The sequence below is a fragment of the Dipteris shenzhenensis genome, chromosome 5 (genome assembly GCF_047967505.1).
Source record: "Dipteris shenzhenensis isolate YYH24624 ecotype China chromosome 5, Dip_SZ_1.0, whole genome shotgun sequence".
In the NCBI taxonomy this organism is placed as follows: Eukaryota; Viridiplantae; Streptophyta; class Polypodiopsida; order Gleicheniales; family Dipteridaceae; genus Dipteris; species Dipteris shenzhenensis.
In genome coordinates this window covers 30291108-30363196 of record NC_141600.1, presented here as the reverse complement: position 1 = coordinate 30363196, position 72089 = coordinate 30291108, and the positions used below count along the sequence as shown (strand labels likewise).

General features: G+C 41.3%; 2 protein-coding genes and 1 pseudogene across 2 annotated transcripts; all 3 read left to right on the top strand.

The window, feature by feature from the left end:
* The first annotated feature begins 15716 nt into the window (after positions 1 to 15716).
* Positions 15717 to 16368, top strand: LOC147901852 (uncharacterized; annotated as a pseudogene).
* A 35827-nt stretch (positions 16369 to 52195) lies between these two features.
* On the top strand, positions 52196 to 52925 carry LOC147901851 (uncharacterized). Its single transcript, XM_087375037.1, has 2 exons — positions 52196 to 52601; positions 52825 to 52925. Exons 1-2 carry the CDS (start codon positions 52256 to 52258, stop codon positions 52917 to 52919), a joined length of 441 nt encoding a protein of 146 aa, XP_087231163.1. The 5' UTR covers positions 52196 to 52255; the 3' UTR covers positions 52920 to 52925.
* Positions 52926 to 53016: 91 nt separating this feature from the next.
* On the top strand, positions 53017 to 56512 carry LOC147901850 (uncharacterized). The gene is made up of 6 exons (XM_087375036.1): positions 53017 to 53199; positions 53394 to 53468; positions 54167 to 54385; positions 54664 to 54859; positions 55036 to 55505; positions 55606 to 56512. The coding sequence occupies exons 1-6, from the start codon at positions 53017 to 53019 to the stop codon at positions 56428 to 56430; spliced, it is 1968 nt and encodes a 655-aa protein (XP_087231162.1). The 3' UTR covers positions 56431 to 56512.
* Positions 56513 to 72089: the final 15577 nt, after the last annotated feature.

Here is a 72089-nt window from a genome sequence, read left to right as displayed (position 1 = left end):
CTTCAATGGTATGAAAAATTGGTCCCTTTAGGGTGGCAAGTTCTGATTTGACGCAGGGGCTGATTTCAGCTTGGAAGAGTTGTAGATCAATAAGCTATCATGGGCAAGTTCTGATTTGACGCAAGGGCTGATTTCGGCTTGGAAGAGTTGTAGATCAATAAGCTATCATGGAAGGGTCTAGGAGGGTCAAGGGGTGATGCTAGCCTAAGTGAGTCAATTTGGTGGAGCAATGCTTTAAGATTGGATGATCAGTCTATTGCAACGTAGGATGTAGCAAAGGCGCTCAATATTTGTAAAAGCATTGAGGTACTGGACACACATCTGGTTGCCACCAATGAAGGGGGAATGGATCTCAAGGGGTGCACTGATAAAAAACGATATGTATCATGTGAGTTCAAGAGGCATTTGAAAAACCCCTCAACTAAAATTTTTTCCTTAATAAAACTACCCCAGTTTAATTATGAATTAACGTATTATTTCTAAAATTGAATTAAAAAACTCCTCTTGTTATTAATTCTGTTAATTTTTTTCCAAAGGTTGAATTAAAATACCCCTCCTTTTGAATGCATGTGGTACACTAAAATTTTATGAGGTGAACATCTTGAGGAATGGATGCCAATAGGAGATATAAGCTGTTCGTTTTCATTGTCTATGCAAGAAACAACATTTGTACATAGGATTCTCTGAGGCCTACTGGAGGATTGGCGAACTAATTGCATTGAGCCAAAAGGCCATAGACCTACCCAATGGTTCTTGGGAAAGACCTGTTTGAAAAAGATTTTTGCAAAAGTCATATACAAGAATTTACATGTCTCGCAGCAGCCACTATATTTAGAGTTGAATAGGAAGTGGGGCCTACGCCGTTCACCGGGCTCTAGTGGAGGAAAAGGCTAAAGGAGATTTGGTGGGGGTGTAGATTAGGCAAGATAAATTTTGTGGCTTGGAACTCGGGAGGTTCACTATATGTAAACCCTCTATATCACGCGCATTCAAGGCCTAATTTTAAAACCCCTTATCTGTAAATTTTTCATGTTGAATAAAATATACCCTTTTCCTATTCAATCTATGAATGCCCCTTTAAATTGTACCCTTATGTCTGTAAAAAATGTGTAAAAAAGAGTTCTTAAAAATCCCTTCTGTTGAGCCCACGTGCCATGTTTACATGATATTAATGAGTGACCCCCCGAGGCTTGGAAACTCTTGCATCAGTGATTCTAGTACACGCGAGGCTGGCCAAAAGATTCGATGCTAATCCTATGTGTCCCCTCTACAACAAGTCAATGGAGTCCTTAGGTGACTTGATGTGGCCCTGCATATCAGCTCGCACCATCTAGAATAAAATCGAAGCGGTAGTCAAGAAGAGTGGCTTGATGGCGAGATCTTAGTTGGGTTAGAACTGGAGAATGGTTTTGTTGGGTGATGTTGCTAAGTCATCGTCAATAGCGCTTGCTTACTGGTCAAATATATGGGCCGCTATATTGTTGGCTTTTGGTATCACAAGAACCAGGTGGTATTTGGGTGCAAAGTAAAGGTTGGGTACAGGGATGAGTCTCTCATAGGACTCCTAAAATCGTTTATGATATATACCTCTAAAGCATTGAGGTCACACATCTGGTTGCCACCAATGAAGGGGGAATGGATCTCAGGGGGTGCACTGATAAAAAATCATACGTATCATGTGAGTTCAAGGGGCATTTGAAAACCCCTCAACTAAAAATTTTTCCTCAATAAAACTACCCCAGTTTAATGATGAATTAACGTATTATTTCTAAAATTGAATTAAAAAACTCCTCTTGTTATTAATTCTGTTAATTTTTTTCCAAAGGTTGAATTAAAATACCCCTCCTTTTGAATGCATGTGGTACACTAAAATTTTATGAGGTGAACATCTTGAGGAATGGATGCCAATAGGAGATATAAGCTGTTCGTTTTCATTGTCTATGCAAGAAACAACGTTTGTACATAGGATTCTCTGAGGCCTACTAGAGGATTGGCGAACTAATTGCATTGAGCCAAAAGGCCATAGACCTACCCAATGGTTCTTGGGAAAGACCTGTTTGAAAAAGATTTTTGCAAAAGTCATATACAAGAATTTACATGTCTCGCAGCAGCCACTATATTTAGAGTTGAATAGGAAGTGGGGCCTACGCCGTTCACCGGGCTCTAGTGGAGGAAAAGGCTAAAGGAGATTTGGCAAGGGTGTAGATTAGGCAAGCTAAATTTTGTGGCTTGGAACTCGGGAGGTTCACTATACGTAAACCCTCTATATCACGTGCATTTGAGGCCTAATTTTAAAACCCCTTATCTGTAAAATTTTCATGTTGAATAAAATATACCCTTTTCCTATTCAATCTATGAATACCCCCTTTAAATTGTACCCTTATGTCTGTAAAAAATGTGTAAAAAAGAGTTCTTAAAAGTCCCTTTTGTTGAACCCACATGCCATGTTTACATATATATGAGTGACCCCTCGAGGCTTGGAAACTCTTGCATCAGTGATGCCGGTGCATGCGAGGCTGGCCAAAAGATTCGATGCTAATCCTATGTGTCCCCTCTACAACAAGTCAGTGGAGTCCTTAGGTCAGTTGATGTGGCCTTGCATATCAGCTCGTACCATCTAGAATAAAGTCAAAGCGATAGTCAAGAAGAGTGGCTTGATGGCGAGATCTTAGTTGGGTTAGAACTCGAGAATGGGTTTCTTGGGTGATGTTGCTAGGTCCTCATCAACAGTGCTTGCTTGCTGGCCAAATATATGGGCCGCCGTATTACTGGCTTTTGGTATCACAAGAACTAGGTGGTATTTGGGTGTAAAGTAAAGGTTGGATACAGGGATGAGTCTCTCATAGGACTCCTAAAATTGTTTATGACAGATACCTCTAAAGTGTTAGAAGATAAAGACTCTATTGTGAGCATAGCATTGGCTGATGTAGCCAAGTGCATATAACTATTTATCTTTCGTAGGTTCATCCTTGCTACCAAGCATAGGCCTAGGGCTTAGTCCCAGTGTAGGCCAAATTTTATAATTCTAGAGTCTTTTCTTGGGCCTAACCCACCCGTATAATACAAGTCGGCTTGTTTTGTTTTGTTTTTTTTCAAAGAGAGAAAAACCTCTAGTCCTAGGGTGCCAACTCCCTTTAGTAAGAAAACTATCAAAATCTTGAGTATGAGATGAATTTAACAATATGCCATGAGTAGAAATTCAAATTAACATGATTGTGTTCTACACTAAAAGAGCTTCAAATATGTTTTTACACCTTGAAATTTGGGTAACACATGAAAAAGTTACATTGATTTGAAAGGAGATGGGTTTTCATATTTTAGTGTATTTTTTGTTTTATCCCCCCTCATCCAAAAGACCCCCCCCCCCTTGGACCTCACATATTATGAAAAATATGTACAAATCTTAAAATCTTGCATATTTTTCAAGGTATATACGTTATATTTTGTGGGAGGGGGGACATATAATTTTCATATTTTCCCTTGCATATTTGAAAATTTTAAAGGAAATCCATGCATATCATATATGGACCTTGTCCCCCCCATACCCTGTATTCTGGACAAGGGTAGTAACATATTACACATTGAGTTGGCGCCCCACGCCTTTAGTATTAGTAGTGCTAAAATTTTGATAGGCTAATAATAAAGTATAATATGTTATATTAGTGGTAGTGCTAATGCTCATGCTAGTGCTAGAGCTAGTGCTAGTGCTAGGTACTAGTTAGTGCTAGTAGTGGTCCTAGTGTTAGTACTATTGTTAGTTAGTGTTAGCAAGTGCTACTGTTATTAACTAACTAATATTGATAATACTATTCATGATAACTCATGTTATCACCATTCTCTAATTGCTCCTCGACCTAAATCAATTAATTAATTAATTTAAATCACCCACCTCACCCTCCCTATGCTAATTAACCTAAGCCAATCAACCTATCCGTAAATGTGAATAAGAAAAGGTTAGTTGTGGGTTTATCTCAATATCATAGAGCTTATAATTTTTTTCTCATATGAACAGAGAAGAAAAATTTGCGAGAGTGCTTGCATAAGGAAGTAGGCAATGATAGAAAAAAGCTTTGGTCACACTAACCACACATTCTGTACTTTCATTGGAAGATACATCTTCTAGAGCTTACTAAAGGAAACGACCATGGAAATTTTGTTAATCATGGAGACAAAGGTTGTAGAGGTGCTAGAGATTCACAAGATGCCGTGCAGCTTGGAGGGGATCCATTCCTGTCTTACCTATGAAATGCAAACATCAGCACTTTGCACAGACAGTCAGGACCAAGAGTAGGGTAGAAGTAGCTGGTAGTTAGGCTTTTTATAACAAGGTGAGAAGGGTAGTCGGGGAAGGGAGACTCGGGGAGATAGGGAATTTTGGAGGTGAGACAAACTAGGTAGTTAGAAGGGTATGAGTGGTCTGCGAGCCAAAGTTGGTTAGCATAGCTTACGACGGGTTTTCCAAGCGTCACGTGTGAGTTTTGGGGGGGGTTGTAAATTTACTAATTTTTGTGCATGCTTTAGGAAAAATTTAAGGAAAAATTAAGGGGAGGGAGATGTGAAAGAATTTAGAGGTGGAAATAAGAAAATAATTACGAGAAAAGGGAGGTGAATGGTGTACTTTAGGTAGAGTTTAAGTTTAGGACAAAGTTATAGTAAACAATTAAGGGAAAATTAGGAAAAAATAAAGAGTATTGGAGAGAGCAAAAAAGGAAATTAGGGATAAGATTGGGAAATATTTAGGGAATAATATTAGGAAAATTTTAAGAAAATTAGAGAAAAAATCTAGGAAATTTTTAAAATAAATTGGAAAACTTAAGAAAAAAGGGGGGGGGAAAGGAAAGGGGTAGGACAAATTGGAAAATTTTAAAGGAAAATTAATGGTAACTAAGGAGAAATGGGGAAATTTATTTTCAAAGGATTAGAAGGTAATTTGTATGGTCAAAAAGGAAAAAAGAGGATAGTATGTGTGTGTGAAGTTAGGAACATGAGAAGCAAAAGCTACATCCTTTCCATTCAAGAACATGGACACATGTCCTCTAGATCCGCATATGATCTGTCTTGAGCTTGCCAAAAGGAAATATGCAGGCTGAATATAGTCAGACAGTACTCTGATTGTTACATATCAAGAATTGTTATAAAGAAGATACTGAAAGGAGTTATAACTGCCCACTATGGTTCTTTGTAACTGCCACTCATGTATATGACTTGTGACCTTCCAACTTCCATATGACTTTGACTTAGCCTAGGTGCCTAAATACGTCTCAACTTTACGTAGCATAAGGGCTTGTTCGTAAGTAGCTCTACCTCCTTCATAATAGCCTCTATTGAGGGCATGGAGTACTCCCCTCTTTCAAGTTTTTTCTTAACATAAAGGAATATTGAGAAGGGTGTGATTTACCCCCACTGATTTTAGTCATTTTTATAAAAAATTACCCTCCTTTATAAAATCATTCATTATTTTCACTTGTGGGTGTGGGCTACCCCTCGCCTTCTATTTCAATTTTGTGGGTGTGGACTACCCCCCCACCTTCTATTTAATTTTGTTGCTCTTGGGTGTGGACTTACCCCCTTATAAGTATATTCAATTTAATTTAATACATATCATCTTTAATTTAATTGTTAAGTCTTATTTCCTACATGGGTGAGGACTACCCCCCGTAGACTTGTTGGGGCTCTAGTTACCACATGGACTAGTAACCTGTGGTCAAATTCTTACTAGACTCTCTTGCTCCAAACCTATGCTAAAAGCTTGAGCCCTTTGAGTGTTTGCGGCTTCTTCCTCCTGCAAACCCCTTCATTGTGCAATACCTCTCTTTCTATATTATTTAGTTGCTCATTTTTAGTTATCGATTCACTCTTTAAAAAAATAATAATAATAAATTTTGAAAAATGCAGGTTTATATTAATATGGTAGAGTCAAGTATATACAACTTCAAAAAAGTCCATAAGATGTCAAAATCATGCTATGATCGTCGGTAATAGTGTCCTCCCTAATAGTATCAGTAAGAGTCCGTTCAGTTGAAGCACCAACATCATTTACAGAAAATGCTATGATCATGCTCTTCTTTGGGAGCCAATTGTGCCACCACCCAAAGTACAATTGTGTGTGGGATTTGCGGATGGGGGCATGGCTTTCAAACTTTGGTTCTTGGTCTAGGATCAGGGGGCTTGAAGTTGGGTGGTGTGACTTCATTGCAGACTTTGACAATGACTCTGGCAAGATCATTCTGTGAAACAGGTCTCTTGTAGACAACCAAGGGAGGGGGGACTGAAGGAGAAGGTGTAGCATATGCCGGAGGTCCTTGTGATATTGTCGAGGCAGTAAGGGGAGGCGGTACCAAAGGGGAGGCCGTAGAAACTTGACCCATAAGCACGGGGAAGGAGAAAGAAGGCTCAGCATTCTTGGCCATCGGCGTTGTCTAGCCATGAGAGAGTACCAGCTGAGGGGTGGAGCCCTAGGGCATATCTTCTTTTCCCACCTGTTGTTGCATCTGTGTTAGCAAGGTAGTCTCTTTCTTCGCGATTTGTTCGTCCTTTTTGTAGCATTCTTGGATTTGCTGCTGCAGTCATGAGATCTTCTCTGGATTTGCACCTCTTTCCTGTGGTCAGCCATACATTCATCATGATTTCATTAGTATCAGCAAACACATTACCAAAAACCTTAGAGCATCTCTGCACTCACAGGGACCAAAGAATGGACCTGCGCATGGTGTTCTAGCTAAATGGAGATTTGCTTGGTACGTCTCCCAACAAAAGAAACGTATAATTAATTGTAAAAAACCAAACAATTTGTGCACATTGTCCCATACTTCTCTCGAGCACCTGCAGTTTAGAAACAACTAGGGGATGTCTTCCTAAGCTTTGTTACATCTTTGGCATAGTCCATCTCCCTGTCCAATTGTTAATGCCTATTTGGGAGTTGAGACTCCTTTGTGCATGATGAGCCATAAGAGGCAAGCCTCCTTCACTGGCAGATTTCTGTCCCACACTTTTTTGAATCTCTTTGTCCAAGCCCTTTCTGAATATTTTCTAATCCATTTTCGATTTAGTTGAGCTATCAGCTCTTCCTATCCTTCGACAAAAATGGGGACGGGAAAGAATTTTGACTAGCTTACCCACCTAAATTCTTTAATAGATGGAGGAGACCTTCCCCCCATCCATGAGATGACTTCTTTATCCCAAAGTGCCTATCTCACAGATAGCAGCTCTAAGTCAAACCTATTCAGTTTAAATCTATTTCTTAATGTGTCATTGTCTATCCACTTCCTTTGATCTTTGTCCCACATATCTCTCCAGACTCAAATCCCTTTCTTATTGAGGCCCAAAGAATTCTTAACTTCCTCATCATGAAGCGGGGCATTTGGCCATATGGCTGAGAACCAAATTAAGTCCTTGGCCGAGAATGTACCCATTTTCCTAGAGAAGCCTTTCCAAATTACGCAAGGTCTCAAAGACTCCCAAGCTGACCACATACCTTTCCATAGGTTTGAACCCTTTGCTATGTAGACTTCTTTACCGTAGAGGGTTGAACCTACCGGAAGGTGTTTCCAGTGCTTGCACCTGTCGATCTTGACCTTACTTATATTTCTAAGGATTAAGTAGGCCCAAATCATATCCGGGTTCTACACCACCTTGATGATCCATTGAGCCATGAATCTAGCCGTAGATTTTTCCACATCTACAATTCCTAAACCTCCTGCTACCTTTGGCATTGTGCATGTTTGCCACTTGACTTTAGGAACCTTGTGATTGATCGCATCTCCTCCCTAGAGAAAGGATCTAAATAAGCTGTAATTTGTTTAAGGAACTTCTTAGTTAGGAACTAGCAAGAAATAAAATAGATAATGATGGGGTAGATGTAGTGGTTGAGAACAAACTTTCTTCTTGCTAGTCTTGGTTGTAGCCCTTGCCATCTATTCACCTTGCTTTTGACCCTATCTAGGACCTAGTCTTGGATGGTGCACCCAAAGCCCATAGGGATTCCCAGTAGTCTGAAAACCTCTCCTTTTTTGATCTCTTTACAACCCTTATTATATAAAAAAAGGGGGGGAGGGCTCAAGGTGCCATATATCCCCATCTTATCATGATTAATTTTGGATCCTGAGGCCACACAAAAAGTAATTAAACACTCCAACGTGACTCGTACAGACTCTTCATCATTGTGTGGTGTTAGATTTGTGTCGTTTGCAAATTGCTGGCACATAATCTATTTGCCCCCTTCCACTTGGATTCCTTTTACTTTACCCTTGTCCAGTTCATCCTTAACAAGCCATCCTAGTGCATCCACAGCTATAGCAAAGAGTAGAGGAGCTAGCGGGCAACCTTGTCTGATTGATCTTTTAAGCCCAAAAGGTTGTGTCGTTCTACCATTTACTTCGACCTTGCTTCTAGCTTGGACTAAAGCTATGACCTAAAGCTAGGAATGGCTCCCATGTCTTTGAGGGAGGACAAGAAAAAACCCCATTCCATTCTACATATGAACTAAATTTCTACATATGAACTAAAGCCAGGACTAGCTCCCATGTCTTTGAGGGAGGACAAGATAAAACCCCATTCCATTCTATCATAGGCTTTGTCAAAGTCAATTTTGAGGAAGCATTTGTCCTAGTAAGTCTCCTCAGCTAGTTCAAGTCCTTCCCACAGGGTGAGAATAGCTTCAAGGATATGTCTTCCTTGAATGAACCCCTTTTGATCCTTCCTTATCCAGCATTGCATCTTGGTTTTAAGTCTAATAGCCAGTGCCTTTACAAAGATCTTGTAGCTGCAGTTCAGCATGGTCAACGGTCTCCAGTTCTTTAGTTCCTCTTTTGGTCCACCCTTAGGGATACGTTTTATCATGCCTGTGTTTATTCTTGGGTCTAAAAACCCTTTTGCTTTGGAATCTTGCCAGAGCAACATGAGATAGGGGCCTACCATTTCCCAGAAGACTTGATAAAACTCTATAGGGAGGCCATCTTCTCTTGGTGTCTTACCCTTACCCATTTGATCTACTGCACCTTTTAGTTCCTCTAAGGTGAGGTCTCTGTCTAGATAAATGCTACCAAATGAGGAGACTTTTCTTTCTCTAAATTTAGAGCATTTCCCTCGAGCTATATGCTTTCCTATTGTGATATCTCCTCCTCTCCTAGCAGCTGGTTAAAGTGTTTTGAGATTACCTCAAGAATTTCAACTGGGTCTTGAATGAGTCTGTCTCCAACTTGAAGAGCAAGAGCGACACAAGAAAGTCTAGAAACTCTACCCAAATGGGCGCTTTGGTAGGCGGAGGTAAGTCTGGATTAAACGAGGGTTCCCACAGCTGGACAGAGAGGGGTTGGTTCTTGATCGTCCCACATGGTATTTGCAAAATTTCGGTATTTGTGAATCTAGACGGTTGTCTTTGTTCCTGGGTAAAGCAATAACATGCCAAGGAATACAGGCATTACCTGTCTACCCAACTGAAACTATGATGTTCTAACACCTAGTTTTTTTTGGATGGTGGCAGGTAAGTGGACCTTGACCTTGGAGCCTGGACTACCAGATGGATTTGACACTTTTGTACTAATTGTATACATATTTTATGTACACCCATTAGATGACAAATTTATTATCCACCCTTATTTGAACATCGTGTGCCATATTGTAAAAGGTTTTATTTTGTAAAAACATACCAAGATGGACTCGAGGAAATTCTAGGGATGAACTCAAACAAATTCCATAGGACTGCTAGGATGTTTGCAATCACAGGCCCTGCCAAAATGGCCTTTATTTTTAAAAAATTGGAGGATGTTGGAAGGGAAATGGAAACAAGTGGACAAGAGAATAGAACTAGACCATTTTTGTATCGAAAAGAAAAATGCAATAAAAATTAGGGAAGTCATAACATCCAATTCTTTTTTTGGTGAGTGGACCCGGACCTTGGATCCTGGACTACCTGACGGATTCAATATTTTGTGTATACATATTTTATGTACACCCATTAGATGAGAAATTTATTATCCACCCTTATTTGAGCATCGTGTGCCGTGTTGTTAAAAGGTTTTTTTAAACACACACACACACACACACACACACTTCCAGTTTCTCCATTTTACAGAGTCTTACAACCAAGCCTCCCCCCCCTTGTGCCTTTCTCTTCTCATATTGCTTTACCTACTATCCGCTTTGTTCAATGATTAAGAGTTACCCTGAACCCCCTAGTCCCTTATACTTTCTAAACCCTCTCTTTTTTACTTCCACACACACACTTCAATTTTTATAATTGAATGGGCACATTGATATTTTTATCCCCCCCTCTTTTATGCTATCTTTACCTAGTTGTTTGTATGGTTAATCAAATTTTTCTATTTTCCCCCTTTTTTTATGGTTAGTTCCATTTATCTTCTTTAAAAATAATGCCCCATTATATTTGGTTACTCTTAGAATAGTCAATAATCCTTGTTTTTAGAAATTTCGCCCTTGCTTTAAAGTTGGTAACACTTTACTTTATTAGTTAAATGTAATAACTTTTTTCCCCGTTCTTCGTAGTTCTTAAATTTATTAATTTAACCCTCGATTATTCTCTTTTTTTTGTTTCTTACCTCCCGAACGTTTTGGCTATTGGATCCATCAGGCCAGCAACGCGGTGTACGAGGCATAGGCTGACTAAATTTGATTTTTACTTTTCTCCCACCAATCTCCTTGGCGTCCAAAGCGTTTAACGTTGCAAGAACGTTGCAGCAGCATGTCTAATGTCGAAAAACTACATGAACTTGTGTTGTTGTTTAGAAGGAGTTTCCTGTAGTTCCTTCACAATTCCTACAAGCCCATGACAGAGAAGGAGTTAGATTTTAAACCCTCTCACCATCTTGGTGGCAAGGGAGAGTGACAATGCAAAGGAGTAGGCGGAGAGGCGTTTACCATATCTTTCGAAGATGGTCCAAACAACGTCGATTTGCATATCGGCATCCAGATTGAACACCACCAACATTGTAGCAATTGTTGAAAAGGAATGTGAACATTCTAGGTATTGTTGTGAAGGAGGTACGAAAGCTAACGGAGGAGCAATATTTTCCCAATCCTCCATCGTATTTGAGACTCTTGAGTCCTAACTACCGCAGCTTTGCGATGGATCCCATGACGAATGGGGTGTTGCTTCCAAGTATCTTGCCTCCAATCCACCTAAGCATTCCTCAATCAATGAGTCTGGGGCTGGACTCTTCGGATCTCTCCTTCGAGCCCCTGGTGAGATCTCTTCTGCCCCTGGCTTTTCGCTCAAGAGAACCAATCTATATCCTCCGCTCCTCCAAACATGAGCACTCTCTTGTCTACCTTCACACACCTTGACAAGCAGGCAGCCCTACCATAGGTGCAGGTGGAGGTAGATAACAGTCTTGTGGATGGCCGTGAGTGAGTGAACCTTTCCTAGGATTCTTTCTGCACAATATAGCAAATTACTCAATGGAAGAGCCTTGCATAAATTTAGCAACGCCCTGCATGCATGATCTAAGAAGCAAGCTGTCTCCCCTCAATCCTCCTCTCCTCCATTGTGTAAACAATCGTCAGCTGGTGGTGGTAGACATAGTTATCCTTCTCGTCATTCTGGGTGCTTGTAGCTTTCTATTCACTCCCTATTTCAAATACATGTGTTTAGAGGCCATTGAGATTCTTCCAATTATGCTTCTGTTAATAGGAGAGCTCTTGTATAATGCTCCTATTGCGTATTTCATCGGAACCTTGCTTGTGTTGCCAATAGTAATCAATGGATGGAATTTTATCAATTCAAGTCAAGGAAGTGCGATAACCCGCATTGTAGAGGTTTGAGAAAGGCTATGGAGTTCGACATCCAACTTGAGTCAAAGTAGTGCATCAAATTAGCTCCTCTAAGGATAGGTACATTTGCTATTTCCAATAACCTTCTTGATCAAAATAAAAACAACCAAAACTTTCTTTAAAGAAAGATACATTAGGCAATATGCAAAATAGATTATGTGATTTACAAAATACAGGATGCAAGATTCCAAGAAACGACCCATTCTACATTATTTCATTTCACTATGCAAAGGGGTGTTGTCAAATCTTCCACACACAGGTCGTTTCCCCTATAACTCTGGACGGTTGCACATAGTACACTTAAGTCATTAAGGCCTTTTTGGCTTCTTGACTCGCTGCTTCTTTATTTATTTTGTTTTTTCTAATAAACATCTTTCTAATCCTTCTCTTGTTCTTGTAGAATTATTCATTGGATGTCACACTCCAAATCCAAAACTCTCAACAGCTCACCCCTGATTACGGCTCCCACCTCGTACACAATACATAGATCTATTATTGTCATAACTATCCAATTCCTTTATTGGCCTAATATTACCATAACCACAACTTACCCATATATATGTTAAACCAATTTGCTTCCATACTGTTTACCTACCTCACTCTAGTACTTCTCTTCCATTCCTCTTCCATTACTTTAAATTGCACTTCTCAATACTTCTTATTCTCTTCGGGTAGACAATAGGTCATCACACTAGGTGATGACCTAATGTCTCACCTAGTGTGTTATATCCTACTAGGGCAAAGGTGGGCGCACACACACACACACACACACACACACACTTACTTTCCCTTTTTCCTTTTGACCACACTAATTATTTCTTCTCCCTCCTTTATAATCCTTCGAAAACCTGTTTAAACTATCTTCCCTCCCCGTAAATTCCCTTATCTTCTCCCTCCTAATTTCTCCTCATTTCCCCCTATTTTTTTCTATTTTATGCCCAATTCTCTCCTTATTTGTTCGTACTTTTTTCTAAATTTTTATATATTTTGCCTGATTCCCCCGCTTTCCTTTCTATTCTTTCACTTCTAAGTGCATTTACTCGTGCACCCGATGTTTCATCCCCATCAATTGGCCTCCAAAAATGGCAATTTGTCCCACATACCTAAAAAAATGCAAAAGCATGAAGCATGTCTAGACAAAGCGAATTCCCGAGGGGTCACTAATGAATATGTAAGATATCGATCAATAGAAGGGGTTGTATTTTTCTTGTGGAGTTATAGAAAATATATGTAATTTACGAATATAAGGGGTATACAATTATCCCTTGAGCAACATGTGTGCTATATGGGGTTTTTACATAGTGAATTCCTTGGGAGTGAATCAGGTGCATACCACTACAATTGGGACATAATGCACTTTAATAAATATCTTTATCACTCAGATGTCATACTCCCACCCCTTTGTCTTGTGTCATGGGTCGCGTCTTGATCTCTGTATGTGGAGCCTGATCTTTTTTTACATAAGGTTTTTTTTTTTGTGCTTTGTGGAGAGATTCATCTAGAGTATGTCAAAACAAATGAACAAGTGGCCGACATCTTCATAAAGGCCCTCGGGAAAGAGAAGTTTGGGAACTTTTGAGAAGCATTGAGTTTGAGGGAGAGTTTATGATGTATGATGTATATAAGTAGTTATGGTATGAGATGATGTGACATGTATGAGATATGTATGATGAATAGATAAGGACTTACTCCTACTGTATATCATTAGAGAAAGAGAGAGTGTGTGAAGTTGTGGATTGTAGCAATGAGAAACAATGGTTGATCGATAAGTCTACGCTTCCTACTACGTATACTCTCTTCTCTCCTCTTCTTCTCACAATCCAAGTTGTATTAAGTCGTTTTGAATGCTTGAGGAGGTCACTTTGTAAGCCCCATATAGCATGTAGTTGAAATACATTAACGTGATAGTTTAATCGCCTTCCTCTTGTAAGCATACCTATATGCCTATATGTTGTATTAAAGCTCCCCCCTATATATTTACAAAAACCACTTACATTGGTTTGTTATTTTCATGTAGGAAAGGCAAGTAGCTCCCGACCATTAACCAATCTCTTTCCACAAAGAAGGTCTCATGTTACATGCGTTATTAGGTGGCCCCCACTAAACATGTACAAAACAAATAGGCAACATAAATGCTAACCATCAGAAATACTAGTGTAAATGTAACACAAAGCACCGAAAAATGAAGTGGATAGAGAGTGAAGGGAAAAAGTAATATTAGAGTCAAAGGAAAGTTTTGGAGTGGGAAAGTTGATGCGTAACAAGTACATCCTTGAATGGCAAGAAATGTTTGGAGATAATCCACGGGCTTTGCAAGAGCCGCCCTTCAATCTTGTCGAAGCTGCGCAAGTTTGTTCTGTTCGATCGCCGCAGCTGATGTCGCCCACTTTCTCAAGCCTACTATGCTTGTTACGGGAATTTGACATTTATGGCCTGGGGCAAAATAGAAGAACCCAGCAGGGGCAGCCGGGGAGGAAAATGAGAGGAAACGCGAGAGATATGGCGAGGGCTCTACCTTGCTGGAAGAAAAGGACTGTGAAGACAGAAGGATGATGAACAAAACGAGAGCCTGAACGAGCAAGAGTAAGAGCAGGGACTGCCAGGTTCCGAGGCGGTGGGATTCCCGCAGAGCAACGAGTAGGTCCATGCTGGTGCTGCTCAAATTATGGAAAAAGCAGTGCAGGAAGTAAGACTCCAAATGCTGAACGGATAATACGAGCAGGAAGTAAGACTCCAAATGCTGAACGACTAATAATACGAGTTCTCACCGATGGAGGATCTAGAGGAATGGCGAAAGATTTATAGTACGAATGTAGTTTGGAAGGAGGCAACTGAAGTCTGTGGAGGACGAAGGTTGTGACGTAGGTGTTTGAAGCTTCGCGTGCATCACAATCTATTCTAGAGTCTCCTTCCACAGGCAACATGCTCCCGGCATTGAAAACTTCTGCTGTGAAAATCTGGTGTTCTTGTGGACGCCGCCTCATCACCCATCACATACAACGCCATCTCTTATGCTTTGCTCCCATCGGAGATTCTAGAGGAATGGCGAAAGATTTATAGTACGAATGTAGTTTGGAAGGAGGCAACTGAAGTCTGTGGAGGACGAAGGCTGTGACGTAGGTGTTTGAAGCTTCGCGTGCATCACAATCTATTCTAGAGTCTCCTTCCACAGGCAACATGCTCCCGGCATTGAAAACTTCTGCTGTGAAAATCTGGTGTTCTTGTGGACGCCGCCTCATCACCCATCACATACAACGCCATCTCTTATGCTTTGCTCCCATCGGAGACCTGCGCAGTAGATGACATATGTTGATGTCAATATCGACAGTGTTCCGTGTCCGAATGAAACTTCGGACTGTTTACTCATCCTTATCCCGAAATGTCATCTGGAGATAAGTTCAAATGTATGCACCGAAATTGTGAGCAATATTTATCAAATACAAAAGTCAACATTGTATGGTAATGCATACAATCCACAACTTTTTGTTACATATTGTGGCGTATGGCTAAATGCCACGTGTAAATGCCACGCTGGCTGCAAGTTGTAACTGCCCATTCGTCATTGATTATAACGGAACGGACCTCCGGTGTGTGGGGGAGAAGAGTTGACCTGAATATTCTGTCCATTCGCTGCACTTCACATATTGGTGGAGACGCTCATCATGGAAGAACAGACGATGGAAGAACAATGGACGCATCTACATTCGTAAGAACCCATATTTGCGCTGCTGAACCAGCTGTCTCAAACGAATCAAGCATTAATGTCAATGCTCGCCTCCTACCATGCCTCTTCGTCGTCAACACCTTCCAAGGACAACAAAGTCAGACCAAAGTCGTTTCATGGACTGCCCACCGAGGATGTTATTGTATGGATTGATCACTTTGATAATAGAGCGGACTACCATTCTTGGTCGGATGAACGGAAGGCTATGGAGCTGCGAACTGTGCTAGAGGGAATTGCAGCGACTTGGTTCATTCAGCAACATGATTCCATCAAGCATCATTGGCCCAATCTCAAACATCAGCTATTGCAGAATTTTGCTCATGCAAATGTAACGCAGACTTCGCTTCAACAACTGCAGGACCTCCGTCAAAATGAACACGAACCAGTCGCTCAGTTTGTTGTCAAGCTAAATCAACTTTTGCTGAGAGCAGATTCAACCATGTCAGAGGACATGAAACTGTGTTTTCTTTGGCCTCGTCTGCGCCATGACATCTCCAGACGTACAAGAGATCAAGGCCCGAAGAAATTCTATGAAGCTGTTCAAATCGCTCAAAGAATTGAGTCGTACATTGCTGGGGAGCATCAGAACAATGCACAAACGACATTTTCCTCTGAGAAAAGATGTATCACCACCGGTTCGGTCATTCCCATGGATATTGATGTCCAAAATGCTCAGAGTAATAGCAGGGGACCTTTTCGCAAACGCCTTCCAGACCGTGATGACAAAGGTCGTCCCGAGATGTTTCAACTGCAATAAATACGGTCATGTCGCAAAGTATTGCCGATCTCCAAAACAAATTCAGAATGTACAAGTCAGTGATATGGCTGCATTAGCCGAGCTTTCGGGAAACAATTGAGCGGTTGGTTGTGTGGGGCTAGCCAACCGCATGTCCAGGTCAGTACAATACACACACGTCAAGTTTGTGTGATCAAAGCCATTCATAATTCATTCAGTTTTCACGTTCTGATCGACACTAGTAGTTCAATTTCTTCAATCAGCCCCGAGCTCCAAAACATGCTTTCTTTCAACACTTCTAACGAACCTGAGGTACAAGCATTGTTTGGGGATCATCACACACTCTAGGAGTCTCATACCATCGTTCAAGCTCAGTTTACACTCCAACAACATGTGTTTTCCCACAAAGTGTATTTGCTCCCGAAGTAGTTGTTTTCGTTGGCATTGGGTTGTGATTGGTTGTCAAAAAATGAAGCTAATTTAGACTTTCAGAAACACCAGTTGACAGTTTTTGGTGATGTGGTTGTCCCGTGGGTACGTTGTGGTACACTTTCATATATTTCTTGCTCGCAGTTGATCGATGTTGTGCCAATTCCACTCAGAGTTCGTGGAGTGCGAAGTCTTCTCACTAAGTACAAGTCCGTGCTTTCCAATTCTACCCAGTCGACCACAACAGCTGCACCAGTTTTTCATAATATTCGAACAAAAGCAACTCATCCAATTAAAATGCCCATTCGCAGAGGGTCACCGAAGCAGATTGAGTGCATCAATCACGCCGTACAAGAAATGCTACAGAAAAAAGTCATTCGACCTTCTTCAAGTCCGTGGGCTGCTGAGCCACATTTGATCAAAAAAGAAAATGGAGAATTGAGGTTTTGTACAGACTACCGACCCTTGAATGATGTGATTGTGCATGATGTCTATCCTCTTCCTCATCTAACTGATCTGCTCGATCAGTTTGGATCTTCAAAGTATTTCACCTCTTTGGACTTAGCAGCGGGTTATTGGCAAATATCGATTAATCCTGAAGATGCAGAGAAAATAGCCTTTCGTACTCCATTTGGCCTGTATCAGTTTGAAATGATGCCAGTTGGATTGTATGATGCACCTAGTACTTTTCAAAGAATGGTTAATTTTATTTTCCATGATCTCATTAACAAGAAAGTTCTTGTGGTTTGTCTAGATGACATTTTAATACACACAGCAACGTGGGCAGAGCATGTTCTTATTCTGGAAGAGGTACTCCAGCGCCTTCAGAGGTTCAATCTCAAGTTACATTAAAAAAAATGCAAGTGGGCATGCACATCTGTGAAGTTCATTGGGTTCATCATATCTGCTGCCGGAATTGAAATGGATCCCGCAAAAGTCCAAGAAATCATCCATTATCCACAACCACGAACGACTAAACAGCTTCAAAGGTTCCCAGGAATGCTGAACTTTACAACTCGGTTTCTTCTAGATTTCTCCAAAATAACAGCCCCATTGGGAATGCTGTTGAAGAAGACTTCAAAGTTTGCTTGGTCACAGGCATGTTGATGCTTACAATCGTTTGAAGGTGTTATTGGCATCTACAGCAGTCCTGAAATATCCTGATTTTGAGAAACCTTTCATTCTGAGAACCGATGCTTCCAATGATGGCCTGGAGGCTATTCTACTACAACATGATTCCGGTGAATTGAGACCCATTGCTTTTATCAGTCGATCTCTCACCAATGCCGAGCAGAATTATTCTACCACAGAGAAGGAATTGCTTGCTGTGGTTTGGTCGATTTCCAAACTCCATCCGTATCTTCATGGTACTGATGTTACAGTCCAGACAGATCATCGACCTATCATTCCTATTCTATGGAAAAAGCATCCTCCAGGTCGTCTCATGCGGTGGATTCTTTCCCTTCAAGATTATCAATTCAAAATCACATATACTCCAGGTAAAGATAATATTGTAGCTGGTGCATTGTCCCGTAGCCCAGATGTACAACAAACACAAAACAGTTATCCTGTTGATATTAATCTCCGTCTGTCCACAACCTCAGATCCGTCATCTGCCCCAAATTTTACAGAGGTCCGGCAGCCCATTGACATGTCTTCCTTTTCCACAGTTCAACAACAAGACCCCGATGTTCAAAAAATTCTGTCCAACCTACGCAGCTCTATTGATCATCCCGACCATCGTCGTTTCCAAGTCGTCAATAATCTACTGTTCTTTGTCACTCGTAACCACGTCTTTATGTACCACAGTCACTACGTTTTCACTTCACAGACTATTTTCATTCCCATCCATTGTTTGGCCACTTAGGTGTCCATCGTATCCTACAAGTTCTCCGAACACAGTACTATTGGCCACAGATGCGTACTTATATCACAGATCACCTGCGTGCTTGTAATGTTTGTCAAGCCACCAAGTCTGCTAATTACAAACCTCCAGGGTTTTTACAGAGCATTCAAGTCTCCAAACCTTTTGAGTTAGTTTCATGGGATGTCATTGGTCCTTTCCCTCAGTCTATTGCAGGAAATAAATACATAATTGTATTAACGGAATACTTGACTCACTGGTGTAAAGTTGCAGCAGTTCCTTTTATTTCTGCTCATATGGTGGCTCAATTTTTGATTGATAATCTTATGTCCCGACATGCATGTCCGACCACTATTCTATCAGATCAAGGATCAAACTTCAAATCACAGGTAATGACAGTGTCTTGGAATAACGCTGACATTTGCAAGCTCTACCACCATCAAACAGTGGGTCTCACCGAGTGACTAAACAAGACAATCAGGCAAATGATCAAGGTCTACATCAACCCAACACACGACAATTGGGATCAAATACTGCCCTACATTCTTCATGCTTACATGACTACAGTTCAAGCCTCTACAAAGATCAGTCCTTTCCGAGCTCTTTATGGTCGCGATCCACAGTTCCCTCCTCAGTTACCTGACATATTCGTTCCAGCGAAGTTTTATGATGCCGTTGACTGGTATCATCATCTTCAAAATGTCGAGCCTCTTCTCCGGTCATCACTTCTACGAAATCTACAAATGGCTCAGACGCGACAACAACACAACTATAACTAGGGCCGAGTTGACGTCAGCTACAACGAAGGTGATCTTGTGTCCATCTACTATCCCGTGCATGCGTTTACATGCATGACAGACATCTGGCAAACTTATTTCCAAATTATGCATCCTTCATCCTAAGCTACTTGTGCAATTGATTGCACTTTGATCATGGAGGAGGCACCTACCCTAAGTTGAGCAACACCATGCATGCCATGTTGTAGCATCAAACTCAGATCCAAGACGTGGGGCTTAGGCTGACGGAATGATGATAGAAATAGATGGATTTGCAAGAGGATGAGCAATGTTCTCCTAGTTGGAGTGTAAGGACATTGCCGCAAAGCCAAGGCCGACCATTTCAATGAGTTCAAACAAGTCCAAACTAGGATCATAGAGTTGTATATTACCAAGCCAACTCTCCCAAAATCTGAGCCACCTCCTCTTGAATGGTCCCCCGATGAACTTGAAGGACAATGCACAATAGATGAACTATTACTTGTTGGGAATACTTTGCCAGTGGAAACGTTACCCCAAAGTTTCCAACGTAAAAAGTTTTGAAAGTTTAAGACACATATAGGGATGAAGCTTGATAAAAAGAAAGTATACCAAATCCTCAAAAATTGATTAATGCTACTATGCCAATTAGCGACCATAGCCCATTTTCGGCTAGTTCAACACCATCAGAGGCTGATCTTCATGAAGTCCCAGAGTACTTCAAGAACTACACTAGTGGTCGTGTCCCCATAGCAATTCCAAGACCAATACAAGAATCTGAAGTGCAAGAAACTGATAACATTGGAGAGATTCCAATCTATGAGGGATCGGCCAAAGCTAAAGCAATAAACCTCGCCCTTGAAGGGGAGGTAGAGAAATTGGTATTCATTGGGAAACAACTCACACAAGAAGGTGAAACAAAGCTAAAAGCACTCATAATGGAATACTGAGACTACCTAGCATGGTCATATAAGGAAATGAAGGGAATTTTACCAAAAGTGGTAGTACACCCTAGGGAAGGTGCCCACCCTAAGGTATGTGGACCTTATAGAACAAATCCAAAATATGGCACGATGGTTTATGATGAACTGGAAAAACTCTTAGATGTAGGATTCATACATGAGATAAAGCACATTGATTGGGTTTCACCATCGTCATCATGCCTAAATAAAACAAGAAGCTAAGGATATGTGTCAACTTAAAGAATGTGAATGCTGCCACAATCAGGGATCACTATCCCCTACCCTTAATAGAAACAAAAGCAATGTTGGAAAAGGTGGATGAATCAGAGATATACAACTTCTTGGATGGATTTAGTGGTTATAGCCAAGTGCAAATTGCTCCTACCAACAACCATTTGCTACAGAATGGGGCATATTTTCCTATAGAGTCATGCCCTTTGGCCTATGTAATGCCCCGGCCACATTCCAAAGAGTCATGCTCACTGCTGTCAAGTCATTTCTATGAGATACAGCTAAGGAGATAGGGAGATAGAGCGTAACAAATAGGGAGATACACCTAAAGAGAGATATAAGAGGAATAGGTAGGCAAGAGGAAGAAAGAAAGAGGAGAGAGGAAGCAAGAGAGAGAGAGAAGAGAGAAGAACAAGTGAGAGAGGATAGAGAGATGAGGGAAAGACATTGGGATGGATGGGGAGGGAGAGACAATAACGTTTAGGGATAAGGAAAGGGAATAGAGAGAGAAGATAAAGAGATAGAGAGCAACATATGGGGTTAGGGTTTAGTCACGATTAGGGTTTATTTGTTTTGCACTTATCTTTTCCCTCTATGTGTATCGACGATTAAGCTCCTTCTTTTTTTAGGGCAACTCTTGTTTAAGACTCCTCCTTTCGTACACTCCTTAAGCCTGTTGCTCCTAACTAGTTCTTTGTTACCCACACTCCTTCATTATCACTTTGGAGCACATTCAGTTTGTGTGTGGCAGTAAGGACTTGTTTGTAGATGTTGGAGAAGAAACACATACCAAAGTGTCTCAGAGTGTAACATGCTTGGCATTTTGTTTGACAATGGGTAGTGTTAAGGTGGCTCACAACATTACTTAGCCAAGCTACAGTATTCCTCTTATGATACCGTGCAAGGAGATAGCATTTTAGGGTACAAAGTGCTTTGTTGTGGAGCATTCTTTATCCTTGCAAGTGCAAGTAGAAGGTAAAGTAAACAATAGATTTATGAATTAGAAGATGACTTAGATCATGACGTAAAGGACGATTTTGAGTAGCTTAGGCGCCCTAAAGTCATACAATTGGAAAAGAAATAGCATGGCAAGTTGGATTCTCCAGTTCTACATTTGGAGCCATTAATTAAGGGATTTCCATTAAAGAACAAGTTACAAAAGTTTGTGGATAGGATAGGGAACATCATGCATGTGTAAGAACTTCCACCTCTCTATGATGGTGATTGTATTTTTGATCAGTTGCCTCCTATGGATCCAAATACTGGTTCTATGACTAGGATGGAGCCGAGCAAAGATGGTCATCCATGTGTCCGATATAAGACTACTAATATATTTGGATTAAATGGAGATGTGAGATTGTCAGTTTGTGGGGGTGCATTTGTTTGTGACAATGTAGATTGTAGCTTTTTAAAGTTGAGGCAAAAATAGAATACAATACATTGGAAAAGGAGATTGAATATTCATTGCTTTGAGTGTAGGGTGAAAAAGGAACATGGAGGACTTTGTTGCTTTCAATGCAACCAAAGGCGACTACCTGAATTAGAATGTGCTAATATTAGCTTAGTTTGAAATGAGTTACCGTGCAAATGTTTCTTTTACCAGAGATGGGAATTTATTTTTGTTCGCAGACCGTGGGAGAAGAAGAGCATGCAAACATGCCTACGGTAAACATGTCTGAATCCAAACATGGGAGTTGGTTAGTTACTGTCACTACTACACATGGATCCTATTGCGACGTTTACGTACCGACATTTAGCGCACACGGGGCGTTAATCGTCGGTATGAAAAGCGCGTTCTGTAAAGCATCGCTATATAGCGACGCTAGACAAACGTCACTATATAGCGACCATTATAAAGGTCGCTATATAGCGACTTATGAGTGTCGCTATATAGCGATACTGAGATACTATTTTATAGCGACGTTTTCCAGAGAGGTTTTTGACTCATATAGGCCTTAAAAGTTAGTTTTTTCCAATGATAAATTTTTTTTAATTTTCATACATGTTTGATCTAATAGAGAATAAAAATGCATATGTCTCCTCTTTTCCTTTTCCTCTTCTTCCTCTTTTCCTTTGCCTATGCCTATGCCTATGCCGCAGCTTATGTTTGTTTTTTGTTTTTGTGTTTGTGTCTATGTTAGACATGGGATCACGTCGCACATCCGACAAGTATGGACAGCCTCGCAGGAGGAGAGCTCACGATCTATATGCTCCAAAGGACTTTGATTCCTCTCAAGCGACTACCCCGAGGACTACCCCTAATCCGACTCCTCTCAGACCTAGCACTGCGACTACCCCTGGTCCGACTCCTCTCGCACGTAGCACTGCGACTACCCCTCGGGGGACTCCTTTGTTAGCCGTGCATGGCTTTGTCGGGAGTCCCAACGAGTTTGTAGCGCAGATGAGCGATGAGGAGGCAGCGAGATTCTTCTCTCTGCTATCTCAGAGGACCTCAGCAATTCCCTCCCCTACACCGATGGCTGGACGTACTGCCCAGCCGTCCCCTCGTATCCCTTTGACCGAGGGGTCATCACCTGCGCGTGCCTCTCGTAAGGGAAGGAAGAGTAGGAAGGGCAGCTTATGTTGTGTTGACTTGGGAGATGTAGATGAGTCAGCACACTCACATTCCTACAGGTCTCCACTTGGTTCGGAGACACAGTAGTAGTCAGGTCCCTTGCCCTCTCCTACTCCCACTGCTACTCCTCACTCCGGAAGTGCTCGCACAGCTTCCACTCCTTCTGCCTCTGCTACCATCAGTCCTCCTTACTCATCAAGGGATCTCTCCTATCAAATCACGGCTACCGGAGAGATAACAGAAGATAGAAAGGGCAAAGCAGTGATGGCCACCATGAGGCGGTTGATGAGCCATCACTTCAAGAGCGGCATAGCTACCGATTGGCGGTATCAAGATGACCAAAAGAAGCAGGCGGTCATCAATGAATTAAAACAAAAATACCCTAACCTGCCAAATTGGGAGTTTAATGAGGATTATATGTGAGAGCGCATGGGTTTGGTCTTGAAGCATCGTAGATCAACCTTGCGTACTTCCATCACAAAGGGGTTGGCTAAACCCAGCTGGGCAGACAAAGCTGATTGGAAGTTCTTCAAGAAGCAGAATAGGGACCATCCCAAAATGTTCGAGGGTCAGAGGAGGGCTGCGAAGAGACGGCTGGACATCGTAGGTGCTTCGCACTTTGGTGTAGGCAGACGGTTGGTGTTCGAGGCAACCGTGGTAAGTCTACTTCTTCTCATTTAATGTATTGTTCTATTTGTTTTACTACATATTACATGCACTTTAGCTAACTCTAACTCTCGTAAATTGGATCCACAGCAAGCTGCGATGGGTCATCTTCCTACAGATGTAGAGACGCGACGCGCATTTTGCATAGGAACAAAGCCGTGGTTTATTGAGCAAGAGGCAATGGGAGCGACGGTCGATTGGGCTGAGGTGGCTGCTCGCACGGTATAAGTCTACTCCTACTTGTAATCTCACTTTTTAAATTGTTTTATTCTTAAGTTCCAATCTAATTTTCAATTTATATGGTTCACTCTTAGGGTCAAAGCTCAAGCGTCCCATCATCGGAGGCGAGCGATCACCAAGGCCAGGGATCAGACGCACGTGACGAGGATCAGGAAGAAGGCGTAGCTCACGAGGACCAAGGATCAGGCCAACAAGACGAGGACGAGGACAATTCGGATGAGTAGTAGTAGCAGTTTGCATTTTCTTCACCATGTATGTCATTTTGTATATCCGCTCGTTTGAGCAATTTTGTATCACCCTTTCGAAAGGGTAATTTTGTAACAAACACTGTTGTATATGTTTGACATGTATATTCTTTTGTTGCTCAATCATTTCATTTGAGCGATTTTGTATCACCCTTTTGCAAGGGAAATTTTGTTATAAAAAACTTTTTTTTGTAATTACCAAAAAAAGAAGGATTAGTGGGGCTAAACAGGGCCATAGCAAGCCCTGTTTAGCCCCACTAATCCTATTTTTTAAGTTCTGTTAATTGTCGCTATATAGCGATGTTTACCAGTGTCACTATATAGCGACGATTATCAGTGTCGCTATATAGCGACGATTAACAGTGTCGCTATATAGCGACGGTTCTTTTCCGACACTTTTAGCGACTTTTATAACGACGTTTGCGCCCGTGAAATTTTTTTTTAAAAATGTAAAAAGCATCGGTATTTTCATCAAAAAAGGGCATATGCCTTGTAGTGTGTATCGATCCGTGCTCAAATAGGACTACACGAAGCTTGTGTTGGTGATATGGTTGGTTGGAGACACCTTGATCCATTTTTTTGATCATGTGATAGAGGATGATGCGATTCTAAAATTTTGGCTAGTTTGGCATCACATTTGTGGAAGCTCTTGACTCTAAAAATATGAAATTGATGTTCATGTTCTAACTTAATGCCCTTTCAAATATGTTTGGACATCGATCAATCTTTTGGCATCACATTTGTGGAAGCTGTTGGCTCAAAAAAAATGAAATTGTTGTTCATATTCCAAGTGTCCTTTCCAATATGTTTGGACATCAATCAATTTATTAGTCTAAGGAGAGCATGGTTTAATGAGATTCAAAATTTTTCTTTGCAAGTGTATTGAAGTTAAACATGTGCTTCTGTGGTTTGGAAATAATCAATGTAGGAATCACAACAAAGATTTATAAACTAAGGAGTGATCAAGTGTAGATTATACTTACGGTGAATGTATAGCTAGCCACTAGCTATATATTTGTGAGTTGAAAACTCACAAAACTCGCAGAAAAAAAACTCACAATGTGCCAAGTCCCCTAACATGTTATGAGATAATTTGGAATGTGTGCAATGAAACTACGAGTGAAGACATTGAGAAAATGCAAAAGTCAATAATTTAATCATACTGATCCATAAGCATACATCGAATGCAAAAGTTGAAACAGTGTGTGGTAATTCAAGCATATTGATCCACAATGTTTTTTTACTTTATGCACCATGCATGCACCATCATACAAATGATGTTTGATAGTTATGAAAATTTGCAATTACATGGGCCCTACTCAAAGTAATCCCATTCCAAAGCTTCATGACCATACAACATACCCATGTTAGATAGAGCCTACCAACGTGCAATTTTTAGATACTTATGCACTAGATATAGTTGAACACACACACACGCACGCGCGCGCACACACACACACACACACACACACACACACACACACACACACACACACACACACACACACATGCACACAAGAATGCATATTCTAATCCAAACAAGGTACATTGACTGCATGTTGGAGCAATTTGATTTCTATCTATTTATTTATTTCTTTTTGGAGAAATTGCCTACTTTTACTATGGGTGGTCACACCCTACCAAAAAAGACCATTATACAAAACTTGGCCAACTATAAGGGGACACACAATTCCGGTGGCGTACGCTACAAAGTAACAATAGAACAACTAGAAAAAGGCCAACCCAATTGTTGCCTCTTTCCCACGAGTTTCATAGGAAGAGTAGGGTGCTCTACATATGCAGGATACTGAGCCTTTTTGTCACCTATAGATATATCGGTGTCACCATTTGTAGTATAAGTGCAACTTAGGACCTCGGGTCATATTTTGGTGAGAGATAGAGGCTTAACTATGGGAGGAAAACATTGCACATGCTTGTGTGAAAGGAACATGCATCATCATGGCCGAGGTAATGAAGGCTTTCACCTCCATTGAAGGTTAGAGGGTTTAGAAAGGGTTTAAGGGTTAAGGGAAGGTTCAGGGTTCAAAAGGAGTTTGAGGGTTAGGAGGAGGATCCAAGGTTCAGAGTAGAGTACATGGTAGAGAACTTGTCTCCCTCGAATCATGGAAGTCAAGGGTTGAGGGACTAATCTAAGGGAGAAGGTTTTAGGGGGAGCATAGGATTGGGAGAGGAAGAAGTGTAAGAGCATGGGGAAGGAGGAGAGGGAGGTGAAGGGAGGAGAAGGGAGGAGGCAAAGGGAGGAGAAGGGCGGAGGAGAAGGGAGGAGAAAGGGGGAGGAGAGGGAAGAGAAGAGAGGAGGAGAGGGAGAGGAGGAGTTGCAAGGTTGGAGGAGAGGGGAGTAGGAGGCAATGTTAGGACATGTATTTGGACGTGGAGTCCAAGGGAGCATGGACAATTGAAGACAATTGCATGGAACACCAAAGTAGAACTCAACACAATGCTCCAAAGAGAGTGGGCTTCATTCCATTATGGGGTATTTACACAAGTTGGAGAGCTTCTCTCTCTGCATGTAGGGATTGTAAGACATTCTCTCTCTACATGTAGAACTTGCATCTAGGATACGCACATAGAAGTTGCATGTAGGAGTTGCATGTTGCATGTAGGAACTACATGTAGAACATGCATGTAGGAGTTGCATGTAGAACATGCATGTAGGAATTGCATGTAGGACTTGCATGTAGAACATACCCATGTTAGATAGAGCCTACCAACGTGCAATTTTTAGATACTTATGCACTAGATATAGTTGAACACACACACACGCACGCGCGCGCACACACACACACACACACACACACACACACACACACACACACACACACACACACACACACACATGCACACAAGAATGCATATTCTAATCCAAACAAGGTACATTGACTGCATGTTGGAGCAATTTGATTTCTATCTATTTATTTATTTCTTTTTGGAGAAATTGCCTACTTTTACTATGGGTGGTCACACCCTACCAAAAAAGACCATTATACAAAACTTGGCCAACTATAAGGGGACACACAATTCCGGTGGCGTACGCTACAAAGTAACAATAGAACAACTAGAAAAAGGCCAACCCAATTGTTGCCTCTTTCCCACGAGTTTCATAGGAAGAGTAGGGTGCTCTACATATGCAGGATACTGAGCCTTTTTGTCACCTATAGATATATCGGTGTCACCATTTGTAGTATAAGTGCAACTTAGGACCTCGGGTCATATTTTGGTGAGAGATAGAGGCTTAACTATGGGAGGAAAACATTGCACATGCTTGTGTGAAAGGAACATGCATCATCATGGCCGAGGTAATGAAGGCTTTCACCTCCATTGAAGGTTAGAGGGTTTAGAAAGGGTTTAAGGGTTAAGGGAAGGTTCAGGGTTCAAAAGGAGTTTGAGGGTTAGGAGGAGGATCCAAGGTTCAGAGTAGAGTACATGGTAGAGAACTTGTCTCCCTCGAATCATGGAAGTCAAGGGTTGAGGGACTAATCTAAGGGAGAAGGTTTTAGGGGGAGCATAGGATTGGGAGAGGAAGAAGTGTAAGAGCATGGGGAAGGAGGAGAGGGAGGTGAAGGGAGGAGAAGGGAGGAGGCAAAGGGAGGAGAAGGGCGGAGGAGAAGGGAGGAGAAAGGGGGAGGAGAGGGAAGAGAAGAGAGGAGGAGAGGGAGAGGAGGAGTTGCAAGGTTGGAGGAGAGGGGAGTAGGAGGCAATGTTAGGACATGTATTTGGACGTGGAGTCCAAGGGAGCATGGACAATTGAAGACAATTGCATGGAACACCAAAGTAGAACTCAACACAATGCTCCAAAGAGAGTGGGCTTCATTCCATTATGGGGTATTTACACAAGTTGGAGAGCTTCTCTCTCTGCATGTAGGGATTGTAAGACATTCTCTCTCTACATGTAGAACTTGCATCTAGGATACGCACATAGAAGTTGCATGTAGGAGTTGCATGTTGCATGTAGGAACTACATGTAGAACATGCATGTAGGAGTTGCATGTAGAACATGCATGTAGGAATTGCATGTAGGACTTGCATGTAGAACTTGCATGTAGGAGTTGCATGTAGGAATCATATGTAGAACTTGCATGTAGAACATGCATGTAGGAGTTGCATGTAGGACTTGAGTGTAGAACATGCATGTAGAGGATTCCTAAGAGAGATTATTCCTATCCTTATGCAAGTACAAGCAGAGCTTTGCCACTACTCTATACACACATTTTGTGCTACTTAAGTCCATGTTGACACGGGGTCAATATACTCTCGGATCCATTTTATTACCCGTCCTCAGGTTATGGCCTAGTGTGATGATAGAGTTGGGATGTCATGCGTGTAACCCAGTGGTGATGGAACCTGTGACATGTAATTTGATCATGTTGTAATGTCCCATACAATGTTTGCTTTACTTTTAGGAAGCTTGTATCCACTTGAGGAAAAGTAGACGGCTATGAATTTTGGAGGAGATCCCGTTGCAGAGGCTGTGGACTCTGTCGTTGAATCTTCTTGTTGAGAAGAGGTTTGGCAGGGGTATTGTTGCTAAGCCTATCGAATATTTTTTGTCTTTGGCATTTCTTGCTCTCCTGCATTCATGTTGGATCGGATTGCAGCAAGGTCATTGAACTTGTAGATCAGATTGTATGCAAGTCTAATATTTGTGCATGAGGAGATAACTGTGATGTTTGGTGGGGGTCTCTTTGCTGAGGCTGTAGACTCTTTCATTGAATCTTCTTGAGAATTGGCATAGATTCTTCTCCTACTTGTGACTTCATTGCATGCTTTAAGAGTGTGTAATAAAAGTGTGTGATACTTTTATTGATGCAATCTACTATGTACCTATGTGAAATTGTATGATTGCACATGTCATATCGACTAGGTAGGGACTACCTATATGCTTATTTGTGGGATTTCACAGGGCAACAAAGACTCGATCATCACTTTTGAGCCTTAGGTTGAAATTAATTAGGTCTACCTATAAGTGAAAAAATGTACATATGCCAGTGAGTGCGTGTGCAACAAACTAGTGCAAACTATATGTGCAAAAACATGCATATGCCACTGAGTGCTTGTGATACAATTTAAAGCTAAATATGGAAGACTGGGGCTCCCAAATCTTCATTATTGTTGGGACAACTTGCATGTTGATGTAGTAGCGCTTCAGTCAGGTGCCTCTCATTTATTATTGTGTTGAATTGGACTCCATCCAATGTTTCTAGCAACACGGCTCCAATGGGATTCATCCCTTTGACTCTATAAGGTCCTTGACTTAGATATTTCAGTTAGCCCTTGTGGATTTTAGCGTTGTAGAGTAAAACCTTCCTTGATCTCTTTATCTTTAAGGTTTCTATCAAACCATGCCGTTTTTTTGCTGTTATGGCATGGTAGGCCACTAACCTTGTCTCTGTATGCTTTTCTAGTTGATAGAGTCTTTCTTTGAGGAACTCACGGTTGGCCATGTGTTCTTGCACTGCTATGCATAAGCTTGGTATGACAAACTCTAGTGGGACTACTACTTCAAGGGCGTACACCAATTGAAAGGATGTAAATCTTGTGCTGACCTTTAATGTGGTTCGATATGGCCATAAGGCTGCATTTAGATTTGTTGCCCAGTCAAATCTCTTGGGATCCACTATTTTGGTGAGGACAATGCATATTATCTTGTTTGTCGACTCTACTTGTCCATTGTCTTGGGGATAGTTAGGTGTCCTTTTTATGTGGATTACCATAAAGCCAGACAAAAGTTCTTGGATTACCTCATTGACAAAATGTGTTCCTCTATCTTTGATAGAATTTCAATGGGGCATCCAAATCGTGTAATGACATTTTTGTACAAGAACTTTGTTGTGCTTCTGGCATTTGCTTTTCGTATTGCTTTAGCTTTAGCCCACTTTTGTGAAGTGGTTAGTGGCCACAGTGCTTGTGTTCCCTTTGCGGCTGGATGTATGCGTCTCACAAAATCAATCCCACACATTTTTCAAATCATTGCTAAGTGGTAACTGTTGTTAGGGGGTTGAAATCACTGTGTTGGCGTTTGATGGTTCTTTGACCTACATCACAACTTTTTGCATAGGCGTAAGCATCTGCCCAAAGGGTTGGATCCTGCTAAGAGGATTTTTCTTGATGTTCTTTCCCCAGCAAAGTGTCCTCCTGCAATGCCTTCATGCGCTTCATGGATGATGAGTGGGATTTCATGTGGCATCTGTGCAAGATGTGATCTTTTCTTGTTTAATAGAGTTGGCCAGCTATAAGTTGATAGTAGGGCACATATTTGATTATGAGTTTTATGGCTTAAACTGGTTGCAATTCTAGCGAGGGTCTATCTGTCATTAAGTCTCCAATGATATCTACACACCAATCTAGAACAGAATCCATTTTTAAATAGTGTGGCATCTAGTAAGTCATTTTCAACTCCGATGGCTTCTTCTTTCTACTTGACACGAGATAGTGATCGGCAATGAAGTGTTGGGAACCTTTGCAGACCACTATTTTGAAATTCAATTCCTAAAGCAAGAGGAGCTGTCTAGTTACTCTTCTTGTTGTACATGGACGGTTCACAAGATAAAGCAATGCTTGATGGTTGGTGTAGAAGACAAAAACATTTGCCAATAAATAGTGTTGAAATTTCTTAACACTATACACCATTGTCAGGGCTTCTCTTTCTATGGTGGTATAGTTGATCTCTGCATCATTGAGTTGTCGATTGGCAAAGTAGAATGGTTAGTCTTTCTTATGTTCACCAGGTTAGCAAAGCACACTGCCAATTGCATACTTGGAGCCATCAGTATGAACATAAAAATCAATATCCCAATTAGGAGAAATAAGGATGGGTGCTGTAATAAGTAAATGCCACTTTAAAAGCTCAAAGGCTTGGTTGCACTCTTCTCTCCATAAGAATTCCACCAACAATTTGTAAAGTGGTCTAGCTATCATGGCATACTACAACACAAATCTTCTATAGTAGCTGGCATGTCCCATAAAGACCTATACACCTTTGGAGTTTGTAGGAGGAGGCAATTCCATGATGATTTTGATTTTGTCCATGTCAGCTCTGCAATCCCATCTTAAGAAACGATGTGTCCCAAAACAACTCTGTGGCTGACCATGAACTGGCATTTTTTGGGATTAAGGGAGATGCCGTACTCCTTGCATTTGATTAGAACTGCTTCAAGAGATTTTAAGTGGTCTTGCTTGTTGGAGTGGATGCACAAATCATCCAAGAATACTTGGAGGAACTTATCTCTTATGCTCTATCTCCCTATCTCTCTAGCTGTATCTCCCTATCTCTTAAGCTCTATCTCCTTATCTCTACCTCTTATCTCTATCTCTGTACCTCTACCTCTTATCTCTATCTCCTTATCTCTACCTTGTATCTCTCTCTTATGCGTATCTCCCTATCTCTCAATATCCCTATCTCTCCCTATATCAATTTCACTCTTTCTCTCTATCTCCCTAACTTTTTCTCTTACACTCTATCTCTCTTTTGCTCTTATGCTCCCTATCTCTTATCTTTCTCTTATGCTGTCTCTACCTTTTAAGTTGTCTCTATCTTTTTCTCTTACATTCCCTATCTCTTACACTCTCTCTTTTGCTCCCTATCTCTTTGGATTCACAAGCTCCATGTATCTGTCTTACTCTCAACGTCTCTCCCTATCCCTTACGCTCCACGCTTTCAAGCTCCCTTCTCTCTCATGAACTTCTCTCTTGGCCGAATCTCTCTACGTTAAGATATTTCATGGTCGTCTCCCACCTTCAGATGCCTCTCAAAAACTAGCCATTAGCAGTCTACGCTTCCATTTGCAAGCATGAGGGGAAACCTCTCCTCTTACATGAATTAAAACCACATGGGAATCACATATGGACACTTCAAACACTCAGTTGATTGCCGAGCAGAAGTTATGGGCTGCTACAAGCACACATAAGCCTTCAATGTATGCAATGGAGATGATGTTACATGGAAGCACAAAGTTCGCTCCATACTAGGGTAATCGGAGAGTTTTGTCGATATGATGCAAAGCAAGGTGCACGTCTGGGATGCCATAGTAAAGAAGCATAATGGCTTGTTGATTTCTTGGGTTAATGGCAAGTTCTCCACATAGTCTTCTCATAAGCAGGATGAAGAAGAGCATCGAGTTGGTCTTCATGGTTGCAAAGATACAAGAAAATCATTGGTTTATTGGTTCGATAGGATAAGGCAACTTCTTTGAAGGCCTAGCCAACTTCAAGAATAGACGAATGGATTGTCCCAGCGAACACATGAATAGAGAGCCTACTTTGGCATTGCTCTGGCACCACCCTGCTCTAGCACTACTTTGCCTTTACGCCCTCCTCTAACTTTTCTCTAGTGCCACTTTGCTCGACCTTCTCGTTGGCCTTCATGCTGCCTTGCCCCGCCGGCTACCTTCTATTGCTCAACGTGTGTGCTCCCCTTCATGCCTACATTCACTCTGCTTCACGTACCTTGAGGGAAGGAACACACCTTCTTGCCTTCATGTGATGCTATAGCTCATTCAATCCATTCTTTAGCACGAAGAGATCTGTGATGTGTACACAGATTTATACTATCGGCCACCACCCAAGCTTGTAGGGTGGATCACGTCCTTGAAAAGATAGTTGGACAATTATTGTCACTATGGGAAGCTATTTTTCATGGGTAGGTTAAAGTTTAGATCTATCATGGTCTCCAAGTTCTTCTTAGAATTGATTAAGGTCTTCTTAGCATGGTTTTTTTGGTTGACATTTCAAACATATAGTCTTCTTAACATTTAGTTGTGTTTTGGGCCTATAATTTTGGACCACCTCTAGCATAGCTTGTCGGCGAGCTATATTAGAGGGTGATGGAAAAATATATTCTCCAGCATACCCCATCGGCAATCTAAGTGGAAGGGGGACGAAAACAAGTATCCCTATTACAAAAATTTTGATCCCCTCTTGCATAGCTCACTGTCAGCGAGCTATGTCAGGGGACAATGGAAAAATGTATCTATTTTAAAAATGTTGACCCCCTTCTGGTATAGGTCGCCGGTGAGGTATGTCTCATGGGGGCAAATTTTTTACGGACTGGTAATTTTTAAATAGTGAAAAATGTTTGGATAAGCTACACACTCAATTGTGGGGAGGAGAAGTTCAAACTTTTTAAGTTGCATTATCTTCATGTGAGCATGTTAATAGGGAGAGATAGAAAGAGAGGGAGAGAGGAGGGAAAGGAAAGAGAGAGAATAAGACAGAGGTTACTAAATTTAGAGGTTTCTTTCATTATTCTATATGGAGTTCTCATGCTTTAATCAAACTAGTATAACTAAGAATATTGAAAATGTTTTTTTAATTTGGATGAGAGATGCTTCCAAATTGTGTTATCTTAATTTTATTTAAACATTAAATTAAGAGCTCTATTTGGACTGTTTGAGTACTATTAAAAAGTATTTTAGAATGGTGATGACCAGATCATTACATAAGCTCGCTATGGAAATGATAGTAGCATTAGATAAATTGCATCACATTGAGACCAATGATGGAGAGAAATAGGTGCAGGAGACTAATGATGAAGATAAAGAGGTGCAGCTAGAGAATGTTACAATTGGGGCGAGTATTTCCTTTGCTTGATCAATGAATATTGGTATGACTAAAGGTTTAATAAATGTACTCAATGTTTTGAATGTTTTTCCTGTAAGAAAACAATACAACGTCTGTGCTCAACAGATAACAAGATCTTGTATGCAAGAGAGAAAACAGATAGTATGGAGAATCAAAAATTTGATTACTATAAAACTGATACAATAGATGACGCTGCCTCCCAGCCGTGTGCTCCTATGAAAGAAGCTTCGATGGCATGCTGGAAACAGTAGAGGACGGAGGCTAGATGTTAAGGAATTAGGATTGCTGTAGCCAGTGATGAAATGGGCTTCACAGGCTTGCTCTTATATGGCCACGAGTCGTAGTCGGTTAGACCCCATTGGGTGAACCCAGTCCGCCCAAAATGGCCGACTGGGGGTCGGTCCCAAAATAGGCCACCGACCACACGATAGAACCGGTGTGCAAAATTACTTTTTCGGTCCAATGCCAAGTCGATGAAGATGCCTCTCCAGCAAGTCTCTTCCAAGAGCCTTCGTGAAGATGTCCGCAGCATTCTCTGTAGTCAGACAGTACACCAAGTCGACCTCTCCATCCATGATGAGCTCGCATACAAAGTGATATTGAATCTCAATGTGTTTTGTACGAGTGTGGAACACAGGGTTCTTTGCAATCGCCATGCAACTCTGATTGTCACATGATAATTGCGTAGGCTTGTTCTGCATTGCACCCATGTCCCCCAAAATCCTCCTCAACCATACTGCTTCGCAAGAAGCAAAGCATGCTGATTTGTACTCAGCCTCGGTAGAAGAAAGAGAAACTGTGGGTTGCTTCTTATTGACCCATGACACAGCTCCAGATCCAAGTGAGAAACAGTAACCTGTCACTGATCTCCTGCTGTCCATGTCTCCTGTCCAATCCGAGTCACAGAATCCGGTCAAGATGTTGCCCTTGGTATAGGTGATGCCATAATCAAGTGTGCCTTTGATGTATTTCAGCACTCGCATCCCTGCCCTCCAATGGTTCTCTCGGGGCTTATTGGAAAACCTGCTTAGTACACCAATTGCAAAGGTGATGTCCGGCCAGGTGTTGCACAAGTAAATCAAGCTGCCCACAAGCCTTCTGTACTTCGCTTCGTCCACCAGTGGTGATGAATCCTTGTTTGAGAGCTTCACGTCAACCTCCATAGGGATGCCAACTGTCTTGCACTTAGCCATGCCAAATGCCTTTAGTATCTCTCCAGCATACTTCAGCTGTGAAATGAAGATCTGTTTTGGCTCTTGCCAAAATTCCATCCCCAAACAAAAATGCATCAGTCCGAGGTCTGTCATTTCAAACTCTCTTCCTAGCAAATGCTTTGTCTGCGAGATCTTCTCTTCATGGTTCCCTGTTATGACAAGGTCGTCCACATAAAGGACCATGATCATACACCTGCCTCCTTCTCTAAAGATATACAAATTTGCATTAGATGGGCTCCTCCTGAACCCATTTTGCAGAAAGTAGGCATCAATCCATTGATACCATGCTCGTGGGGCCTGTTTCAGCCCGTAAAGTGCCTTCTTCAGTTTATAGACTTTACATTCTGAACCGGGGATCTCAAAACCTGGTGGTTCTTCCACGTATACCTCCTCTTTGAGATCTCCATTCAGAAAGGCAAATTTTACATCCATTTGAAACACAGGCCAACTTCCCTGGGCAGCTAAAGCCAAAACACTGCGAATTGTCGTTAGTCGAGTTGTGGGAGCAAAAGTATCCTGATAATCAAAACCATGTACTTGTGCGAATCCTTTTGCCATGAGCCAAGCCTTATACTTATCCAACATGCCGTCGGACTTGTACTTGGTCTCGTACACCCACTTGGTGCCGATTACCTTGCGTTTTGGTGGTCGATCCACAAGGTCCCAAGTGTTGTTCTTCATTATGGAGCCATACTCCGACTGCATAGCCTCCATCCACCTGTCATCACCCTGTGCCTCTTCAAGACACTTGGGTTCATTAGCACAGATCACCTCTGTCATCAAAGCATAGTTGACCAAGTGTTCCTGCGCCCTTCTTTGCTCCTCTAATCTCTTGGATCAGCGGTGTTCGGATGGTTCCTCCTCAATGGCTGGAGGTTCTCTGCTGTCCAAAAGCTGCTTTACCCACTTCGGGAATGGCCGTTGCCGTTGTGGTTCTGCAGGCTCTTCTTCCTCTTCTTTATATTGAATCCTCCCAAGCACCGTTGGGGGGGTTCAGTCTGCTGTTGGTGGTTGTACTGGATGGATATCCTGGTCCTGGTTGTCTGGGAAGGAAGCATCCTCCTCTAATTGATGCGGTTGTTCTGAGAAGACCACATCGCGACTTACTATTACCTTCTTGGTAATAGGGTTATAGAGACGGTAACCCTTTGCCTCTTCACTGTAGCCCAAGAAAATACACTTCCGACTCCGGTTCCCATTTGCACCTATTAGCATCAGGGACATGCACAAAACAGTCACATCCAAAAACTCTGAAATGTGCAGCTGAAGGTTTCTTACCAGAAAAGGCATGCAGTGGAGTCATCCCATTCACAGCCTTTGTGTAGCTACGATTCAGAATGTAAATTGCCGTGTTACATGCTTCAGCCCAGAAAGTCTTTGGCAAATCTTTCCCTTTCATCATACTCCTACCCATTGACAAAGTGCGGATCGTACTAGCCTAATCTATCACTTAATGAGCGTAAAGATCACGGAGGATCAAACCAAATACGGAAAGCCATGGGGAGAGAGACAGGAAGTATGAAACACTCAATCTATTCCAAATGTGCTATATCAACAATATATGATAGGCCTCTTATATAGAGAGTGCCCTTTGAATAGTCAACACTTGTGGGATCTTCTAATCCATATCTCTCCTTGTGGATATCCTCAATCCACATCTCCACATCATGTAGTCCACATCCTAGGGTGGCTACTTTAATTCTTTCCTATACCATACCTTAGCCCTTTAATCTATGTGCTCATGGCACCATATCTCAACACCTCCCCTTGGTGCCATGAACTTTTGGCTATTGCAAGGTGGTCAGATGTGAGTTACAAATCCATCACCTCCCCTTAGTGCCTGCATTGCTACTTAAGGTGGTCAGGTGTGGTTTTTACATGTCAATACCTCCCCTGGGTGCTTTCATAGTAGCTACTCTCAAGTGGTCAGGCTTGATTACAAACCATATGGGCTGAATGTGGAAAGAATTTTACTTTTCAATGCTTGATGTCGATGGTGTTCGCATCTTTACTCGATGTAGCTTGATGCATGATGCTTTGTTCTTCCATGTGCCTTAATGCTTTATGTGTGGATGCCATGTTCTCTGCTATGGTCATCTCATGCACTTGTGCTTTTGGCATGCTTATGACAGCGATGTGTGCATTCATGCTTTGATTTATCATTTGTTGCAAAGTCTTACCAATTGATTTCTTTCAATATTGGCAGTGTCTAATTGCTAACAATGATTCTGATCTAATCGCAAGTAGAGCTTGAAAAGACGATCACTTTTCCTTTTTGGAGCATGTGCAAATTCCTCTTGGATTGCAAGTTACGGCTTGTCGAAGTTTATGTGAAGAAGAGGGGGCCTTGATGATGTGGCACAAGGATTCACATGTAGAATTCAAACTGTGCTTAACAAGAGGTTTTGTGCTTAGAAGGCACTGCTGACTGTGCATGCTAATGTCGCATAACTAACCCTAACTCTAACCATGGTGGGTTAAGTTAACCGGACTCTGATTTAGCCATGTGCCATTCTTACCTAACCTCACCTCCAAGGGTTTACTTCACTAACCCTATCTGCAATTAACCTTACCCTGGCTACAAGTGTGGTTTGTGGAGTGCCACATGGCCTTATCTGCCACATGGCAGTTTCTCTATCAGAGGAGTTCTGTGGAAGTTGGAGAGGTCAAACTCGTTTGATGATGGCAAGGCTTGGAGCGGAGGAGGCAGCTCGTCGTAAGAGCAGCGGATGAGGCACAATGTATGGACCTTAGGTAACGTTGGTTCCTTTACTTGGCAGGAGTAAGGCTTTGGCTATGGCAGCGACTGTGTTGGTCGTGCAAGAGCAGCCACTTTTGGGTGTGCCTTGCATTACGGGCTATTGAGAGGCTTGTTTGACAGCCGCTAGAGATCATAGGAGATGGAGCTGTTGATGCATCACCTGCTGCCTAGTGGCCAGCCGTCTGAGCGTGGAAGGCTTTGCATCATTGTAGCCTTTGCGTAGAAGGAGCCTTTGTTGTTGCAGTTGACTTGTTGGACTAAGAGCTGGTTGCGCTGAACGGTGAGGCAATTTCGCTAGTGGAAGCCGTGAGCCACTGCTCATTGATGGAGTTGCTTCGTAGTTCGTGGAGGATATCTTTGGAGCCTTCTCGGGAGCTAGTAGACAAGGATGTTGAGAGGAAGCCATTTGCATCGTGGGTTGCTAGTAGATAGGCCGAAGCAGCCGTCGATTGGCAAGGTTGGAGCTTTGGAGCCCGTTAGGAGTCGCTGAAGCAGGACATGCGGGTCATGGAAGCCAGGCTATTCCTCGAAGCCTTAGTTGCTAGTTGCTATAAAGAATTCCGTCGATCGGCTACTACTGCAAGGGAATGCTTGCCTATTGCTTGTTGAGTTGAGCTGTTGCAAGCTGAGTCGCGATCATGTTGTTGGGCCTTAGAGCCCGTGTGCCTCTTCTTGGTATTGCCACTGCGGGAGCCTTGTTAAGTTGCGTTGAAGTTGATCTCTTATCGTGCTTGTTGCAAGCGTAGATGGAGAGGAGCCCTAGTGGAAAGATGGATATTTCTGTTTTCTCTCTCTCTTTCTAAAATCTCTCAGAAGAAGAATAATGAGCGTGCTCAGCGGAAGGCAGGACCATGCTCTCAAGCTCTCTCAATGAGTGGAACTTCCCCAAAAAAAACTGAAATTCTCTCCGCCATGGAAAATAACTCTCAATCTAAAACTAGAACTAACCTAGGAGAAAACATAAGCTTCCTAAGGTGTGCCTACAATGGATCTAGGAGACTAGACCTAAGCTCTGATACCATGACAAAGTGCGGATCGTACTAGCCTAATCTATCACTTAATGAGCATAAAGATCACGGAGGATCAAACCAAATACGGAAAGCCATGGGGAGAGAGACAGGAAGTATGAAACACTCAATCTATTCCAAATGTGCTATATCAACAATACATGATAGGCCTCTTATATAGAGAGTGCCCTTTGAATAGTCAACACTTGTGGGATCTTCTGATCCACATCTCTCCTTGTGGATATCCTCAATCCACATCTCCACATCATGTAGTCCACATCCTAGGGTCGCTACTTTAATTCTTTCCTATACCATACCTTAGCCCTTTAATCTATGTGCTCATGGCACCATATCTCAACACCCATTTCACAGATGATGCGCATCTTGTGTTCTGCTACTCCATTTTGCTGTGATGTATGTGGTGGGGGTTTTTGCCTCTTGATCCTGTGACTTTTGCAATAACTTTCAAGTTGAGTTGATGTGAACTCTCCACCTCTGTCTGATCTCAATTTTTTCACCTTCCTCCCCGTTTCTTTCTCGACCATTACATGCCATTCCTTGAGCTTACTAAAAGCCTCGTCTTTAGTCTTCAGGAAGTATATCGATATCCTTCTATTGTAGTCATCGAGCAGTGTCATGAAGTAGTAGGAACCACCCAAAGCTTCCGTCTCCATCTTTTCGCAGAGGTCCGTGTGAACGAGCTCTAGCCTCTTTAGGAAAGGGATGCTGATGCTGCTTACCCATCATGCAAGCTTCACATACATCAGGCAGATCTGTAATTTCTAGTAGATCTGCAATCATTCCACTTTTATGCATCTCCTTTAAAGAACTAAGGTTTAGATGACCAAACCTCTCATGCCACAGCTTAGTGTTCTTCACATCGGCTCGAGCACTGAAAGCTGAGAGTTCATAGATGTTGTTGCACCGTGTACCTTTACCAATGACCTTCCCTTGAAGATCCAAAATCTGTGCGCCATTCTTATCGAAGTGAACTTTGAGGTCCCGATCCGTGATCGCAGAAACGGACAACAAGTTCCTCTTGATATCTGGCACATAAAGAACATCGGACAAGTGTTTTACAACTCCATCTGACTTGAGAGCAATCGTACCTTTTCCTTTTGCTGGACATTTTGCATCATTGCCGACTACTACCAGGATGTCATTCCCTACCGGCTATAGAGAGGTATACCAATCCTTCCGACTGGTCATGTGGCATGATGCACCACTATCAATAATCCAAGGTTCATCCGCAGGTACATGAACTGCCTCCGTGCAAATCTCCTCAATTGCTACGAACAGCTCTACTGGTATTGCCTGCGCGCTGTTGTTGGACTCTTTCTTTACTCCGTTCTTCTCATCTGCAATCTTCTTTTGGCACTCATTATGCTTGTGCCTTGCCTTATTGCAATAGAAGCACTTGATCTTCTTCTTTCTCTTTTTATCATCAGAAGAAGATGGGTTACTAGAGTCCTTACCCTTACCTTTCTTTGATCGAGCCGAGAAAGCCAAATCTTCTCCAGTCCTCGTCTTTTAACGCATCTCCTCCTCCAGAAGCATTGCGCTGAAATCCTCAAAGTTGAGGGGCAGATTTCTGTTCTACGTATTCAGCGCTGTAACAAGACCGTCATACTTTGGTGGGAGAATCCGTATGCACCTTTGTGCTAGATTCTTGCTGGTGATGGTGATGCCAATTGCAGTCATCTGATCGCGCAAATTCTTCACCCTGGTGATGAACTTCTACGTCGTTTCAGACTCAGACAGTTTCTTGTTTGCGAGTTGAGTCTCCAGATTCTGAATCTGCATCTGATTCGTGGTCTTGTACTGATTTTTTAAGACCGTCCATGCCTCCTCCGTTGTGGTGACATGTTGAATTAACGCCACGACAGAGTCACTTACACTGCAGACAATAGAACACAATGCATCTGCATTTCTTCTTGTCCACGCGAGAATCTCATCCGTAGTTGGTACTATTTGTTGTGCTGCATTGGCCGGATTCAGTCTCGGGACTGGCTTCATATCCACCCTAGTAGCAGTATCCCAAAGCTCATATGTGCTTAGGATGGTCTTCATCTTGAACTACCAAATCTTCTTACTAGAGTCCAGGCTCTGATACCATGTAAGAAAACAATACAACGTCTGTGCTCAACAGATAATAGGATCTCGTACACAAGAGAGAAAATAGATAGTATGGAGAATCAAAATTTTGATTACTGTAAAACTGATACAATAGATGGCGTTGCCTCCCAGCCGTGCACTCCTATGAAATAAGCTTCGATGGCATGCTAGAAACAGTAGAGGACAGAGGCTGGATGCTAAGGAATCAGTATTGCTATAGCCAGTGATGAAATGGGCTTCACGAGCTTGCTCTTATATAGCCACTAGTCATAGTCGGTTAGACCCAATTGGGTGACCGACCCAGTCCGCCCAAAACAGCTGACTGGGGGTCGGTCCCGAAATAGGCCACCGACCACATGATAGAACCGATGTGCAAAATAGAGCAACTAACCTATGGTCCCCGTTCGGCCCAGAGCCATTCGAGATCATCTGGGGCTCCAAACGCGGGCCCGGCAACCCGAGAGTGGGCTCTGCCCCGAGAAATGCTCCATCTACCCTCAGTGTGGTCAGTCATGGGATGCCTTCCCGCACTTGCATGTAGCCTAGTTGGCAGTGTGCCAATTCCGTCCAGCCATCAGGCCACACATGGCCCCCATCTGGTGTCCAAACCAGGACCTACAGGATAATGGAGCTACTCAAATGCCTTCTCCTCATATGGGGGGATTACAAGTAGAGTTAGTTGGTTCCCGTGTAGTTACACGAGAGTGGAGCATTGATAGCTAACATTTCCTTTGACACTATTCTAACAAAAAATAATTTGTTGTAGCCAAATATTTCAAAAACTACATCATTTGGAGATGATGATGACTTTGTTGATGATTATTTGTATGATGCAGCTAAGTTTGAACGTTTGTGGTGTGCCTCTTGGTGTTAAGTTAAAGTTCTATGGTGTGGTGATGTAATTCTATTGGAAATGCTCACTCGCATAATGGTTGAGGGTTTTGATGGCTTGCCTGATTGGAATAAGTGGTCCATTGCTATACTTGAGGCAGTGCTCAGACTCAATGTGGTCATGTTGGATGACTCGAGATGGTTGCTATTGATTTCCTCTACCACTCGTAGATGGGAGACCGCAGATGCGGCTCTCAATCCGTCTGATAGAAATCTCTGTTGACGGAAACTTTTCTTCCGTTGATGGAATTTCTTGTACTCTAACAAAAAATAATTTGTTGTAGCCAAATATTTCAAAAACTACATCATTTGGAGATGATGATGACTTTGTTGATGATTATTTATATGATGCAGGTAAGTTTGAAGTTTTGTGGTGTGCCTTTTGGTGTTAAGTTAAAGTTCTATGGTGTGGTGATGTAATTCTATTGGAAATGCTCACTCGCATGGTGGTTGAGGGTTTTGATGGCTTGCCTAATTGGAATAAGTGGTCCATTGCTATACTTGAGGCAATGCTCAGACTCAGTGTGGTCATGTTGGATGACTCGAAATGGTTGCGATTGATTTCCTTTACCACTCGTAGATGGGAGACCGTAGATGCGGCTCTCAATCCGTCCAACAGAAATCTCTGTTGACGGAAACTTTTCTTCTATTCGTGGAATTTGTTGTACTCTAACAAAAAATAATTTGTTCTAGCCAAATATTTCAAAAACTACATCATTTGGAGATGATGATGACTTTGTTGATGATTATTTGTATGATGCAGGTAAGTTTGAAGTTTTGTGGTGTGCCTCTTGGTGTTGAGTTAAAGTTCTATGGTGTGGTGATGTAATTCTATTGGAAATGCTCACTCGCATGGTGATTGAGGGTTTTGATGGCTTGCCTGATTGGAATAAGTGGTCCATTGCTATACTTGAGGCAGTGCTCAGACTGGCCATGTTGGATGACTCGAGTGTGAAGATAGTGGGAGAGAGGGAAGGAGTCTCACTTGCGGCTTTCTCACATACACAATGGGGGAATACACACAAAGGTGGAGGCTGAAAACAATTTTCCTCTTCTTAGTTGTGAAAGCCAAAAGAACATTTTGAGGCCCTTTGGAGAACCAGAGGAATTTTCTTGGCTGCCATATTGAGCTATCTATTTTGCCAAATTTTCAGTTTCCCTTCAATTTTATTGATAGCCCATTGCCATCTTTTCTTGAGGGAGACTTTGAACCCCATGGGGATTCCTAGTATTCTCACAATTTCACCATCTTGTAATATTTTGCATCCTTCTGCTAAAAGCCAGTCTGGAGGCTTTTGTATGCAACATCTAATAGTTGTCTTGTTATGATTGATAACTGAACTGGAGTCTCTGCAGTAGATTTGTAGACAATCCCAAAAATTCCTGATACTCATTTCGTCATTGTCCAATATAGCATTGGTATCATCTGCAAACATTTCGATGCATACCTGTTCTCCATTCCCAAGTTTGACTCCTTTTAGTAAATCATTATTCATTCTGTCCTGTAGAAGCCAATTGAGTCCATCTACAGCTATAGCATAGAGCAAAGGTGCTAGAGGACATTCTTGTCTAATGGATCTTGTTAGTTTAAATTCCTCATCCCTCCCCGCCAACCGCCATCACCGTCGGCTCCGCAGCCAGCCTCACCTCCTACCTTTTGCTCCTTCTGTGCTTGGGGTTGCTGAAGTCGATGGCCATAGCTTGCGCAGCGAAGGGCAAGGCCAAGCCCAAGCCCAAGGCCGAGGCCAAGGCCAACGCCTGGCAGCCATAGGCTGGGCCTGGCAGCCGAGGCCAAGGCCAAGGCCATAGCCTAGACCTGCCAGCCGAGGCCAAGGCCAAGGCCAAGGTCTACTGGCCAGAGGCAAGGCCTGGCAGCCATAGCCAAGGCCTGGGGCAGCAGGGCAAAGGCGAGCGAAGGCAGCGAAAGCGAGAGATGAAAAGCAGGGCGCAACAGCGAAAGTGAGACAGAGAGAGACAGAGAGACAGAGAGAGAGACAGAGAGAGAGGGAGAGAGAGTACTGTCGTACCGAAAGAAAATAAAAAAAGGGGTGGGGGGGCGTGTGCCGGCGCACGGCTGGCACACACCCCCCCCCTTTTTTTTTTTTTAAACCTTCAAGTTCACAAACAAATTAATAGAGAATTATTTTTAGAACAGCTGGGGTACATATTCACCAGTTTGAAACTATTTGGTCTCATAGGTCATTTTGACCTTTTGCAAACATGAGTATATCATTTCATCTCTCTCTCTCTCTCTCCTCTATGTGTGTGCGCGCACGCGTCCATACTACGCATATGCATTATAATACTACACAAAGGCAAATTATACTTTTCATGCGATGCTTGACGAACCCCCTTTTTCTAACCCTTAAATTCAAAGGCGACCCGCCGACCCCTCAAATCTATCCTCATTTAATTAAACATATTTTTAGGAGAATTTACTAATTTTTAGAACTAATTTAATTGAAATAAAGCCGTTTTTCCTATAGCCAACAATTTTTCAGTTGAACGACATTAAATTTTTGTAATTGCAATACCCAAACTACACATGTACGTACACATACAACCAGATCATGTACACATTTGTGCAAGTGTATATATAAACAAACAAACATTTATAAGCTACCTAGGCTAATAATTAATGAAAAACCTCTCTCTCTCTCTCTCTCTCTCTCTCTCTCTCTCTCTCTCTCTCTCTAATGTAGTGTTCGGGAAAGGTGTGGTTCAATTCATCCTTTAGGCGGTTGAAAATCCACTGTAGCCGAATATCTATGTTTATGGGAAATAGAGCCGTTTCACAAAAAACACTTTCCCGAACACTGCTCTAATGGATTAGTTTTTAGATGATTAATTTTTTTATTTTCTTTTTTAGATTCAATGCGATTGCAATAGACAAACCACATTCGTACAAATACATACGGATACACTCTACTTAAATGCAAATAAAATAGATAAATCACACATGTACGTATGTATATATACAAATGCAGTCATATACACATTCATGCAAGTTTAGAGGGGCACACACACACACACACACACACACACAGAGAAGCCAAGGGAGTACAATCAACTATTCAACCATTTCATTATACTGAATATTATTGAAACATGAAAAAAAATATATTGAATTACTTTTCTTGACCTCTTTGTCTTAGATAGCACATCTGTATAACATGTATGATTAAAATTTTTTTCCTATGTGTATCATGGAAGTCACTTGAGAAAAACTAACAATGTCTCAAAAGCTAGAACATAAGCTATTACCCAGTGGTTGGGATGCACCATGGCCATTAGATATTGGTTGCTCTTGGAGTGGTGACCTTGTAAAGTGGAGAACAATATACATTACTCTCTCTAACCATAATTTGGGAGAACAAATTATTTTAGTTAAGATTAGACAAGAATTGGATTTAGTACATGATTTTATATAGTACAATCCCCAAAAAATCTTTTTCCCATATGCACGTAGAATTATAACACTATTTAGAGAGGTTCATTCCTCAACAATTGGAAGATTTATATCTTAACCGAATGGAAGATAGAGAGCTAGAGGAATGTGCAGTATTCTTTAGAGAGTGGTGGGCCGGCAAGGCAGTTAGACCTACGCCAGAAATGTTCCAAATGCTAAAAGTGAAGCATGCTGCAGATACCATCCCCCTCCTAAAAGATGCCAATGGTGTGCAATTATGCGCAGAGGAAGATAATAAATGTTGGATTGCGCAGCATTTTCAAGCCATGTTTACAGAAAATGTAAATGCTATTGAGGAGCAAAAGGAATACTCTAATATCATTAAACAGAGCAGGGCTAAAACGGTACCTCCTCAACAAGCGCAATGGCTGGAACAAAACCTCACTACAGAAGAACTGGCAAAGGCTATTGACCATCTAAAAGACAAAAAATCACCAGGAAAGGATGGCCTTCCAGGGGAATTCTTCAAAACCTTCAAAAGCCATCTTATAGAACCTCTGATGGAAGTTTGGAAAGAAGCCCTGCACCATAAGGTCCTTCCCTTCTCAATTAACGAGGGCATCATCAAATTAATTCACAAAAAGGGCGAGAAAGATCTCATCTCTAACTGGAGACCCATTACCCTGCTCAACTGTGCATACAAAATATTTGCCAAGGCTTTAGCTCTGAGGCTTAGAGACCACATGAATGACTAGATAAGTTAAGATAAAAAAGGCTTTATCAAAGGAAGGTATATTTTAGATACGATCATCACGCTATGGGAGTCCATGGAATATGCAGAGGAAACTGAACAAGATTATATATTCTTCAAAATTGATTTTGACAAAGCTTATGACAGACTAAGCTGGAACTACATGTTAGAGGCCTTACAACAAATGGGATGCGGCTCAAATTTTTGCAATATGGTCAGAACACTACTTGGCAATGCAACAGCAAGAGTAAGTGTCAATGGAGATCTCACAAGAGCCTTTAAACTAACAAGATCCATTAGACAAGGATGCCCTCTAGCACCTCTGCTCTATTCTATAGCTACAGATGGTCTCAACTGGCTCCTCCAGGACAGAATGAATAACGATTTACTAAAAGGAGTCAAACTTGGGAATGGAGATCAGGTATGCATCGAAATGTTTGCAGATGACACCAATGCTATAATAGATAATGACGAAATGAGTATTAGGAATTTCTGGGACTGTCTTCAAATCTACTGCAGGGCCTCTGGTTCAGTAATCAATCATAACAAGATAGCTATTAGATTTTGTATACAAAAGCCTCATGACTAGCTTTTAGCAGAAGGATGCAAAGTATTACAAGATGGAGAAATTGTGAGAATACTACGAATCCCCATGGGGTTCAAAGTCTCCCTCAAGAAAAGATGGCAATGGGCTATCAATAAAATTGAAGGGAAACTGAAAATTTGGCAAAATAGACAGCTCAATATGGCAGCCAGGAAAATGGTTCTGAATCATTGTATCATCCCCACAGTAATTTACTTCCTAAGTTGCTGGCGACCGCCGGAGGTAGATTTGAAGTACTTCATTTCCTTATGCAGGAACTTCCTCTGGGGTGGAGACCCTTGGACAAGGAAAGTAGCCAAAGTCAAATGGGAATACTGTTGTCTCTCCAAAAAGCTAGGGGGGCTAGGGATCCTATTGTGCATCAAAAATCATTCAAAATGCAAGTTTGAATGCATGAATGCAGTGTGCAGATACTAGGGAACATCAGCAAGCAGCATGGCAGACAGATTGGCTGCCAAATGGATCCTAAGAGGTGTTCTTTCTCCAGCAGACCAAAAGTGGGCATGGCTACTGAACAGGAATTCCCACCTATTTCACATTAGAGGACATCATAAATGGAACCATCTGCTAACCCTCACTCTATTCAGAAGCAAGTTCGAGATTACCCCTAAAGGTTCAGAGCTAGCGGTCTTTATTTGGAAGGCATGGTCCAGAATCAAAAAGCATCTAAAGCCAACATTAAATCACAAGGATATGCTGGGTATCCATAACAGGGACTCGATTTGGTGGCCAGTGGTCGACATTCCTCCAGTGGAAGCCAACGATCTGGCTGAGGCCTTAAAGCTACACAAAATGAACATTAAGACATGGGGCAATCTTTGGAACAAAAGAACAAATTCTTGGCTCACAAGAGCAGATCTTATTGCTAAGTACAACTTGTCAGATAGCCAGCTGGATCTTATAGGCAGGAGGCTGATGTGGTGGAATCCTAAGGACTGGTGGCTTGTGGCTATTGAAGATGCCCCCAAGGTGAAAGCCTTCCAATGGTCACACCAGAAAAATATCTAGCCTATTCCTCATCAGCATACTGCACCTCCCTTACATTGTATCCTCAACCAAAGATGGAAAATTCTTTGGGATAGGAAGCAATGGTACTTTCAATTTGAAGCTCTTTGGGAAACTTTTGTGGAACCCAAGAAAGCATGCTTGGCTTGGTTAATCATGTATAGGGCTATATGGTCTCAAAAAAAAGCTCTTATGCTAGGAAAGGGTTATGGGAAATGTGCTAGGTGCCAACAGGAAGAAGACGATATGCACATCTTTTATCTCTGCAAGGACATTGCCCCATGGATAGCGAGAACCAACACGTATGTCACCAGCTGGGGAAAACCCACACTATCTTGGAAACATCTGCTCCTTGGGGAATCCATTGGATGCTCCACTAAATTGTGGACAGTGCTCAGAACAGAAATTCTTTGGTTCTTCTGGATAGAGAGGCTAGTGGCAACCTTCAACGGCAACACACAGAATACTGGCACTTTACAAGAGAACCGAGTGAAGGCTGGAGAAAGATTCTACCAAAGGAAACTTTATGCCATCAACTCCAAGATTTCAAGGGTTCAAGAGAGGATAGAGAGAAAACCTAGGAAAGAAAGATATAGACTACTCCTCTTCCACCTTTGTGAGAAGAAGGATCATCTTGTAAAAGTGGATTTCAGCTATGTGCTGAAACTCCAATACTTGTAATTCGTCTCATCTTTCTCTTAATATAAATCTGCCTTTTATTGAAAAAAAAAATTAAAAATTTTATATCTTATAAGCTTTTGACTATTTCCTCTTTATGCTTTTTTATCACTTTATAAGTAATGAGAGTAGTTCTCTCTCTCTACTCTCTCTCTCTCTACCTGACTCTAGCTTTAGGCATTTTCTAGTATTTTAATTTGTTTTAGTTCGATGACGAATTCACTATTTTGTGATGGTTTGGTGTCATAGGTCTTTTTAACTATTTGCCAACGTAAGTAAATAAATTTTATTTCCTCTCTCTCTCTCTCTCTCTCTCTCTCTCGTTTAGATTGCATTTTTTATTTTACTTTACGGCCAATCTTTTTAACTATTTGCCAACGTAAGTAAATAAATTTTACTAGTAAGGGACTTTATATCAAACCCTCTCTCTCTCTCTCTCTCTCTCTCTCTCTCTCTCTCTCTCTCTCTCTCTCTCTGCGCGCAGAGAGAGAGAGATCTCTCCTCTTTCGTTATACTTAAAGAGAGAAAACATCTCTTCGCCACATGGTATAATTCTATCAAAGCTCATAATATATATTTTTTCCTTATACTTAAAGAGAGAAAACATCTCTTCGCCACATGAAAAAAAAATCATAGTTGAAGCTACAACAAGTGATGGACCATGGATTCTCAAAGTCAACAAAAGGGTGTGTCGTGTATTGGAGTTTTCAATTTGAGCCACTATCTTATATATTACATAACTGCGGCATTGATCTAACATTTTGTTTTTGGACATTTAATATGTGTAGATCCTTTCTGCTTTTGGATTGGGTTGTAAGTTATGAATACACTTTTGTTATCCACAGTCTTTTTGTAGTTTGGACAATAAAATACACTCGTGGAGAAAATACAAATTTTACTATATTTGTATAGTTTCATCGCCCGACTCCCCCTACTATTCCACATGCGACTCAGCTCTAAGGTGGCAGGGTCATTGTCTGACAACACACACTCATAAATTATATGAAAAGGTGATATGACATGTTGAAAAATTTTAGATGATGTGTAATCAAATAGACTCGAGTAAATCAATGCCCTCCCACCTAAGAGCCAATAGGACCCATCGATAAGCGGGTCATGCTGGCTTGTTTATATTAGTGATGGAGCCACAAAACAATCCTCAAAATTTTTTTATATATACTCATTGAGCTATAGCTTGTTGAACAAGTGTGACGATATCACAGTGACATTGTCCTCTTTTTTCGTCAATTAAAATCAAATGTTGACCTTGTGCTGTCCTTCTCTCTCTCTCTCTCTCTCTCCCTTTCTCTCTCTCTCTCTCTCTTATTTTCTTTTTGGATAGAAGAGGTTTTAACTTATACACTATATTAAAAGAATATAAAAGATTTGTATAACCTTTTCAAAAACCCAAGTCATCCAATAACCCAAAAGAATTTTTTTGAGTGCATTAATACAATAGTTTGCCCTTTTTTAAGGATAAAACCCTCCCCTTTTACATTCCTAATAACTTTTCACTCTAAGACTTTCAAGAATTAATTAATAAATTGATTATAAAAAATTTGGATTTTTTATTAATTTTTTTATTAAGTAGTTCATGCATTAACTAGTTGTAAAAGTCTTAACGTGAAAAGAAGAAGGGTAAACAAAACCCTTCTCTTTTACACTTTTATTAATTTTTCACTCTATGACTTTTAAAACTAACTAGTACACGAACTCGTCTTCGACGGGTGAATGGGCCCTTATATATCCCATGTCTTCTTTTATATATCCCATATCTTTCCAAAAAGCTGAACGTCATTATTTTTTTATATATATAGAAAAGACAAAAAGTTGAACGTTACTTTCTTTCTTTCTCTCTCTCTCTCTCTTTTTCTTTCAAACTACTTTTCATAGAATTGTACCACGTGGCAAGGGGACAATCCCTACTTTATATAGATAAAAAAGAAAAAAAATTGAACGTTACTTTCTTTCTTTCTCTCTCTCTCTCTCTCTCTTTCAAACTCAACTTTTCATAGAATTGTACCACGTGGCAAGTGGCAAGGGGACAATCCCTCCTTTATATATAGAAAGATATATAGAAAGAAAAGAAAAGATCCCTCCTTTATATATAGAAAGAGAAAGATTATATAAAAAATTGGGTCCCTTTCTAGAACATTAATGTTCTCCCTTCCCTTCCTTATAGAAAAAATAGAAAATCCATTTAATTAGATAGGGCTATACTTTGGAATCTAAGGCTTAAAAGGAAAAAAAAAGGGAGATGGGGCGCGTGCCCGTTCTAAAACATTAATGTTCTCCCTTCCCTTCCCTGTAGAAAAAATAGAAAATCCCTTTAATTAGATAGGGATATACTTTGGAATCTAAGGCTTAAAAGGAAAAAAAAAGGGGGATGGGGCGTGTGTCCGAGCACACGCCCCCTCCCCTTTTTTTTAATTTTTTTTTGTACTTTGTCTCTCTCTCTTTTTCCCTGCGATGGCTTACTCTTCTTCGACCTGCGCCATGGCCCATCGCACTCTCTCTCTCTCTCTCTCTCTCTCTCTCTCTCTCTCTCTCTCTTACTTGAGTTGAGAAGACATAGAGATCACCTATTGAAGCACTCAGAGAGACAGACTCAGCGACAAGTTACAGACTATTTTCTACCAGTCATCACCTCTAGTCAGTTAGATAGGTAAGTGCTGTAGGGAAGAGTCCGGATCTCACCTCTACTAGAGACACACCGATTGACCGTGCGATGGATCTGAGGAAATCAGTCCACGATTGCAGAGTTGGACATCCGAGCATAGACGGAGGATGCAAAGGAGGGTCAGCTCATTCTGGCACGCCACGCGTGCCAGCTTGTTAGGACCTTAACTATGGAGGACATTGAGGACATCCGACATCGACCAATGCGAGATTTCCTATGAGCTGGATGCATACACTATTACACCTTCATACCCCCTTAGCCCTCTTCCTTTATCATTGTATTGTCTAGAGAGTCTCTGACTCTCTAGTCTGCTTACCCCCCCCCCCCCCCTTCTTTTTTCCCTTTCACCACAAAGTGTCAGTTAGGTACTGATTTCTTTTATAATTCAGACTTTGTATCATATTCACCAGTTTGTAACTTTTTGGGTCTCATAGGTCATTTTGGCCTCTTGTAGACGTTAATATATCATTTCATTTCTCTCTCTCTCTCTCTCTCTCTCTTTCTCTTTCTCTCTCTCTTTCCCTCTCTCTCTCTCGCGGCCATACCCGCCTCCTCTGCTCTCTCTTTTCCCCCTCTTTCTCTCTCTCTCTCCCCTTTTTCCCTCTCTCCTTTTCCCTTTCTCTTCCCTCTTTCCCTCTCTGAGGCTCTCTCTCCTTTTCCCTCCGTCTTCCCCGTGTCACCAAAAAAAAAAAAATGAAGCCCAACCTTAGGTGTCAATTTTAAGGTCTGCCCTACAATACAACACTGACATGGGAGCATCAATTATTGTATCGCCCCTCACTGCCCTCAGCGCAACCCGGCTTTAAAAAGGTGGCAAATCCCTCGCTGCAGCAGACTCGCCCTTTCCATAATTATTACTGGCTCGGCTAAGCAGTGAGCACTCTCTCTCTCTCTCTCTCTCTCTCACTGTCTCTCTCTCTCTCTCACACACACACACACACAATTCCGCAGTTGAATTTCGTGATGTTAACTCATTTTCTGGTTGGTTAATTAGTATTATCTTCATTGCAGAATCTGTTCTTTTGGGCACTCTGAGCAACACCACTGCAGGGGCAAAAACATGGAAAGAGCGATACCTGACTACAGCCACATGTACAGGGAGCTCAACCAGGAAAGTTCTGTTTATCTCGTCGTTTAGAAAATCACAAGAAGTTTTGGGCACTTTCCCAATTGGGAAAAAGAGGCCATTTCCCTTACCTTTCCCTCACATAGCTAGGAAAGATCAGGGAAATGGGTTCTGTTTCCCATAAAGGAAAGTGCCCAAAACATTATTGTGAATCCCTTGAACTGTGAAAACTGTGTTACAGCTTAAGGGGTTTTGGTAATGGAATGCAGGTGAGCGAGAGGATGAGGATGGATCAGATGGAGTTCTCAGAGGTGATGGTTATCCATCGCATGTTCATAAAGCTCCCAGATTTGAGCATCGCCCATCTGGAAGGCGCCGACAAGGTCAAGTGCTTGTACGTCTTCGCTGATGTGGTGGAACTTGGAAGTGTGCGGCAGACCTCGAGCCTACCTGGGTCCATTATGGTAGTCATCATGTGTCGGGTCCTCACCTTGCATGCAGATCATATAGCAAGGGCGTATGAATTCGGCTTTCCTCATATGAGACTCCATGCTATTTTTGAATCACCACGCCTTCGCATCCTTCGACGCAATTCTGATTCTGTGCATGGTAGATGCTCTAGTTGTTTTAAAACTAAGCCATGGGTTTTGTACCTCTGCCATTAGTACACTGTAGGCAGTGGTGTGTGCATGTGCCACTAATTTCTACCCTACCTCCACTTTTGTGGCTAATGTCTTAACACGATTAGAATCAAAATGTACAAAAGTTTGTTTTGACCCCTTCTATAATGAGGTGCATCAACTAACCTTTGCTCCATGAATGTCAATGGCAGATGATTATCCAGTGATTACCATAAGCGCAAATGTCATAGAATTCTCTGTCAAGATCTGCATTTTTATTTGGTATTGGGTCATTTCGGGATCCTAGTATGATTATCTCCTCTCAACAACACTCCATAGTGGAGAGGCCCAGCAATGGCGCCTTTTGTAATGTGGGCCCCCCCTGGGGACAATCCTCCCCTATTATGGTTGACCCAGACAGCATACAGGTTCAATTCTCTCTCAACTGGGTTGGCGGTGGTTTTGGTTATGGCAGAGCTCCAGAAGGATTCTCGTTATTCCAACGAGATCTCCCAGATCCCCTACTCATAGATCCTCACATTTTGCTTTGCATGCAAACTAGCATGCTTGTTGCTGAGCTAGTGGAGGTCCTCTCTCTCTCTCTCTCTCTCCATGTGCTCGCAGGCGTGAGTGCGCACACATGCACACGCACACGCACATGTGCAATTACACATTACTTATGCTTTACTTTTGTAAAAATGCATTCTATGCTATTAGAGAGGAACAATGAACAAGTCCTTTGCAATTGCTTATGTTGCTGTATGAACACACCTACATGCAGTTCAGTCATCCTTCATCAGACATTCATGCCACTGTAACAGAGCACGTGGTATGGCTCAACACTCATCTGCTTCAGGTACTTCTCACCTTATCACTGCTCAAGTGAAATTAAGAGGGGTCATTTCTGCTGAGAAATTTTCATGGTCATGCATGGCTATTTATCACACACACCCACATGAGGTCATTTGCGCGTATACAAAAGCGTCTCACACACCGAATGCTAGTCAAGGGTTTGTACCTATTCAGCTATTTGGGTGTATCCCTCAGAGTTGAATGGACATGTGAATCATCAATTCCAAACATACCTCCATAAGATGTGCGTCTGCATAGGCGTGGAATTGGAGTATGTGTGATAAGCTATCCAAAAAAAGAGATGCATTCCATTGTACCCAGTGGGTGGCTCTATAAAAAAAGAAAAATCTTCCTTCTCTCCCATTCCCCCTGCCCATTTAAGGATAAAGTTTTTCTTTCAATTTCTTTTGATTTACAGTCGAGGCACGGCTTAATTTTTCTACTCTCAAATCAGGATGTGAATTACGAATTCCAAACACACCTCCATAAGATGTGCGTCTGCATACGCGTGGAATTGGAGTATGTGTGATAAGCTATCCAAAAAAAGAGATGCATTCCATTGTACCCAGTGGATGGCTCTATAAAAGAAGAAAAATCTTCCTTCTCTCCCATTCCCCCTGCCCATTTAAGGATAAAGTTTTTCTTTCAATTTCTTTTGATTTACAGTCAAGGCACGGCTTAATTTTTCTACTCTCAAATCAGGCATCGACAAAAGCACTAGGAACTTCATCTTATGACGATTACCTCGCACTGATATTTCGTGCACAGTACTTACTCAAGGGAATGGGAAGGGCACGGAGTCTTGTAGTTCCACAATTGCAATATGATGTGTATCGCAACCTCATCAATCAAATGGCTCGAGTTGCTGAAAGCTATGACCAGTCACTTAAGCAACTTCAACTCTTTGTTGCCCAAAACAAGGTCAAATCATTATTTGTTACTATGTACACTTTTTGTATGTATGTATGTATGCGTGCATGCATATATATGTATGTGTATGCATGTATATACGGGCATATATATCTTTATGTGTGTATGCAAGTATCGATATATGTATGTGTATGTACGAATGTGTGTTTGTATGTATATGTTGAGCATAGAATGTGGAGACAAGCAAATTATTCAAGTTCTCACACAGCTCGAGTCCGCAAGTATGTTTGTTTTCACACCTAAAGACTCTTAAAATTCCATACCTTTAGGTTCTCGGAGGATACTTGTTAGAGCAGAATAGGGCCTTTGCTGCCAAGGAAAGAGATATGGAAGTTTTTCATTCTGAGCTTGTTGCTCAAAAAGAACTTGAGCTTCAAAACACCTTCTTCAAGATGGAGCAATTGAGTTCACAAATGGAGACACAGATAGCCGACATGGATCAAGCCAAAGAGGACATGGATGCAGGTAAAATTAGCAAGACTTAATTAGCATCTGCATTAACAAGCCAGTAATTACGACTTTTAAACAGGTCGGTAATGGCCCCAAAGGTTGATACTTGGGACCTGGCATAGGCCATGTAGGCAATGATTTGTATGGTTGAGCTCTACTTTCTACGCTTATATTAATTTTTCTCTGCGCAGGATTAAGGAGATTCCAAAATAGACAAGTAGCAAATGCCATGTTTGCAGTGTTTCGTGCTATAGGTGCAATCGCACTTACAGTTCTAACTGGTGGTGCAGCTGCTCCGGCAGCTATGGCTGCAGCTAAGGGGGCAGTGACCATAGCTGGCCAAGCTGCCCAGGGATTGGTGAGAGTGTTGGAGATTTTGGACAATTTACAGGCAGCGATGGAGGTATTCAAGCTCATAAAAGATTTAGTGGAGTCTCTGCGAGAAGTGGGTCAGCTGGTGGACGCACCTGAAATGCCAGATATGCCAACAGAGGCAGATTGGTCCATCTTTGTGAACGAGATTGAGGGAGTTGCAGAGCAAATGCCTGAAGAAGTGTCGGAGGTAACGGCATGGAAGACCTCGTGCAAGAATGTAGCTGCGGTGGGTCGCGAATTGATCACTACTTCGGCTTACATTTCACAGCTTCAATATGACATTAAGGCAAGGATTGAAGCATATTTAAGACCACTCCTAGGATTGTATAGTAGGAGCCAATTATGAAGCTTTTTTTTATGATTGTGGTTCAATATGAATGATTCAGGTGCAAGCAATGCTGCAAGACATTGCCAACAAGCAGGCAGACCGCCTATCTTCGATCCAAGCTGCAGATCTTAGTAGCTATACAGAAATGGTGACACAAATGGACATGCGCACCACGCGCTTACTAATGGAGCTAATAAAGGTGCTAGACATGCAAAATGCAGCACTTATGTACCAGTTTCTCACACTCCCAGCACAGATGAATGCGTGGCCGGTGACTATGGAGACGGTGTGGGGCATGTTGGTGCAGCATGAGCATGCAGCTGTTCTTGGGTTGATGAGGCTAGGGCCAGCCTTTGATTTCAGGAGAACCTTTGTAGTGAAGGAAATTCCTGTTGATCTACTGCTGCATGGTGAGGACTGGCAGTTTGAGATTCCTGTAAACGAGCGTACTGTCTTCCCGGACACATGGTCGCAAGTGCGCATTCATCACTTGGGAATGAAGTTTGTTGAGGGGTCAGCTCCAAAGGGGGCACACCAACCTATCACAGAAAGTGGGGAAGTCTACATTCTGCTGCAAGGCTCCCGTGTCTTCCATGACCGCAACAAGTCCGAGCCGCTTCATTACGAGGCTGCCGTTCCCCTTGACTATCACTATGCCTACCATCTCCAAACAGGAGAAACCACACTCTCCAACTCCCCCTCCAATGATTTCATTCGAACATTTATGCGCATGACTCCTTTCACGACATGGAGGCTTCGTGTCTCTGCCTCGGCCCAAGAGAATCAAGGCCTTGCCTTTCCCACCGCCACTGTTGGCGCTGGTGACACAGCCCAAATTGCTCTTACTTTCTCTGTCTCTGCTATTCGAGAGATCTCTCTCTAGTGGCTCAAACTATGCCTCTTATATATGTAATGAGCTCACTTGACCTTCCTTAGGTGGGATACCTCGTGTTTGTGTGTGTATGTATGCATGCTATGTATGTATGTGGATACACACACATTGGCATAACTATGCTTATATATATAAAGGATTTTATGTATAATACAAGGATGAGTGATAGACATAATACAAGGTTTCTACTAACTGAAACCCCAAGATATTATTAGAATGGAAAAATCATATAAGCTCACATTTTCTAGCTATGCAATTGAACGATATAATTGTATTAGTTTGAATGTAGCTTCATAATATTTAATTAATGATGTACAACAAGATTAATGTTTTTTTCTTTGTGTTGATCATACTACCAAAATTTTGTTTGAAAATTAGCCCATATTTAATGTGTGTGAGCACATCCATCATTGGAATTGTAAACTAAATGAAGGCACGATAGAGAGTAACTATTGTGTCAAGGTGAGACAAAAGTTTTGTGCCCTCGACTAGTGGTGCCACATAGTAATGGCCAACATGGAGTGTGCTTGTAATTTATAATCAATATCACTATTGTAAGGTCTTTTTCTTATTAAATTGATGACAATTATTTGTTCTTTACAATGTAATAAGAAGAATAATGGTTCATTAAATGCTTCTAGTAGTCTTTCAAAAAGTGTTCTACAAGCACAACTACACATTAAAATATTTTGGACAAGATAGGCACATCAGGGAAACACTTTATTTCTTGTTTCTGGGATCATTTGATCTCTAATTTGATTCATTCTTTGTTAATAAGTAAAGCCTTTCAAAATAACTTACCTTGTGGCACCTTGGAACAATTTCTTGAAGTACCTTCATTCTTTGGCTTATTTTTTCTCGTCGTACCTGCACCATATATACTACACAATTAAAATGGGTGCCAAACTTGCATCACTAGTAGATAAACTTTACTCACTCAATGAGTAACATTTTGCACAAAACTTTAATGGGTGTAATACACTTTGATAGTGGAATTGACATACAATGCCCAAAAAATACTTCTTGAGGGTAGAGGGACAAATGCAGGCATAACAAAATAAACTCTTGTATTACAATATATCAAGTAGTATTGAAAATAGAGCTCTATATTTGATTTTTACATGAGAAAAATATGGTCTGTGTATTACATTTTAAGGTCCAACATGTGATCAAAGTTAGATGGTGCTTGGTAGTTTTTGTGAGTTTGCTTATCAACAAGATATTATTCACAAAGATAATATGGAAATTAACATTTAAGAACCTTGAGTATCTTTAGAATTAGCATAGAACATAAAAAATATGAAACTTTTACGCTAGACCCTTGCCTTGATGTTCAAATGTCACTTCCATTGAAAGTAGCAAATGATTGAAAAGAGTTAAGGATTGATTATACTAGAAGTTCTTGACAACTTTCAATAATACTTCCTGTTTTCTAGATAACAACATCTTGAGCAAGGCACTAGTATATACCTAACTAGGTGTGGTTGAGAAAGGGATCACCAAGATAGTAGCCCCTTTCTACCCACCACACCAAGCTAGATATGCCATGGCTTCCCATGATGAGAGAAATACTATTAGGGAAAAACAAAGGTAAAAGACCCTCTTTCCCACATGAAAAAATTTCCAAAATTTCTTATGGTAAATCATGTAGAAATGAATTAATAGTTTTCAAAAGAACATGTTTATGTAAATGTGAGATGAACTTACCCTTTCTGCCAAACTGTGGCTATCTGTGGCTTGTCCTCGACGAGCTCGAACATGAACAACATCAGATGGAGTGTTTAATCGAGCTACTTTCACACGTGCATTAGAGTTGTCCATATTTGTACTACGCTTTTTACTTTGCTTGTACTCTTTTGAGCATAATGTAGTTCCTATTTGCTCAATGCATCCTGGTTGGTCCTGGTCACCTAGCATGCAATGTGAAACCTCCAAGCCTTCAATTTTTAATCTCACATCCTGTAAAGAAATGATGAAAATCAATCACCCATTTTATGCATTTAAAAAAATACAATAAAATTTGTGGCTTAATCAAATAAGGATTTAATGTGTTGTTTATGGTTTTTATTTAGAAAAAGCATAGTGAGAAGGTTCACACCATATGCAAAAGCTTATTTTTGGATCTACAAGAGTAACTAAGAAATTTTACACAAATCTTGTGCAAACATACCCTTTTAAATCTTGATGCGAAGGATCATTGTGACAAGTCCTCCAAAGAGAGAGGCACTTTATTTGCCCATTGGGCTAGCATGCACAATATTTCATTTGTCATATGTGACAACTACATTGACAGTGAAGAAGTGAAGGATAAAGTATAAAGGGATAACATAATCTTAGATCATGGCCCTATTGAATTCTTGTTGCAATATCATATATTGCACATATCCTTTTTTTTTTTTTGAAGTGCTCATTTGAGCTATTTGTATCAACCAGAAGTTTTGAACTCACACACACCACTACCCACACAACCACCCAAACCATTGGGCTAACTTCTGGTGATATATATTACACATATCTTATGAGGACTGTGAGAACACTCTCCATCTCCCTTTGGACACTTAAATCAAGATATGAAGCAAATCCTCAACGACTATGAGAGCACATTTGCATTAAACTATAGAAAGAGAGAGACTGAGATTTCACCTTAAAATCTACGTGTAGCAGCACACAAGCTCATTAGAAGTATGTTAATTCAAAAAATTTATAGATTACATCTACGAGAGGGGTTTTGCAAACGAATTTTGAAAAATGAATACTATCATGTAAAAAAGTTGGTTGAAATTGGTAAAAGCCAGCCATCTTAGTTACAAAAACTGATTGAGATACGAAATTTCTTAAGGGAAAACCTATCAAGGAAAATACTTTCCTTTTTTTCACTCAATATGAGAAATGTTTTTTTTTTGACATGATACACACACGACAAAGGGGCTGATGCATGCATTCATGCCACACAGCAGACATATTTCACACGTATATACTTCACATGCATGGATACACGTAACTCTCCCTAGAGAGAGGTAATGGACTACCATTTGAATTTTGAGGGGGACAAATTTTATTTTGATTTGGAGGTACCAATTAAGGGTTTTGAGGTAGCTAGCCTATGCCTTTAAAAGTAAACTAGTCATTATAAAAGTGTACGTAAATACGGTAACTTACCTTTCCTTTCGATTCACCTTCATCGCCATTACGGCACGAAGTGGTCGCTGCCGAGCAATTCTCTCTGTATAATTGCTGATGATTGAATTCCTTATCCAGATTATTACTGTTTCTAATCTCAGCATCAGAGCTAAGAATCAATGGCGACCTCGCGGCGCAGCGGCTTACATTGCGAGCTCCTGCAGGAGGAAAAATAACCGATCTACCCACATTACCCATCTTTACTTCATCGCCGTAGCTGCACGCTTGCAGAATACTCTCCTTTTTATCCTCTGCAGCTTCCATGGACTCTTGATCATGATCATCGTCGCCATAGCTGCTGTACATACTAAGCTTTCTCTGTAAACCCATTAGCTCAATTAGCTGATTTTCTTCTGCTAGTGGAAAATCCATATCAAAGCTTGCAGTGTTGTTGAATGATGAGATATCTGCATGGGTGTATCTTGTGATTGCTTCCATGTAAGAGGAGTGATGATCTTGCTGTGTGCAAGCAGAGGAGCTAAGAGGGACTGGTGTAAACGGACCCTCCATTTGAGGACTGCTCTTGTTGGCTTCCCACATAGAATCATTGGGCTTGTGATCATTGCATGGAAAGAGAATTCCAGGAGGTGCATCATTGAAAGCAAAGTGAGAGGAGGTTAATTCTGCAGAACAGGCGTGCCCTTCATAATTGTATTGGTCCCTATGTTCATGAGGAGGAAAAGTTTGTACCATTGAAGCCATTCGCCTAGTAAAATAGCCACAACAATACAAGAAATATGCAGAAAACTGAAAACAAATGGAAACTATTGAAGTGTAAGAGAGAGAGAGAGAGAGAGAGAGAATTTTGTTGGGAAAAAAAGGAGCAAGTATGAGTATTGCAGGACAAATGTAGCTTGAATGGTGGGTATTTCAATGATATTAGCTGCAATAATCAGGGATGTGTAAAACAAAGAGAAAAAGTCAGGGAAAATAAGTTGCAAGTTATGACTATTGAAGCACAAATTTATCTCAAATGGATGATATGTCAATGATATTAGCTGCAATAATGAGGCAGGTGTAGGAATTGGCAAAAAATCTTCAAATCGGTGTAGTACGTGGAAGCAATTTCAGATTACTACATGTAAGTGAGGGTGTTCAAATAGATGATTAGAACCAATGTTAGCTTAGTCATTGGAGCTGTATTAGAGCCAAAATTGAGGAGACTCTTGAGTTGTAGTGTTATGTATGTGGAGATAAATAAAGAGTAGGCTCAAAGATCTTGAATAATATATAAGAGGCTCATTAATAAGCAATGAAAAAGAAGGAGATTTAAGCTATTTACAATGTACGAAATAATTGATCAATATTATAGGAAAGTGAAGGACTGTAAGTGCAATTTTGACAAGATAAGGATGGTAGTCAAGAGTTAAGAATGAGTGCAAGAGATCTCATCATGTATAATTGAGCATCTAAATCTTGGGGATTTGGGAAATTGGGAGTGTTAAGCCCCAAAAGTAAGACTAGTCAAGAGTTAAGAGGGTGTTGCAAAGAGGATTTATATAGGAGGGGGGCTTATAAAGGAGAAGCAATTTATATAAATTCTTATAAGAATGATGATATGGAGGACTTTACCCAAGTTACAATTATAAGGTATTAAGGTAGGAGGTCCTTGTGGAGAGAGCTCTCATATACTACTAGCAACAACAAGACGTGATGAGTTGGGATACACAACTTGATTTGACTAGAGATCCAACACAAACTTGGACATGTCCCTTCCTCGCTTTATGAGGTCCCCAATCAAGTTCTCAAAACACCTTCAATCAACTCTCTCTCTCTCTCTCTCACACACACACACACACACACACACACACACACACACACACACATACGCACACACATTTTGTGAAAATCTCGCTGTCTCTCTCTCTCAGAAAAAGTTCTAGATCTCTCCTTCCCTAAGAATGAGGTCTTTCTTTCATTTGATGTGGGCTAAAACAGGTGGATCTAATTCTCAAGGGTGCAGTTCTAAGAACACAATTTTACTAATAATATCATCAAAGAGGAGATTAATCTATAGAAGATTTGACTATTCAAAATGTTAAGGCAATTTTACAAATCAATGTTGGAACAAGGGGTGCAAACAATGCTCAAGTTACAAAAACAAGAGGGTGGTTTTGGTAGATGAGAATATAGTATTTTATTGATTCAGCCTAACAACTATACAATGTATCTTAATGAGCCCCTCTAGACCTATACTCCTCATACATAGAGAGACAAAGTTTGACATTGGACATGGCACACTTGAGTGTAGACAATCAGACACACTTGTTTATTATCAACAGACAAGAGCCCTCAAATGCTAACAAACAAAATCTAACTACAAACTTAACAACAAACCATAAGCTCAACTCTCACATGAGTCACATCATTGCCAATTGCCAAAGCTTCAGACGATTATTGATATATTGTTCTTTATCTCAATGTTATGTCAAAGTCATGAAGTAGGGACATACATAGACAAACTCTATGATCATTCATAATTCATGATGGCTTGCATGCTAGAATGTCAAGGTGCCTCATGGCCCTCCATTTCTAACAAGGCATTTGTATCTTTCATTTCCTAGAAAAAAGTCACTTTCCTATGCTTAGAACTCCCATGTGCTCAACGTCATATAGATGAAGGCTTATTTTCATCTTATCTAGGGATATAGAGATATTTGAAGGGTAACAGATAAAGCTCTATCCCAAGGCCTAAAATTGAAGGGTGTAGTAGAAATTTCTTTAGACACATACTTTTCCAAGTCCCCTTTCATATGCTTTGTATAACGTCATATGTGCACATACATATACATAAGAAAGACATCTATCTACATATATGGACATTCGTATATGCCTATATGGTAATGAAAAATGATAGGGGATTTATACATTCTAGAATGTCAATTCATAGGATGTTTTTTTCAAGCACTTGTTTTGATAGACAAAATGGCCCTTGATAGGAAAAACAACCGTCAATTTTAGGTACCCTTCTATCCTATGCTTAGTTACCAATTTAGTCTAGTTGCTATATAATATACACATTGTTTTTGTTGTAGAGATCTTATCGTTCCCAAAGTCACTTTCTTTATAGAGTTACCCTTCACAACTTGTAGATAAGAGGTGGTTGTAGTACTTGTGGTTTTGTCTATTTTGTACTTGTAAGTTATTAATGTGCCTCCAAAATGTGTCCAAGATCCTTCTCAGCCTCACCAAACTTGGGGAAGTTGTTGCCAAAACATGGAAAAGTGAGGGATAAAAATTGAGGAGCTTTCAAGTTGAAAACCCACTCATATCTAGTTCTAATATTGGACAATACGTATCATTTAAAACAATTTACAATTGATACTTAGGCAATAGAATTTTAGCTCACTTTTGTGAGCACTACAAAAAAAACAATTTACACTTAGGGTGCAAATAATCTGCCTCTAATTTCACAAGATGCAAGCCAAGGAGCTAAAGTGATGAGCTTTGAGTGGTGCACCTTAGTACTTGAAGCCATGTGAAATATTTGAGTGGTACATAGTTCTTGTGCATCAAATGTCTTTAAAGTGTTACTCTTTGTGGCATATCTTGCTAGAGTAAAAAGTAAGAGGATCCAGATGGATAACAAACATAGAGATAAATTGGCAAGTTCTTTTGTGGTACAAGGTACAAACTTTTAGGATATATGGGAAAAAATAAATTTTTGAGGTGTATTTTTACATTTAGGGTAGATTTGTGTGTGGGAAAGCATTTTTACCCAATGGCTAGATTTCCTCCTTCTAAATATCCAAATGGGAAATACTAAGAAAAATTTGCAAATTTGCCGGATTTTTGAATTGTTTTCTTGTATTTTTTATTGATTTTTCTTCCTCTTACCCTCATTTGAAACTAGCTAATCAGCATTTTCACCTAGCTCTAGGCTAAGGTGGTAAGCAAACTTTTCCCACACACTACGGTAGATTTGGCACTTTTTCTTCACACGGATTACCAACTTGGGTAAAAGTCTTAAGACAATTTTTCAATTTTGCTTTGTGTAAACTAGATTAAAGTGTTTCAAATGCCTTTAATAATCATTCATCTCTCAAAAACTCACAAGTTACCCCCCAAAATCTTGGAGGGCATTTGTTTAGTCTTTTGGCTCAACAAATATTTCCTCAAAATTACATCATCTAGAAATATATCCTTAATCAAAGCATTTTAGACGAGAAAAGAATCTAGAGAAATATACATATTGTTAAAGCAATGACTTTATTCAAAAAAATTATCATCACGTAGTAATATAATTGGTATCATGTTTTGTAAGTGCCAATCCTGTGTTTGTGGACTTGAAGAGTGTTGGACACCCCAATTGATGCTCAAGGGGACACTTGGGTAATTATGTGTGTGTGTGGTTGTACTACACCTCCCCAAAAAACAAAATAGCCACCAAGCAACATCATTTCAAAAAAATAATAACTTTATTAAAAAATTATTATTGAATGCTCTCAAAGATCTCGTGAGCCATTTCTTCATGATAAAATTTAATCTAGAATCAAATTAAAATCAAGAGCAAGGATGTTAATAGGTCTTTTCTCTTGATAAAGGAGTGATAAGGTATATATATATTCTAAATTGTCAAATTGATAAGTAGCACAACTTTTTTTTGAAGTGCTCATTTGAGCTTTTTGTATCATCTAGAAGTTTTGAACTCACACACACCACTACCCACACAACCACCCAAACCATTGGGCTAACTTCTGGTGATAAGTAGCACAACTTGTAGCATGAACTTATGCACAACACATTGCATGCTTCTCAAAAATTGAAAATTAGGCTACAATATTTAAATCTTTTAGTTTCTTATGGAAGATGTGAGGTTATTTTTGTCCTCCCATGTTCAAAGGTTGTACTATGAAAATGATCACACAATAAGAGGGGGGGGGGGATAATGATGAAGGCCTCACAATATTTTTAAACATAGGCTCCAATATGACACAGCAAAGGGGAAAGAAAGGGGTGGGGTTGGTTGGGGGGATGGGGACGAAGTCTTCACAATATTTTTCAACATTACCTCCAATATGATTGATTCAAAGATATCCCACAAGTACACTTTTTTGTCCCTTTGGCACTGCTCAATCCCTAAGGTTTGCTCTATTAAAAGGAAGGAAAATCCATAACTCTTTCATCCCACACACAGTTTGTGGGATGAATGTTCTCAGCTTTGAAGGGAGCTATAACTTGCCAAAAAATATATATAATCAAGGCCAAGCCCCATTTTGGAGAGACTACAAATTGTATACAAAAGAAGACCGAAGCTTGTAGGCACCCACAGACTTCAAGAGCTTCAAATAAGCATGCAAAAGGGGAGATGATCCATATCAATCCCCTACATTGGAGAATGACCACCATCCACCACCATGTCCCAAACTTTTGGGGAGCTAAACTCCTCTAGAGAACACCACCACTACCTCCTTCAAGCCTTAAATGATCTCGGCTATGTTGCCACCACACACAAGGCACCATCATCAATTGGGAGCATCTCATCTCACCTACTTGGTACATTGGGAGGACTGAGCCACACAAACCCTAACAAGGTATGAGCATCCAAAAATAGCAAGCCTTGCCACACAAAGGTGCAGTAGGGTCACGAGAGTAAAAAGAGAGAAAGGAGGGGGAGAGACAAAGAATGTGCAATTAATACTCTCTAAAGCAAGCTCCTTTAGTCCTTCGACTCTTCAAACATGTGTGCTTGCACCCCACCCTAAGCTAGGAAAAATATTCTATACTTTTCCTCGTATGTATACTTACACAATAATTTAGAACTCTTTATGTACTTTTATAGAGCTTGAATATTCCTTATGCATAATTCTTTTAGTTATTTGACTTGAATAACTATCTATGTATGGTTACTTTTCTCTAAGTCTACCCATGCTAGAACCCATATTGACATTGCACATAAATGCTATGCATACTTATACACATGTGTGCATGTGCATGCATGTGCCCAACATGCATGTGCGGGCACATGCACACACATACACACACATCTAGAATCGTGGTGTGTAGATTCTTTGGGAAGGACATTACAAGTATATATCTACATATGTAGACTTTACCTTATATGTTAGGACTCACATTAGTGATTCTCTTCTTGCTTGACGATAACTTTGATGGCCTCATTGTTTTGATATGTTAGACTGAATTTTTGGTTCTTTGGTTTGGGTTTTTGGCTTGCTATATGCATATGGTTGTTTGCATAACTCTAACACATCTTGCAAAATCACATTCCAAGAAAATTTCATATTCACTAAAATGAACATAGCTTTTGTTAAATTTTTTATATATTAACATAAGTTTGGGTGCATTTAGACAAAGTTCTTTTTATAGATAAGTTAGATATATATTTTTTAAATCATATTACTAGGTGATGTTTTTTAATAGTATTAGAATACCTTTTTGGACTAGCTTTCACCATGATTGAGTTAGTGCAAAGTCTTTGAAGTAGTAATAACAAGCACACAAGTTCATCTACTTGGTATAAAAATTACATGGACTTGATATTTGGCTTCGACAACATCGGTGGGAAGGTTGCAATGGAAAGTCCCACTTGCATATGCTCACATTTATGGGTCATAAGATTAGGATTGGACTCCCCTATATTTACTTTTTATGCCCTTGAATATATATTTCTAGTTTGATGATTAAGTTCTTTATTTCTTAAAAATTCTTTTGCATGGGAAGATTCGAGGGTTTTGGTTTTGTGCAACAATAGGTTTTCCATGCATGAGAACAGTCCCTTATAGTGCATGAAAATATCCCAAAAGGTCCCTTGTACAAGGTGGGAAACTACCCCAAAATGTTCCTCTTGGATAAAGTTAGATGGTGGGATCAATAGCTAAGAGAAGGCTTGCAAAAAAGGTGAGGCGGTGTGAATCCTTGCTAAGCAGGTTGGTATCGAATAGAAAAAAGGGACGCAAAGGAACAATCAATTCCAGCTGAGTGCCTGTTTTGAAATCCACCCACATTCTCCTTTACTAAAAATAGGATTTGAGCTCTCACAAACAAGCCCAAGACTCTATTTTAAGTGAGCTAGCCAAGTGGACCAAGAGCCCACGTTGTCTCTAGAGGTCAAAAATAGTAGCTTTTATTCTGTCAGCTGTAGGGAAAAAGGACCAAATACACACCCAATTTTAGCATGAGCTTAAGCAAAATTTAACACACATAATCCATGCTTAGGCTGAGAGTTTCTATAGTAGTTTCAAGTAGAGATTGGCATTAATTAATCCAAAGCAATGCGAGAAAAATTGATGAGCTCTGATCCTAATTAAAACAATGCAAAGTGCAACGAAAATTATGCTCATAAAACCATGCAAATGCTAATGAAATTTTGCTCAATTAAATGAGCTTATTCAACATAAAACCTACACTAATTGCACCAAGTAATTAACTATGTAATTGGGTAGTGGTGGCTTAATGGTATTGCCATGAACATATCCCAAGATTACAAGTTAATTAATTTGTTAATTAGTGGATTAGCCCCTAAAGAGGAAGAGAGAGAGGATCTAGATGTGATTAGGAGATGCTAATAGGCTAGATTAGGGTTAGCAACATTAGGGTTAGGTTTAGAGAAGCATGGAGCACATGAGAGCTAAGGAGGGTGAGAGTGTGAGCCATTCATGATGCAAAGAGATAGCATTCTATTAACTCACATGAAACTACAAAGAGAGCCCCTCATTATATAGGAAGAGGAAAGAGCTCTTGCTTACACAAGCGATGATGTTTTTGGAGATTCTTCTAGCTAAGAGGTGTTTCTCACCAAGAGAGGCTTATACCCCAACAATACATAGTATTGTCATTCATTTACTCTAGACAATTATGTTGTACATCATCATAAGGTATCGAAATATGGAAATGTTTTGAAGATGGTAAGTTTGATTTAACAACTAAAGTGTGCATATGTATTAGCTTCTATAAAAGTTAAGTTTTCATTTTAGAGCTATTTGAAAAAGAAGTCTACAAGGGTTTTAGCGTTTGGGTGTCTTTCATGTGTGGGCTTCAAGTTTTTCGCAATTGGGCTTCGGGTGGGACTTTCACGGTCCTAAAAGAGAATCCCAGAGAGCATGGAGTGAGCATCCTAAAAACTGTAGATCATGAATGTGAGTTATGGAGATAGAGATGGAAGTGAGCCCAAGCAAAGATTCCATGCATGCCTCGATCATCAAAGAAGGGATAGGCAATGGCCCCTGAGAAGGGAGGATCGAGATTGCCACAGGCACAAACGTTGAGGTGAACTTGCACAAACCATGACAAGGGAAGGAAGTGATGCAAGGTATGGGGCATGAGAAGAATGGAAATGAACTTGCTCCATTTGGACCCTTCCAGCCACTCCACTAGACGGCAAGCAGGTGGACAGTCTCTCAAACTATAAGCTCAGAAAGGCCTTGGGTTATAGCCTTGAGGTGAATACGTTGATACCAGGGGAGACACAAGGTAAAATTTCCACCTCGGCGCTGAAACCCACCGACCTTTCCTTTGCAGATATAGTCCTTGGAGAGCAACTTGAAAAAGGGAGTGGTGGGGGAAGTGGAAGAAAACGTACATGCTCCTAGACATATCATTAGTGAGCAATGTGATGAAGGGCTTGCAAAGAAACTTTAGGGAGCTCTTAAAAAATTCCTGCCATAGCAAGTGGAGTTGGAAGATGCAATTTTAGTTGTTGCCATGCCACCAGCACAGTGATCATGAGGCAACTGACCATGCAAACACAGCTCACATCGGCTGATCTTTGATTTTAATGGAAGGGTCCTGAACTGGTACGAACTGTTTTAATGGATCCATGGGCCACAACTATTGGGGCATGGAGGGGCTATTGAATTTGCACTATATGTGCCATTTCGTGGGATCCTCTTTTCGACTCAATGAAATCCTTGGAGGAGGTTCACCTTGTGTGGGTGGAATTCATGGGTTTACCCAACTGGCTATGGGACAATCTCAGGGACCTCGCTAGTAGCAGCCAGTTGGGAGTCCCCTTGTTCATTCCCAGCAAGCGAGGTCTTGGTAGAGCATCAAACAAAGTCTATGCATTGGCTGGAATATCTCAAAAATCCCACCTAAAAATATGGTAGTGAATGTTGGTGCTAGGCTCAAAACTATTCCCCTACACTTTGGCACATACTTTGAGGCCTGCTTTGTATGTAATAGCTTCGGTCACTTCACCAAGGATTGCCCCAAAGAAGCCTCAGGAAAAAAGCAGAGGACAAGAGGGCTCCACTAGAGATCCTTTGGACAACGTCAACAAAGAAGTAACTCACGAGGCAGGAGGGAGGAATTCGGACAAAGAATAGGAAGAGTCAAAACGGGTGATGGAGCTATCTATTTTGCCAAATTTTCAGTTTCCCTGGGGTGGAGACCCTTGGACAAGGAAAGTAGCCAAAGTCAAATGGGAGTATTGTTGTCCCTCCAAAGAGCTAGGGGGGCTAGGGATCCTAAACATAGAAGACAGATTGGGCCTCAAATTTTGTCAACAAACCTTTGGGGTGGAGGCGGTGATGCAGATGGAGTATGTAATGCCTAGCCTCCATCTTACCATCAAGGAAAGGCTTACAGAGAATGCATTGGCAGAATGGTAAGGTTAGAAGAGACAAGGTTGTGTGCAACCTACTCTCTCTGGTTGGAGAAGGCCTGATGCAAAAAGTGGTTTGACCGCAACCTCAAAAACAAAGACCTAGTAGAGGGAGATTTGGCACTCCTCTATAGCCTCTGCAATACCAAGCGTAAGCTCAAGTACCGAGGTATGGATCCCTACCGTGTGGTTGATATCACTCCACAAGGGGTGTGCCGAATAGGCACCCTTGCTGGAATAGAAATGGATGGCTACCTTAACAAGAGAAAATTAAAAAGATACTCCGAACGACTCACACTATCTAACCTTCAAGCCATCTATAGAGAAAAAGGACTCAAGGACAAGGTAGCCAAGATGAAATGCCAAGCGATCAAAGAAGCGAGAGTAGGTAAGACAATGACACTACTTAAGGCAACGCTGGAACAGTCGGAACAAGCGGATGAGCTAACAATACAACCAGCTAGGTTGCATGTTCAACTGCATGGCCCGCGCATGCACATGAGAGCACTCATGGATCTGGGAGCAAGCCACAACTTCATCTCCCATGAGGTATGGGAAAAGCTACAAGTACCCCTAAACCTCACCGTCGCTTCAAGTATAGTAAGGGCTATCAACGACCAACTCATAAGCACCTTGGGTTTTGTAAACTTAAGTCTAACAGTTGTCCGCCAAGTAGTAGAAATACGCTTTTATGTTCTCCCCATAGAAGCAATTGACAAACATATCATATTGGGAAGGACCTAGGGTTACACCATGAACTGTCAAATCGACTGGCGCGCCCAGACAGCTTCTCAAAAATGGTGGTAGAACTGTGGTAGTCCCACTATCTGGACCAAGTTCCACTCCTTTAGTTTCACCCTCATTGGCCCATGAAAAAGAAGTTCTACGAGAGGGCGGACTGGAAGCCCCATCCACCTCCAACCCCCCGAAAAGAGTCCAACCCGGAAGGGAACAGAAGGCCAACCACAATGGCAACCTGGTGCTATTGCCCATTTCGTCGCCATTGCCATCCTCCCCTCAAGAAAGTCATGAACAACAAGTACAAGAGGCTATCCTCTATGCTCAATGCTACTTCAATCAGAACCGACGACCAGAGGGAGTCCAAGGAGCACAGGAGTCCCTAATCACTCCAGAGACATCTCTACCGAAAGCATTTATGCCAAGAAGGATACGCCGCCATTCCGCACTTCAAATTCCAGGCTCCAATCCAACTCCTCAACCGTAGCATCCCCCCAAACGACAGGGTCCCCACCAAGCTCTTGGAGGACCGAGGCAAGCAGGTTGTTTGGGTGCTAAAGTTTAAGTTACAAACCACAAAGGTTCCGAAGGTAGCAACACAAGAACCTGTGTCGACCCGAGATGCAGAACCACAAGAACCTACTGACGAACTGACTGCAGCAAACCAGTCCTAGAATCCTGAACGTGCTCTATTACCATGAATCGTCCAACTCAACACAAAAATTGCCCAAGGCAACGAAGGAGCCCGACCCCTATAATGTGGGGTGTTACACAAGAACCTCCCTCCAAATCTGAACGAAAACCCTCGAGGTAGTCACAAGCATACCATCTCTAATGGTGCCATCCGACTCACGAGAGCAAAGGTCTGCGTCAAAGGCAGTCACACAAGAACCCGCTTCTCTCATGACAAAGGACCATTTTGTGATGACATGTCATACCACCAATGTACCTCTAGCATCCAAGGTAAGACACAAGCTGGACATATGCTCTACATGTCTTTTAACGCGCTATGTGGCAACAAGACGTCCATCTACACCACACTCCTCATGATTGACGAGTCCAGGTCTAGGTGAGTCAGTAGGGTAGGCATATCACCCGATGCACCCAGAGCCCACAAGTCATTGCCTTACACATACACACACACATCCACAGTCAGCACTAGGGGATTAGGGTCAGTACGTCCCTTTTGCCTTTTTTCGCAATCTTCCACGCTAACCTCACAATCCTTCCCACTTCTCATCGGTACACTGCACCCGTTCCTTTCTCCCTCCCACCTTCGCACTCCTTCCCACTTTTCCCCCTCTTTCCCTCTCCCTACTCTTCTCAGATAGTATCCCACCGGTAGTTACTGTAGCGCTATCCCGCCAACCGTCACCATCCAAAGATCCAACCGACTGTCGCCATCTGAAGATCCTGCCAACCGTCGCCATCCATAGATCCCGCCGACCGTTGCCATCCACATATCCCGCTAGTCATGGCCATAACCGTATCCCACCGACCATCGACATCCACATATCACGTCGATCATGGCCATAACTATATGGGCCCACCGACCATTGCCATCTGAAGATCTCGTCAACCATCGCCATCCTCAAATCTTAACGACTGTCGCCATCCAAATATCATGTTGGTCACGGCCATAATCGTATCCCGCCAACCGTCACCATCCACATCATGCCGGTCGTGGCCATTACCGTATCTCTCCGACCATCGCCATTTGAAGATCCCATCGACCGTCACCATTAGAAGATCACACTAACTGTCGCCATCTGAAGATCTCACCGACCGTTGCCATCTGAAGATCCCGCCAACCGTTGCCATCTGAAGATCCCGCCAACCGTTGCCATCTAAAGATCCCTTCGTCGATGACCGTTGCCATACCCATATCCCATCGACCGTCACCATCTAAAGATCCTGATGATTGTCGCCATCCCCATATCCCGCCAACCGTGGGGATAGAAAAATCTATATAAAGTAGCCCTATCCCGCCGAGTCATCAACATAGCAGTTTCCCCCAAACTCTGCCAAAATTCTATCAGAATTCTCATAGCCCCCTGCCCTCTTCCACACAGCCATCCAGCAATCAGTTTATGTCCAACTCTTCCTCTTCCACCGATTCCCTCGTCACTCAATTACCCTCATTCTTCCCCATGAATCCGAAAAACGAATT

Excerpts from the sequence above, each read along its gene's own strand:
- LOC147901850 (XM_087375036.1), top strand. The coding sequence starts at position 53,017 with ATGGTTGACCCAGACAGCATACAGGTTCAATTCTCTCTCAACTGGGTT. Across the intron at positions 54,860-55,035 it reads CAAAGAGGACATGGATGCAG|GATTAAGGAGATTCCAAAAT; the intron begins GTAAAATTAGCA and ends TTCTCTGCGCAG. Across the intron at positions 55,506-55,605 it reads AGCTTCAATATGACATTAAG|GTGCAAGCAATGCTGCAAGA; the intron begins GCAAGGATTGAA and ends TGAATGATTCAG.
- LOC147901851 (XM_087375037.1), top strand. The coding sequence starts at position 52,256 with ATGCAGGTGAGCGAGAGGATGAGGATGGATCAGATGGAGTTCTCAGAG. Across the intron at positions 52,602-52,824 it reads CAATTCTGATTCTGTGCATG|ATGATTATCCAGTGATTACC; the intron begins GTAGATGCTCTA and ends TGTCAATGGCAG.